Source organism: Carassius auratus, chromosome 44 (assembly GCF_003368295.1).
Source record: "Carassius auratus strain Wakin chromosome 44, ASM336829v1, whole genome shotgun sequence".
Classification (NCBI taxonomy): Eukaryota; Metazoa; Chordata; class Actinopteri; order Cypriniformes; family Cyprinidae; genus Carassius; species Carassius auratus.
In genome coordinates, this window is record NC_039286.1 from 11895158 (window position 1) to 11959685 (window position 64528).

Here is a 64528-nt window from a genome sequence, read left to right on the forward strand (position 1 = left end):
CATCTAACAAACATTTGCAAAGTCTTACAGCGTCTTCAAGAATCAGGCTTAAGAGTAAAGAAATGTAAATGTGAGTGGGGACAAACACGGATTGAGTACCTGGGTCATGTGATCGATGAAAAAGGGGTGTATCCGACAAAAGACAAGGTAAAAGCTATTCAAGATGCGCCAGCACCATCAAATGTGAAGGAACTACGAGCTTTTTTAGGTTTGGTAAATTATTATGGACGCTTTGTACCACAGCAGAGCACAGTGTTGGCACCACTGTATAGACTGTTGAAAGAACAAACTGCTTGGTGCTGGGGGAAAAAGGAACAAGGTGCTTTTAGTAGATGTAAAGAATTGCTCACCAGTGACAAAGTGCTAGTATACTATGATCCACAACTGCCTTTGACTTTAGCATGTGATGCTTCCGCTTATGGAATTGGTGCGGTGCTTCAGCACATCATGCCAAATGGTGACGAGCATCCCATTGCATATGCTTCACGTACTTTGTCCCCTGCTGAAAAGAAATATTCACAGATTGAGAAGGAAGCTTTGAGTGTGATCTATGGATTTAAAAAATTCCATCAGTATCTTTGGGGAAGATCTTTTAATTTGATAACTGATCATAGACCATTAGTGACTCTGTTTGGTGGCTGGCCTCATGAATATATAACATAAATTGGCGACGAGGATGGTGAACATAAGCATTTCCCAATGATGGCTGCCGCTCGCATTCAGCGGTGGGCGATAATTTTGTCGGCATATGATTATCATATCATGTATCGCAAGGCAGAAGATCATGGAAATGCAGATGGCTTGTCACGGATCCCATTACCTGAAATTACCGATGTAGGAACAGAAGCCATTTCAGCAAATATCAACACACTTTTGACAAACCATCTTCAAGAAGCTCCTCTAAATGCAGCACAGATTGCCAGAATGACAAGAACAGATCAAGAACTTTCTAAAGTGTTTCGTTATGTCATGGAAGGTTGGCCAATTGAAGTGTCAGATGATTTGAAAGTATTCTACGCGAAAAGAGATGAACTGTCAGTAGAACAGGGATGTCTGCTATGGGGCACACGAGTGATTGTACCATTCAAATTTCGAAAATCAGTGTTACAGGAAATTCACTCAGGACACCCTGGCATTGTTAAAATGAAAGCTCTGACTCGTAAATACGTGTGGTGGCCTAAAATTGATACAGATATAGAAAGAGTTTGCAAGGAGTGTCAAATCTGTCAACAAGAACAAAGAATGCCAAGTCACGTCCCTCTTCATCCTTGGGAATTCCCGGGTGAGTGTTGGAAAAGGTTGCATGTGGATTTTGCTGGTCCGTTCTTGAACAACATGTTTATGATCATTGTTGATGCTCATTCTAAATGGTTGGAAGTTTTTCGTATGTCACAGATTACTTCTCAAGCTACTATTACCAGATTGAAGAGATTGTTTTCTGCATATGGATTACCTGAACAAATCGTGACTGATAATGCAACTACTTTTACTTCTGATGAATTCCAAAGATTTGTGAAGCAGAATGGTATTATGCATACCAGAAGTGCACCAAAACACCCAGCAACAAATGGATTGGCAGAAAGATATGTCCAGACGTTCAAGAGGGGTATGAAGAAATTGACTAATGAGCAAATGTGCATTGATGATAGACTATCTTTATTTTTATTGCACTATCGCACAACTCCTAATTGTACCACAGGTCAGTCACCATCTGATTTATTTTTAAAGAGACACATTCGCACCAGGCTGGACTTCCTGAAACCAAACATTCATGAGACGGTTCGCAGAAAACAGTATTTGCAGAAAAATCAACATGACTATCGGGCAAGAGAGAGATCCTTTGCTGTGGATGATTCTGTTTTCCTGCGAAGTACAGTGGGAGGAGATCCGAAGTGGTTATCTGGAGTGATTACACAACAGACAGGACCTGTTTCGTACAAGGTACGTGATCCAGCATCGGATACTGTGTATAGACGGCATGGTGATCAATTGAGACCACGCACTTCGTCCTCAGAGATTCCAATGCCACCGAATGAAAAGGAGACTGCTCAATCTGCTGAATCTAATGATCAAGCTCAAAATGCTGAACTCAATGATCAAGATTCTGGATTTGCTGGAATTCCAGGTACATTTGACTCTGAGGTACCTTTTGAACTAACAGAACCCCTGATTCCAAGTCCAGGGGGTCTACGTCGCTCTAAACGAACTATTAAATTACCACAGCGTTTTAGAAATTGAGAATTTGAACACATGTGGTGCTTTTGAACTGATAATGTGGTGTATGATTTTTAATGGGGGAGGAAATGTGGTGTATTTGGGATAATGTGTATATATGCATGATGAGCAGTCATTGGTTCCTATGCCTGGGAAGAGGGTATTTAAATCACGTGATGTGATTTGCACGTGTGAAATGTGATGTAATCAATATGTGATCTGAACACCAGTAAAGTATGTTTTGATAGCATTTGGTGGCTGGCCTCGTGAATATATAACAGGCATCACCAATGACGTAATGATATTTGGATCACGTGTCACTTACAGTGTGGTTATGACGAGCGGCAACCTCCCGCTCTCTCTCGTGAAGCCAATAAGGAAGTGACTAAAACTGCAATTCGTCGACTGGCCGCTTGAGGCTGGCTGCAGAACAGAGTCAGTCCCATAGAATCCCCATGTTAAAATGTCCAACTTTACAGCAGAAAAAAACATGTTTACAGCCTGGTTCAAAAAATGATTTTGGTCTATATTGCTAATTTTGTCCTTCATGACAACTGTGAGGGGGGTGAATTTTTTTATAACTCATCCGTTTAAATTATATTAAGCCTTAAAGTTCTGCATAATTAAGGGCGTAGCCACTTGAGTGACAGGTGGATTGCCGCTGCTGACAATGCCGTCGCGCTAGGTGGGCGTGGCTTCAGCAATCAACTCCCGCCTTTTTGCCCATTTTCGATTATCCGGGAGTGTCGCGCTGTGACGCGCTGCCAAGATGGTGAAGGCTCGCTCTGCACACTTTAGGCTTCAAAAGCGTTACTGAGGAGTCTATGGGTGACGTCACGGACACTACGTCCATATTTTTTTTACAGTCTATGGGTTATGAGCATAGACATATAAATACCTAGACGCCTCATTGGCCGCTTTGAGCCGTTGCCGCGATACATCAACGCGTCTGCCATGTTAGTCAGGGCAAGACTGCCTTAAAACAAATGAAGGTAAACGGGGAAGCTGCGGTTTTTACCTCTTCAATGATTATCTTTGGCACCATTTATTTAAAAGTACTATGTCAAATAAAGTGTTTTCTTCTAAACAATAACAAGTGCTTAAAGTCTGAATGGCAAATCATGTTCTGGTATAAATGTGCACAAACGTATTTTTTAATCGCAGACATGGTCAGTCATAGACAACGGTGTGTCAGCTAATAGTTGCTCCCGGCTAGAGACCTGCACTCCCGAGTTCGCAAACCGCCACCGAGTGCGGCGCTGGACAATATTTGATGGGTGAATGCGGACGCTGGCGGCAAGATATTATTGTGTGCGGGTCGCGGGAAAATAAAATTATTTGTGGTACTCCCGCAAAGTGGAAATATCTAACAAAATAAAATAACTAGAAACAAATAGACCTTTATTTATAATAAAATAAAATAGACTTTGCGGAATGGGAGGATCTGATACAGAGTAAAAATATTTACTGTATTGCGCAAGTTAGTTCATAATTAGATATAATTTTATATGCAATATTACCTTTTCTTTTCATCATCATCTTTAAGAGTTCATGATAATTTATGTTCAACTTTATTTCTCAGTTGATTAATCCATCCACAATTCATAAAACACAACACATGCAACTGAGGTATAAGAAGTATTGACATCCAAAAGTCATTGAAATCAATTAAAAATCACATCGACAGGTTAAAAAAAAGGCTCAGGTCAAATATTCATTTATCACAAATTAACTGTTTGACAAAAACTTCCTGCTCTGAAGTCCCGATCTGAATCAAACGAGTCCCGAATAGGCTCCGAAGACCCGATCTGAATCAACCGAGTCGCGGTTGATAATTCTAATAATAAATCATTATATTATTCCGATTTCTGAAGATCATGTGACACTGAAGACTGGAGGAATGATGCTGAAAATACAGCTGCACATCACATGAATAAATTACACTTTCATGTATATTAAAATAGAACAATGTTAATAATATTTCACAATATTACATGTTTTCCAGTATTTTTGATCAAATAAATGCTGCCTTGAGTAAAATAAAATCCTGTAAAAAAACATTAAAAATCATTCTGATCCCAAACTCTGACCAGTAGTGTGTGTGTGTGTGTGTATATATATATAAGCCCACTAACACACTAGGCAAGGCAAGGCAAGTTTATTTATATAGCACATTTCATACACAATGGTAATTCAAAGTGCTTTACATAAAAGAAAGTAAAATAATCAAATAAAAATTATAACAAAAATAAAACAAGCAATTTTAAAACTTTTAAAATGATTAAAATTTTATACTTAATTAAAATGAATTTAAAAACGGTTACAAAATTATTTTACATAAAAAAACAGTGAAAATATAGTGCAATCGGTTCAGACATTGCACAGTGCTCATTCAATAAATTCACAGCTAAACAGATGAGTTTCAAGTCTAGATTTAAATGTGACTAGTGTTTTAGCACATCTGATCTCTTCTGGAAGCTGATTACAACTGCGAGCTATTAATAGAACTATTAATAGTGGTGCTACCAAATATTATTTGGAATCATGGGACACTTTTTCAGGATTCTTCGATGTATATATATATTTTTAAAGAACAGCGTTTATTCCAAATATAAATCTATTCTAACAATATTAATCTTTGATATCACTTCTTATCAATTGAACACATCCTGAATAAAAGATTCTAAAATCTAATAAAGAATACAATTTATTATATAAAAAAGAAAGGATAAAAATTTACTGAGTGGCGAACATGTGCCGAAGTGCCGATCTGAATCAACCGAGTCGCGAACAGGCTCCGAAGTGCCGATCTGAATCAACCGAGCCGCGAACATGCTCCGAAGTCCTGATCTGAATCAACCGAGTCGCGAACAGGCTCCGAATTGCCGATCTGAATCAACCGAGTCGCGAACATGCTCCGAAGTGCCGATCTGAATCAACCGAGTCGCGAACAGGCTCCGAAGTGCCAATCTGAATCAACTGAGTCGCGAACAGGTTCCGAAGTGCCGATCTGAATCAACCGAGTCGCGAACAGGCTCCAAAGTGCCGATCTGAATCAACCAAGTTGCGAACAGGCTCCGATATCCCGATCTGAAAACTTCGACCAAAGAGTGTAAAAAATAACTCTATTTATCTAATAACTCTACAACTCTATGAAAGACTCAGATCACGTATCTAAAAATAAATCGCTATAGTAAAAGAGAAATAATAAGAGGAGTGAAGTTTCCACCGTTCTGCTGTTTTTGGTCCTCAAGCGCGTCTGACGCTCCGCGGCGCGTCTCTGCCCCCCACACGCGCGTTTACAGCTCTAAATTAATCATATTTGCTAATTATTATACATTTTCTTCATTGTCAACTTCAGGTACTTTATTTATTATTGTTCAATTAACTGTTTGAAACAAAAAAAGGTTGTATTTCAGTAATAATACAAAATTATAAAAATAAAATATATAAAAGAATGGTTTCTATTTTAATATCCTTTAAAATATAATTTATTTCTGTGATGTGCAGCTGTATTTTCAGCATCATTCCTCCAGTCTTCAGTGTCACATGATCTTTTGAAATCATGGAAAAGATGATGATTTATTCTTAGAACTATTAATAGTCTGAATCAACCGAGTCGCGAACAGGCTCCGAAGTGCCGATCTGAATCAACCGAGTCGCGAACAGGATCCGAAGTGCCGATCTGAATCAACCGAGTCGCGAACATGCTCCGAAGTGCCGATCTGAATTAACCGAGCCGTGAACATGCTCCGAAGTCCTGATCTGAAAACTTCAACCAAGGAATGTAAAAAATAACTCTGTTTATCTAATAACTCTACAACTCTATGAAAGACTCAGATCACGTATCTAAAAATAAATCGCTATAAGAGAAATAATAAGAGGAGTGAAGTTTCCACCTTTCTGCTGTTTTTGGTCCTCAAGGGCGTCTGACGCTCCGCGGCGCGTCTTCGCCCCTCACACGCATGTTTACAGCTCTAAATTAATCATCTTTGCTAATTGTTATACATTTTCTTCATTGCCAACTTCAGGTACTTCATTTATTATTGTTCAATTAACTGTTTGAAACAAAAAAAAAGGTTGTATTTCAGTAATAATTCAAAATTATCAAAATAAAATATATAAAATAATGGTTTCTATTTTAATATCCTTTAAAATATAATTTATTTCTGTGATGTGCAGCTGTATTTTCAGCATCATTCCTCCAGTCTTCAGTGTCACATGATCTTTAGAAATCATGAAAATATGATGATTTATTCTTAGAACTATTAATAGTTGTGCTACCAAATATTATTTTTGAATCTGCAATACTTTTTACAGGATTCTTCGATGCATAATATTTTTAAGAACAGCGTTTATTTAAAATTATTTAAAATTTACTGACCCCAACCTATTGAACTATAGTGAATATTGTTTGGAAATATTAATATTTTAAATAAATGCCCTTCTTTTTAACTTTTTATTCATCAAAGAATCCTGAAAAAAGTATCACAGATTCCAAAATAATATTTATCAGCAAAACTGTTGATAATTCTAATAATAAATCATTATATTATTCCGATTTCTGAAGATCATGTGACACAGAAGACTGGTGGAATGATGCTGAAAATATAGCTGCACATCACATGAATAAATTACACTTTCATGTATATTAAAATAGAAAAAAATTAATAATATTTCACAATATTACATGTTTCCCAGTATTTTTGATCAAATAAATGCTGTCTCGATGAGTAAAATAAATTCCTGTAAAAAACATTAAAAATCATTCTGATCCCAAACGCTGACTGGTAGTGTGTGTGTGTGTGTGTGTGTGTATGAGCCCACTAACATACTAGGCAAGGCAAGTTTATTTATATAGCACATTTCATGCACAATGGTAATTCAGAGTGTTTTACATAAAAGAAAGTAAAATAATCATAAAGAAAATAACAAAAATAAAACAAGCAATTTTAAAACTTTTAAAATGATTAAAAAATAAACAGAGTAGCGAACATGCTCCGAAGTGCCGATCTGAATCAACTGATCAACCGAGTCGCGAACATGCTCCGAAGAACCGATCTGAATCAACGGAGTCGCGAACATGCTCCGAAGTGCCGATCTGAATCAACCGATCAACCGAGTCGCGAACATGCTCCGAAGTGCCGATCTGAATCAACCGAACAACCGAGTCGCGAACATGCTCCGAAATGCCGATCTGAATCAAATATTACTTTGGAATCTACGATACTTTTTTCAGGATTCTTCCATGTATAATTTTTTTACAGAACAGCGTTTATTCCAAATATGAATCTCTTCTAATAATATTAATCTTTGATTTCACTTCTTATCAATTTAACACATCCTGAATAAAAGATTCTAAAATCTAATAAAGAATACAATTTCTTATAAAAAAAAAAGGATAAAGATTTACCTAGTCGCGAATATGCTCCGAATTGCCGATCTGAATCAACCGAGGTGGAACAGGCTCCGAAGTCCCGATCTGAAAACTTTACCAAAGAATGTAAAAAATAACTATATTTCTCTATTAAATCTACAACTCTATGAAAGACTCAGACTCACTCGCTATAGTAAAAGAGAAATAATAAGAGGAGTGAAGTTTCCTACCGTTCTGCTGTGTTTGGTCCTCACGCCGTCTCCGCCCCTCACACTGCGCGTTTACAGCGCTAAATTAATCATCTTTGCTAATTATTATACATTTACATCATTGTCAGCTTCAGGTACTTAATTTATTATTGTTCAATGAACTGTTTGAAACAAAAAAGGTTGTATTTCAGTAATAATTCAAAATTATCAAAATAAAATATATAAAATAATGGTTTCTATTTTAATAGCCTTTAAAATATAATTTATTTCTGTGATGTGCAGCTGTATTTTCAGCATCATTCCTCCAGTCTTCAGTGTCACATGATCTTTAGAAATCATGAAAATATGCTGATTTATTCTTAAAACTATTAATAGTTGTACTACCAAATATTATTTTGGAATCTGCTATACTTTTTTTCAGAATTCTTCGGTCTATTTTTTTTTTTTTTTTTAAACAGCGTTTATTCCAAATATAAATCTCTTCTAACAATATTAATCTTTGATTTCACTTCTTGTCAATTTAACACATCCTGAATAAAGATTCTAAAATCTAATAAAGAATACAATTTCTTATAAAAAAGAAAGGATAAAGATTTACCGAGTCGCGAACATGCTCCGAAGTGCCGATCTGAATCAACTGAGTCGCGAACAGGCTCCGAAGTGCCGATCTAAATCAACCGAGTCGCGAACAGGCTCCGAGGTCCCGAGCTGAAAACTTTACCAAAGAATGTAAAAAATAACTATTTCTCTATTAAATCTACAGCTATATGAAAGACTCAGATCACGTATCTAAAAATAAATCGCTATAGTAAAAGAGAAATAATGAAAGGAGTGAAGTTTCATACCGTTCTGCTGTGTTTGGTCCTCGCAGCGCGTCTCCTGCCAGCACACGAGCATTTACAGCGCTAAATTAATCATCTTTGCTAATTATTATACATTTACATCATTGTCAGCTTCAGGTACTTCATTTATTATTGTTCAATGAACTGTTTGAAACAAAAAAAATGTTGTATTTCAGTAATAATTCAAAATTATCAAAATAAAATATATAAAATAATGGTTTCTATTTTAATATCCTTTAAAATATAATTTATTTCTGTGATGTGCAGCTGTATTTTCAGCATCATTCCTCCAGTCTTCAGTGTCACATGATCTTTAGAAATCATGAAAATATGATGATTTATTCTTAGAACTATTAATAGTTGTGCTACCAAATATTATTTTGGAATCTGCGATACTTTTTACAGGATTCTTCGATGCATAATTTTTTTAAGAACAGCGTTTATTTAAAATTATTTAAAATTTACTGACCCCAAACTATTGAACTATAGTGAATATTGTTTGGAAATATTAATATTTTAAATAAATGCCCTTCTTTTTAACTTTTTATTCATCAAAGAATCCTGAAAAAAGTATCACAGATTCCAAAATAATATTTATCAGCAAAACTGTTGATAATTCTAATAATAAATCATTATATCATTCCGATTTCTGAAGATCATGTGACACTGAAAACTGGTGGAATGATGCTGAAAATATAGCTGCACATCACATGAATAAATTACACTTTCATGTATATTAAAATAGAAAAAAAAATAATAATATTTCACAATATTACATGTTTTCCAGTATTTTTGATCAAATAAATGCTGTCTTGATGAGTAAAATAAATTCCTGTAAAAAACATTAAAAATCATTCTGATCCCAAACGCTGACTGGTAGTGTGTGTGTGTGTGTGTGTATGAGCCCAATAACATACTAGGCAAGGCAAGTTTATTTATATAGCACATTTCATGCACAATGGTAATTCAGAGTGTTTTACATAAAAGAAAGTAAAATAATCATAAAGAAAAATAACAAAAATAAAACAAGCAATTTTAAAACTTTTAAAATGATTAAAAAATAAACAGAGTAGCGAACATGCTCCGAAGTGCCGATCTGAATCAACTGATCAACCGAGTCGCGAACATGCTCCGAAGAACCGATCTGAATCAACGGAGTCGCGAACATGCTCCGAAGTGCCGATCTGAATCAACCGATCAACCGAGTCGCGAACAATAGTAATCTTTGATTTCACTTCTTGTCAATTTAACACATCCTGAATAAAAGATTCTAAAATCTAATAAAGAATACAATTTCTTATAAAAAAAGAAAGGATAAAGATTTACCAAGTCGCGAACATGCTCCGAAGTGCCGATCTGAATCAACTGAGTCGCGAACAGGCTCCGAAGTGCCGATCTAAATCAACCGAGTCGCGAACAGCCTCCGAGGTCCCGAGCTGAAAACTTTACCAAAGAATGTAAAAAATAACTATTTCTCTATAAAATCTACAGCTATATGAAAGACTCAGATCACGTATCTAAAAATAAATCGCTATTGTAAAAGAGAAATAATAAGAGGTGTGAAGTTTCCACCGTTCTGCTGTTTTTGGTCCTCAAGCGCGTCTGACGCTCCGCGGCGGGTCTTCGCCCCTCACACGGTTTACAGCTCTAAATTAATCATCTTTGCTAATTATTATACATTTTCTTCATTGTCAACTTCAGGTACTTTATTTATTATTGTTCAATTAACTGTTTGAAACAAAAAAAGGTTGTATTTCAGTAATAATTCAAAATTATGAAAATAAAACATAAAAGAATGGTTTCTATTTTAATATCATTTAAAATATAATTTATTTCTTTGATGTGCAGCTGTATTTTCGGCATCATTCCTCCAGTCTTCAGTGTCACATGATCTTTTGAAATCATGAAAATATGATGATTTATTCTTAGAACTATTAATAGTTGTGCTACCAAATATTATTTTGGAATCTGCGATACTTTTTTCAGGATTCTTCGATGTATAATTTTTTTTTAAAGAACAGTGTTTATTCCAAATATAAATCTCTTCTAACAATATTAATATTTGATATCACTTCTTATCAATTTAACACATCCTGAATAAAATATTCTAAAATCTAATAAAGAATACAATTTCTTATATAAAAAGAGAAAGGATAAAAATGTACTGACCCCAAACTATTGAACTGTAGTGAATATTGTTAGAAAATATTTATATTTTAAATAAATGCTCTTCTTTTTAACTTTTTATTCATCAAAGAATCCTGAAAAAAGTATAACAGATTCCAAAGTAATATTTATCAGCAAAACTGTTGATAATTCTAATAATAAATCATCATATTATTGTGATTTCTGATGATCATGTGACACTGAAGACTGGAGGAATGATGCTGAAAATACAGCTGCACATCACATGAATAAATTACACTTTCATGTATATTAAAATAGAAAAATGTTAATAATATTTCACAATATTACATGTTTTCCAGTATTTTTGATCAAATAAATGCTGTCTTGATGAGTAAAATAAATTCCTGTAAAAAAACATTAAAAATCATTCTGATCCCAAACTCTGACCGGTAGTGTGTGTATGTGTGTGTGTTTGTGTGTGTATATAAGCCCAATAACACACTAGGCAAGGCAAGTTTATTTATATAGCAAATTTCATATACAATGGTAATTCAAAGTGCTTTACATAAAAGAAAGTAAAATAATCAAAGAAAAATTATAACAAAAATAAAACAAGCAATTTTAAAACTTTTAAAATGATTAAAAAATTTACTTAATTAAAAAGAATTTTAAAACGGTTACTAAATTATTTTACATAAAAAACAGTGAAAATATAGTGCAATCAGTTCAGACATTGCACAGTGCTCATTCAATAAATGCAAAGCTAAACAGATGAGTTTTAAGTCTAGATTTAAATGTGACTAGTGTTTTAGCACATCTGATCTCTTCTGGAAGCTGATTCCAACTGCGAGCGGCATAGAAACTAAAAGCAGATTTCCCTTGTTTTGTGTGAACCCTTGGTATTTCTAACTGACTCGATCCTAATGATCTGAGTGCTCTGTTACGTATCTAAAAATAAATCGCTATAGTAAAAGAGAAATAATAAGAGGAGTGAAGTTTCCTACTTTTTTCAGGATTCTTCGATGTATATATATATTTTTAAAGAACAGCGTTTATTCCAAATATAAATCTCTTTTAACGATATTAATCTTTGTTATCATTTCTTATCAGTTTAACACATCCTGAATAAAAGATTCTAAAATCTAATAAAGAATACAATTTCTTATATAAAAAAAAGAAAGGATAAAAATTTACCAAGTCGCGAACATTCTCCGAAGTGCCGATCTGAATCAACCGAGTCGCGAACATGCTCCGAAGTGCCGATCTGAATCAACCGAGTCGCGAACAGGCTCCGAAGTGCCGATCTGAATCAACCGAGTCGCGAACAGGCTCCGAAGTGCCGATCTGAATCAACCGAGTCGCGAACATGCTCCGAAGTGCTGATCTGAATCAACCGAGCCGCGAACATGCTCCGAAGTTCTGATCTGAATCAACCGAGTCGCGAACAGGCTCCGAAGTGCCGATCTGAATCAACCGAGTGGCGAACAGTCTCCGAAGTGCCGATCTGAATCAACGGAGTCGCGAACAGTCTCCGAAGTGCCGATCTGAATCAACCGAGTCGCGAACATGCTCCGAAGTGCTGATCTGAATCAACCGAGCCGCGAACATGCTCCGAAGTTCTGATCTGAATCAACCGAGTCGCGAACAGGCTCCGAAGTGCCGATCTGAATCAACCGAGTCGCGAACAGGCTCCGAAGTGCCGATCTGAATCAACCGAGTGGCGAACAGTCTCCGAAGTGCCGATCTGAATCAACGGAGTCGCGAACAGTCTCCGAAGTGCCGATCTGAATCAACCAAGTCGCGAACATGCTCCAAAGTGCCGATCTGAATCAAACAAGTTGCGAACAGGCTCCGATGTCCCAATCTGAAAACTTCAACCAAGGAATGTAAAAAATAACTGTTTATCTAATAACTCTACAACTCTATGAAAGACTCAGATCACGTATCTAAAAATAAATCGCTATTGTAAAAGAGAAATAATAAGAGGTGTGAAGTTTCCACCGTTCTGCTGTTTTTGGTCCTCAAGCGCGTCTGACGCTCAGCGGCGCGTCTTCGCCCCTCACACGTGTAACAGACGTGAACAAACACACTCACACGTGGGTTTCCTTGTGCTTGCCTTTATCTTTTGGAAATAAAATGGCACAAATCACTTTGGCTGAAGATAAACTACTGCAGACATTCAAGACCACAGCAGCGACACTCAAATCTGCTGGAGTACGGCAAGACTTGTATGATTCATATTAAACATATACTATAACAGTATACATGAAACTGAAACAATATCCCTGTAATTAATAATACAGTGTACTCATACAGGACAATAATTCGATAACAGGAAAACACCAATTGTTAACATTTATAACTAAATCACGGAAGCAACATACCTTTTGGAAATAAAATGGCACAAATCACTTTGGCTGAAGATAAACTACTGCAGACATTCAAGACTAGAAAAATAGAAATTACACATTCACTCAACTCATAATACAAATAATTGTCATAATGTTGAGACATAGACAATAACCACTCTTATTGAACTCGTTCACACTGGTGTGACGCATGTGGAAATTCAGTACATATTATAACAACTTCAACAATCCTGTTAAAGCATTAAATGGATTAAATATACGTTCAAATACATGTATGAAAGATATTGCAATCGAAAAGATCCACTTAAAACATATCATTATTACAATTAATCTGTTAATGAGTTAGAGCGTGAAAAATCATACATACCCACAGCAGCGACACTCAAATCTGCTGGAGTACGGCAAGAGAAGAGCGACAAAATACACTGTCTGCAGTACCATTAATAGCCACAGGAGGGGAGCCTTTGAACACCAATGAATTTAACCAAATGCTTATTTTATGAAATTCACACATCAAAACTCTTAAATTAAGTACTCTTTTTAACCCTGTTACACACGCGTTTACAGCTCTAAATTAATCATCTTTGCTAATTATTATACATTTTCTTCATTGTTAACTTCAGGTACTTCATTTATTATTGTTCAATTAACTATTTGAAACAAAAAAGGTTGTATTTCAGTAATAATTCAAAATTATGAAAATAAAATATATAAAAAAATGGTTTCTATTTTAATGTCCTTTAAAATATAATTTATTTCTTTGATGTGCAGCTGTATTTTCGGCATCATTCCTCCAGTCTTCAGTGTCACATGATCTTTTGAAATCATGAAAATATGATGATTTATTCTTAGAACTATTAATAGTTGTGCTACCAAATATTATTTTGGAATCTGCGATACTTTTTTCAGGATTCTTCGATGTATAATTTTTTTTTAAAGAACAGTGTTTATTCCAAATATAAATCTCTTCTAACAATATTAATATTTGATATCACTTCTTATCAATTTAACACATCCTGAATAAAATATTCTAAAATCTAATAAAGAATAAAATTTCTTATATAAAAAGAGAAAGGATAAAAATGTACTGACCCCAAACTATTAAACTGTAGTGAATATTGTTAGAAAATATTTATATTTTAAATAAATGCTCTTCTTTTTAACTTTTTATTCATCAAAGAAGCCTGAAAAAGTATCACAGATTCCAAAATAATATTTATCAGCAAAAGTGTTGATAATTCTAATAATAAATCATCATATTATTCTGATTTCTGAAGATCATGTGACACTGAAGACTGGAGGAATGATGCTGAAAATACAGCTGCACATCACATGAATAAACTACACTTTCATGTATATTAAAATAGAACAATGTTAATAATATTTCACAATATTACATGTTTTCCAGTATTTTTGATCAAATAAATGCTGTCTTGATGAGTAAAATAAATTCCTGTAAAAAAACATTAAAAATCATTCTGATCCCAAACTCTGACTGGTAGTGTGTGTGTGTGTGTGTGTGTGTGTATATAAGCCCACTAATACACTAGGCAAGGCAAGGCAAGTTTATTTATAGCACATTTCATACACAATGGTAATTCAAAGTGCTTTACATAAAAGATAGTAAAATAATCATAAAGAAAAATGATAACAAAAATAAAACAAGCAATTTTAAAACTTTTAAAATGATTAAAATTTTTTACTTAAAATGAATTTAAAAACGGTTACTAAATTATTTTACATAAAAAAACAGTGACAATATAGTGCAATCAGTTCAGACATTGCACAGTGCTCATTCAATAAATGCAAAGCTAAACAGATGAGTTTTAAGTCTAGATTTAAATGTGACTAGTGTTTTAGTGATCTCTTCTGGAAGCTGATTCCAACTGCGAGCGGCATAGAAACTAAAAGCAGATTTCCCTTGTTTTGTGTGAACCCTTTGATTCAGATCGGGACTCTGAAGAGAGTTTCGCGAATTATTTGAGATCTGGGCTTCGGGGCTAGTTTGTAACCTCCACAAACTCGCTCTACCCAGGGTTTACAGGTTCTCTACTGGACTAAATACTTTCAGTGGGACAAAATCCAAGGAAACACTCAAATACCCAAACCCATTAACTAATGGTCTTATTTTACAATCAGAATATTAAAACCCAGGGTGCAGCAGGTTAATGCAGTCATGATAGTTTCAGTTTAATTAAGAGGCAATGAATGCTTTCAACAATGTTAACTTCAAGAATAATGAAGTAGCAACCAACACAAGGTATCAGTAGTCGGTCAATACATTCATGTGATAACCTCTCATACATAAGTCCATTACACTGCAAAACCTAAGTCATAAATAGCACACCAATAAATGCATACCAAATATTAAGCACCACAAACCATCAATAATACTCGTGCTAAATATCTAGCCGTCCTCAACTGTATAGGAGGCGTATGGAAGCTGCCTACCCCCTTACACACGCACTCACTCTACACACAAATAGCGCCGGGGGACCATTACATCAGGGCCTCCCCGGCAAACACAGCAGGGACCGACATTAACACCCAATACAATAATAAAAGGAAAATGTACTGCTGGCTTTCTTACCCGCTATCGGTGGGTTCCGCAGCGTTCAGTGAACTCAATGGAGGCCGCCAAACATAAACGGGAAAAAACCCCAGCAAAATATCTCTCCCGATCGATTCACACGGGTCGCATAAACAATCTTAAACCCACGGCACGGCAGCTTTGGCAAGGAACTCAGCAGCAACACCCCGAAAACCCTCCTGCAACAACCAATAGGCTACACATTTAGAATGCCTCCCTCTAATTACTAATGCCTTTTCCCCAGCGCGTCATGAGGAAACACGGAGGACGCTCTCGGTATTAACACTCCCAGGCCCGGCTGCAGGATGAAATGACTGAGGGGGCATGTGAAATTGTTAAGGGGGCTTAACTTTATTACACCATCAAAATGCTTTGATGGCTGTCATGTTCATCAGCTGTACTCTCAATCACATTTTCAGTGTTCTTTTTGTGGTCTGAAATACGCTGCATATACTTTCTTATGTCCATTTTTAATGATATTAATGATAATTCACATTTTAGCTGAAACTGAATTGCTGATAATATCACATGTTCAGATATTTGCTCGATGGACACCGAATGGCGCGGGGTTGGATAAAACCACGCCCCTTGCTTTAAATTTAAACAACTGTATTTTCCATGTGATTTAAAGCTGCGGTAGGGAACTTTTGACGCTCTAGCGGTTAATAAACAGAACTGCTTGCGTCTTGCGGAGGAACATCGTAGCCGGAACTACTTCTCTCTGTTTATGTCTATGAAGAATCACAAAGGTGCTGGGTTACTCCGCCGCGGTATCCCCGAAGCAATCTAAAATAGTCCGAATATAAACACTTATTATAGGTGCACCCTAGTGATTCAGGACAATTCAAAAACACGGTTTGGAAAATGGATTCATGGTGTACTCGCTTATTATATACATTTTTCTACATTTTGAACACAAAGTTACGGACCGCAGCTCTGATTGGTTATTTTTTACCGGGAGCGAAGGAGTTTCTGCAAATGGCAATAGGACCACTGGGAGGATCCAGAGGAGCTTGATTTTTTTCAGATTATCTGTCTCATATTCTACTGTCAGGACATAATGACAGGTTTAATAAATATGTAAAAAAATGTTTTACAAAAGTTCCCTACAGCACCTTTAATACCCACATCAGGAAATCACACAGCCAAGCCAGCATCATTTATTATGAATAATTAACCCTTTCACACTAAAGTTTAAAATATTCTAACTGACTCCCGAGAGTAAGATTTTTCAAGGCGACAGTTATTTTAGAACGTTCCCCCTTAATGTTTCCATGGCAACGCGTCATATTTGTCACGTGAAACACAGCAGCCACAATAACTGTATAACAGATGTAGGCTATCCTTCATTTTGTTTTTCCTTTTTTATTCGAAATATTCACAAACTTACTTACCATGTCATCAACTATCCTATATGCCGATTCTCAAATATGTGTAAGTGAGTGTGTTTGGTCGTTTTAAAATATTTATAACAATAGAGTTAACTTTATAGATAGCCTACTTCCACTGTGTTTATCTGATTTTAAAAACACACGCCGGCTAATTACATTTGAATAGATTGTTTTTGCTGCTTTCACAGACTCCAAATGTAGCCTATTGTTTTACCAGTGCTTACGTGTAGCCTATTTAAATGTATGAAATCTAAAATAAACATTATGAGGTTGAAAACTACATAGTTGTGATATGACAGCGCTGAGCTCGTCCGTCTCTGGCTCAGCGCCAACCAACGCGACACTAGCACTTGCTTCCACAGACATCAGTGTGCATTTTACCAACTCCAAATGTAGGCTGTTATTTTACCAGTGCTTATGTGTATTTAAATGTCTGAAATCTAAAATAAACATTAAGAGGTTGAAAACACTAGTTGTGATATATGACAGCGTTGAGCTCGTCCGTATCTGGCTCAGCGCCAACCAACGCGAAAGATATTTGAATCTGGCAGTAATGTCAGGAGTCACAACACTGAACATTCTAAATCCCATGGGGATATGGTTAAATTATTATTTAACTCAAAAGGTTTACCATTTATTTTTAACCATGAATACAAAAATAAAACAGAGGGGGCACAAGTCAGATCTGAGGGGGCATTGCCCCCTTTTGCCCCCTCGTGGCGCCGGGCCTGAACACTCCCCTTATTTAAGGATGAGCAGCTTACAAGTTCGCAAAACATTTGATTCAGATCGGGACTCCGAAGCGCGTTTCGTGAATCATTTGATTCAGATCGGGACTCCGAAGCGCATTTCGCGAATCATTTGAGATCAGGGGCCCGTTCTTCCTACGTTGCTAACTCCGTTAGCTGGATTTGATTGTTGATGATTTGGCGTGATCTTGGATTGTTTGGTTTTCCGAAGCTCATCCTGGAGCTGCTGTCATAGCAACAGGTCCGTTAGCTTAAACCTGCTCAGGAGCATCTTATTTCATGTAAACAGGATTAGATCGCTTCTGTTCAACAAGAACTGATACTCAAAATATGTCTGCTACCACCGCTACTTTATTACAAGAGTATCATACTGATCCAGGGACAATAATTTAAAATAATAATCATTAAAAAATTATTAAAAAATAATATAAAAATGTTGTGTAGTCCATAACAGCCTACTAGACAGCCAGTTTTACTCACTGAAATATTTATTTGTCATAAAATGATTACTTCATAATTGTATTAGAGTCTTACACACATGCTATACAGATAAAAGAGTCGTGCATTATTTTGAGTGATGACTGCTATTATAAGAGTGGCTTGATGGAGATGCACAGGAGATGCAGATAACATGATATTGACTCTTAAGAAACTTTCATTAATGCTGTCACGTAACAAATCTGTCCAAATATAAAATGAAATGAATAGATAATTTCTACATTGAAATAAAAATGTAAAGACTGCACAACTATTATAAACTGCGAATTTAAATAATTGGGAATCATGAAAAAAATTCTAATAAAATAAAAACATGTATCTATTATATGTTTCATGTATCTAATATAACATTTATGTAGTTTTGTTTACTTGGCTGTTTCCTTATAAAAATCCAGAAATTAGTCAGGTTTTTCGTCAGGGTCTTTATAAACTGTTACAGCACTTACTCAGAGTGACACATAGCATAGCTTTTATGGTTTATGGTTGCAGTTTGAGGTTTAGGAATTAGATTTATTAATTTTTTTTTTAGTCTTTATGTTTATGTCAGTTTTAATCATTTTAATATTTCAACTTTTTTGTAAAAAGTTACTCTAATTTTAGTACTGTTTTCATTTAATTTATAGTTGTCACGGCGCGGTAGAGACAGCGCCGTGGAAAGAGCAAATTCTGGGTCCAAATGCAGGGAAGAGACACTTCATTATAAAAAGAACAAAAAGGCCAACAAGGCAAAACAAAACTGGCATAAACACGATCACTGGGAAAACCACACACAACTCCAGGAACACTATATAAATCAACATTAACAAGTACAATTAATCCAGGCAGGCCGAGTGGTGGGAGAGAGGAGAATATATGTAGGTGAACAAATGGGAATCAGCTGTGTGTGTCTAAGTGAGTGAGCGGATGCAAAACAGGTGTACCGAGTGAACCAGGTGTGTAAATGAATGTGTGAGTGGGTGAAGGTGATGAGTCCGGGAGAATGGAAGTGGTGCCCTCTGTTGGTGAGATGGAGGACCACCGAGTCCGGACTCATGACAATAGTGCTTTTTACTTTACAAATCACTGCAAAGCAACTTTACAGAAAATTAAGTTTCTACAATATTTAGTAGTAACTTACACGATTTATCTATATAATTTTACTTTAGCTTTATTTCAATTACAGAAAACAGTTTTTAGTAGTTTCAGTCTTAGTTAACAACAATGACACATAGTTGGTTGCTTTGAGTTAGGAATAAAAGTTTAACTGTGTGTGCTTATTTTACATATATATATTTTTTTAATAAAATGTAAAAATTATATATTTTTTGTACAAGTTTCTGTCTTCTGCTGAATGCTAAAAAGATGATACTTTAAACATCAAACGGTTGATGGTACCCATTCACTTCCATAGTATTTCTTCCTGTAGCATAGAAGTCAATGGGTGCCGTCAACTGTTCGCTCTCAAAAAAACATCTTCTTTAGTGTTCAGCAGAAAAAAAACACTTGTTCAGGCTGAGGAAGAGTAAACGATCGCAGGATTTGATTGTTTGATTTCTCTCACACAGACAATACAGTTATATGAGTGTTAATCTAAACTGTGTTTGAATATGAAGCACTTTGTGTGTGAAGACATTTGTGAATCAACCAATCAGCTGTCACTCGATTTCAGAGCCGCTAACTAGAATAAGATCACAGCTACTTTTATTTTCAGTATAAATATGGAGTTGAACACAAGGCTTGATGAAATAATACTGTGATAAAGATAAAGCATATTTATAATCATCTAGGCTCCTGCAGACGCATGTTTTAGGAAGATTGTCCAGGGTTTATTTTATACTCTTTTCTTTTACCTGCCACCGTTCGACTCGGACACAAACACGAGAGTTTTTAATTTGATGAAGGTCATGGTGTTTTTCTTCACCGCAGAGAATGATGCTCTTCCTCTTGTTTTCCAGCTCAAATATCTGAACATCCTTAAATCGAGAAGCATTTACTGAAATATAAATGAGTTCATGTTTAAAACAAGAACAAATATCTGTCAGCGGCTCAGAAAAACAATAGTTTTCACCTTTGGCAAATTTTGCAAATGTGATAAGAAAAATATATTCTCTTAATTGTTAATTATATTCCTTGCCCCTTTGGCAGATATCTTTGCTTGTGTTAAGAGAATGAATGATATTCTGCAGTATCTGGTTCACTCCACTCTCGGATGGTTCTGTCGTCTTTGCTGATCTCCATCCGAACACAGCGTTGACCTTCTTCACCAGCTCCTGACCGCCGTCTCTGATCCTGCGTGCGATCTCAGAGAACATCAGTCAGACTATCCCAGATACACCGGCTCCACGAAACGCACCTGAAGCACAGATCAGGGTTATTAACAGAAATTCATTAATTAGACGATGTGCAATCAATTTGGACTGAGAATTCACATCACTATTATTGTGATAAATGTGAAAAGCATTGAATAGACATTACAGAATGCATCTTTACAAATACATTTTTATATTAACCTTTGCATAAATAATAAAAATTATAAATAATATTGAAATGATACTTTAAATATGAAACTGCGCCAGTAGGTGGCAGCGAGTGAGTCATTAAAGGTGTAGGATGGGAGACTCGAACCCTGAGGATCAGGTCAAGATACAGCTTCAAACTCAAGTCTGTAATTCTGTGTCTCCAGACTGATCTATTATTGGTCGGTCAAACGGATAGTCCCGCCCACAAACTCACCCCATTGGTTGACTCTGCATATTAATCTGTAACATTGTAACATCCTTATCCTGGTTTGTTGGGAGGACAATATTTGAAAATCTGGAATCTGACTATATATATATATATATATATATATATATATATATATATATATATATATATATATATATATATATATATACACATATACACACACACACACACACACACATATGTATATGTATATATGTTTCTCGAAATTGATTCTGAATAATTCATATTGCTTTCATTTATTTATTTCAAAATGTTTTGTGTTATGTTGTCCATTGTTGATAGTTTTCATGCTTAAGCTGTGTAGTAACTAGCACAATACTGTTAGCATTACAGTTTCTGATGCTAAATATTGGAGAAACTCCACAATCAGTTCACAGTTGTTGAATCCAGTTGAATGTGTGGTGAAACGTCTTGAGCAAAAGAAAAGCTGAGTAAAGTAACTACTAGTATATGATAACATCGATTAAAGAGAATAAACAGAAACACAGCATGTATTTTTCACATGTATTGATTCTTTACATCAGCAGGATATTAAAAACTACATTAGGAAATCATTAGGGTTTTTTAATACAGTAAATCTAGGGAAGGGTGCAACACTTGAACTGGAATAAGACTCTTGAAAGTATCAAAAAGATTTCAACAATTATATGTTTTAAACTCTAAAGAAGAATTCAGAAGTGACATTTCTTCAGTGTTGTGACTTCAGATAAGTCACGAGAAATATTCAGCTTATCTGAGATCAGATTTTACTGTCTGCTTCATCATGAACATGAAGAAACAGGAAACTGAACTTCCTTTATAATTCTTAAATTCATTTTCAAATTATTCAACAAATAATTCACACAATCATGTCGAATCAGAATCATTTTCTGACGGCTCAATGTGTTTTAACAGAACAGTCACTAATGATCATCACACTATTCGTTAGTAGGAGGCTCTAAATATTCCTTGTTCACCAAAGTTACTTTCAGTTTTGTTTTAATCTTGCAAAACCTGCTGGTTTGCAATACAAAAGACTCAGGTAAAATCTTCTCTGCCTATTTTTTTAATTAGTGGTTCAGCGGATCACAAATCTCACGGTTCGGATCACATTATGTTTTCTTTTATCACAGCTGTTTTGTAGTTTGATGATCTTTAATGAGAGCAGCAGTATTTATAGGACGCTGTCTCTTTAAGACCTGATGCTCGGATCTGATAGATGCACAACACATTTCTTTCTCAGCTGTTTTCTTTAACTTGACACATCTGTCTGTGTTTACCTGAATGATTGTCAAGATCGGTATTTTGTCATAGTTTAATGTGTCTGTTCAGAGGATTCAGAAGAGGATTCAGTTTGATGTTCAAAAGACTCATGCAGACGTTTCACCATGTAAGTTTAGATGCTATTTAATATAAAGCTTGTGTGTTTTTGTGTTATTATAACCTATCGATGTGTTTCTGCTTCTGTAAAATTTAACCTGCGGATGAAGAGATGTGTTGACATGTTTATGCTGAATGCCTGAATGAATGTCTGATGAAAAATACTTTTATAAAGTTTTGTGTCCATTGGACATTTGTGTTTGACGGATCAGTCTTCTTGAGGATTACACTGGCATCATTAATAAAACTAAGATTCTGATTTGTTTCTTATTCTTATTCTTATTATCATGTTCTATTCAGAAGCCGAGTAAAGTATTTTATCTTTTGTGGCGTATGTCTCTGTCTAATAACAGCCTTCTATTTTCCTCAGGTCCAAATGCTTGAATCTTCTTCTGCTGCTGCTGATGTTTTGTCTTGTCTATCAAAGCGGTCAGTGTCATTTGTTTTTTAAAGAAATGAAACTTATTTAATTGTTAGATAGAGTTAATTAATCTAGTCAGTTATCACACCACTCATCCAAGTATTCATCCAACATAGAAAAATGAAAAATGGAATAAATCCTAAATGGTTAACTCATAACAATATCCAGCAAGATATTTAACACAATTTTAAGTAATATGGTTATATTTTTTACATTATTATTATTTTTTTTACATTTATTTATTTCTTTTTCCACAACTTCACACATTGCATTTGTACAATCAGGAAAAACAATAGTGTTCTATTGTGAAAAAAAGGACTCCCAAGAAGCAATAGCTTATAAACAGGGGTCCATTCCACCACCAGCACCACCTCACCCCACACCTGACAAGGATTATGTGAGAGTATTATTATTTAGAGTACAGTTACCTTAAACAGACAACATTGACAGTCCTGATTTCTTTGTACCTCAATTTGAAATTATCCTTGTACCAAGAGAAAGGGGTTTAATTCTCAGCCGCAAATCCCTCAGGTTTATATCTCTCCAGTAGTTAACTTAATATGGCGTACTGGCGTTACATTTTAAAATACTATACAAAATAATTAATCAGAATACTTACTCCTGCTCACTCACGCCAAAGAACTCCCCGCTCAAGCTCGCCGTCTCTGCAAGATTAACGATGGCAGTTTGCACGCACAGCTACTAGAAGATTTACATCTGGCAGACAGGTTGCTGACGTCATCAAGCTTCGTTTGTGTCTGCGCATCAGAAGCGGAAGTGCTAAAAAACGCTAAAAATGGGCTTCACTTGTCTCAGTTGAGTTCCAATGGGGTCGCTGTGTCCATTTCTTTTACTGTCTATGATTCCAAGAAATGTTATTGCGTCCACTCTTTGAATAGCTCTACCATCTATGTTTAAATTAATGTCACAATCATTGAATTTATGACTACTTGATCGAAATACAATATAAAAGGTTTTACTAATGTTTAACGATAGTTTATTACATTTAAACCATGAATCTATTTCTGTTAGTCTATCATTTAAGAGTTTTTCAAGATGATTCAAATATTTGTGGGATACAAACACATTTATGTCATCAGCAAAGAGTAATTTATGAACATCACAGGAACAATGTACAAAATCGTAAATATATACAATGAACAAAAGTGGCCCCAAAATATATCCCTGGGGAACACCATATCCTATATTTTCCAATCCAGAATTAATACGATTTAAGGTCACATATTGCCGTCTTCCATAAACATAACCACTGAATCACTGAAGAGCCACACCCCTGATCCCGTAATGCGACAGTTTTCCAAGTAAGTTACTTTTATAGGTTACTTTTAGCATAGCTAAAATCCACACTGAAGATACTGTCATCATTTGCTCATCCTCAAACTTGTATAAGATTCTTTCTTCTTTTGAACACAAAAGTAGATATTGATGTCTCTGTGTGGTTAATATCTACTTTGTGTTTATCAGAAGATATAAACTCATAAAGGTTTTAAATGACTTGAGGGTGAGGCAATGATCCCTTTAAAGTATGCATTTTAAGATAACTATCTGTATGAGCATGTAGAGCCAGTCTGTTAGTCAATATTAGGCAAGGACACTTGATGGTTACCGAAGGTGTTCCTCATGTGTACAGAGCATTCATTTGAATGTTGTACAACTAGTTAATCATTCATAAAGTCTATAACACAACCTAAAATCTGCCCATTTGAGATTATAGTCATGGAGCTGATACTAGGATTGATTTCACAGCATATTACACCATCACACTTCATAAGATGAACCGATCTGAACTCTGCAGAACGTGAGAATTATCAGCTGTAATTCAAACACAATCTCATGCTTTATTTAAATGTATTTTTCATGAGCACTAGATCACCAACTACCCTTAAACTTTAACATTAGCATTACAATTTCTGATGCTAAATATTGGAGAAACTCCACAATCAGTTCACAGCTGTTGAATCCACTCGAATGTGTGGTGAAACGTCTTGAGCAAAAGAAAAGCTGAGTAAAATAACTACTAGTATATGGTAACATCGATTAAAGAGAATAAACAGAAACACTGCATGTTTTTTCACATGTATTGATTCTTTGAATTGAATGACTCTGTTTTTGCAGAAATCCTGCCAGCAGGAAACCCCTTTATATCTGTGTCGGGAAAAAAGAGAGGAAACATCAGACTCAGATGTGAACATGAGGACGATAATATTGTTCAGATTGAGCTGTTCACTCCATCAAGAGTCATAGAAGTGTGTGAGACTGAAGAATGTAGAGGACGAGTGTTTAAAGAAGGAAACTGTGACGTCGTCATCAAGAATCTGATCTTCAGTGATGCTGGGAAATACTTCTTGGATATCTATTATAATAATGATCAGACAGAGCTGAAGCCAAAAAAGGAGTGGACGTACCAACTTCATATTCATGGTGAAGACTAAACTGATCAAACATCAGCATCTGCTTCTTTAAATGATTACATCTGGTCACCAATCATAAATCTGTGTTTATGTTCTTGATTGATTGACAGCATTATAATAATGATTAATATCTTTCTGTTTCTCCTCAGATGAGATTTCTGTGAAAACAGGCGAGGAGCTAAAGATGTCTGTTCTGGTGTCTGATGCTGATAAAGTGAAGACAAACTCTAGTGGAGAGTGGAAGGAGGTTTGGACGAGAGATCACGGGGTTCAGAGCGACCGAATGAATGATGATAATGATGGAAACCTGATCATTAAATCATTTCTGGACAGTGATGCAGGAACATACAGAGTTCTGGACACTGAAGGAGAAATCTTGATTACAGTCACAATCACAGGTGAGCGGGTGTTTAGAAATATTTCTAACATCTTGAGTTTGGGATTTGATTTGTTAAACTGACTAATGTTATCAAATCTTGTTCATATTTCGTCATGTCTATCTGGCTCAGCGGGAGAAAACACAGGTAAGACAGAAGAACAGTAAAGTAAGAAGCTCTAAAAAACATGAACAATCATTTTAAAAATATGAAATATGTGCTTTCTTTCTAGATCCCCACCGTTCTGCTCCAAAGCTTTGGAGCTGGGTAGAAACATTTCTCTTTGGTTTTGTGACTTCTGTATTTTTTGCATATATAGTGATTATAGCAGTTCAGTTTTTGCTTATATTTGCTGGGAGGATCTGATGTAAAGTACACTTGCAGTTTTATTGCATTTATTAATAATAGATTTGCTATAAGTTGGATTGCAACATATAATAATTGCTGTATTCATTGTTTGTTTGATTACGTCTTAAATTGATTTTTCCGTACATTTCTGTCATAATGACATAAACTGACAGGCACCACTGATAAGCTACTACTAAATAATATAGAAACATCAATTTTCTGTAAAGTTGCTTTGCAACGATTTATAAAGTAAAAGTGCTATACAAACAAACTTGACTTCATAAACGACTGAAATGAGATGATTATGTCAGAAGCTGATTCTCCGGCGCTGCTAGATGCTTTGCTGTTTGATACCGCTGACAAACAAAGCTTGTAAACTATTTGCTTTGGTTTATTCTAGTATTTTGTATGAGAAGTAGTCAATAAAACGATATACAATTAAAACCAAGAAGCTTGTCTGTCAAAAGTCTCTGATTTCTAAACTTGAGCCAAACAGATGAAGACTTCTGTGACCTAAGAAAACTCAGATGCTTGTGATATTATGATAAGATTTGAAGAATTCACTTGTAACATTCTCCTTAAAATGTGTAGAGGAAGGACTTTTTCAAAGAAAAATATGAGAGCTTCAGAAGAGAAAGTTTGAACTTTCAGAGGAGAGAGAAACTCAGTGAGGTTTAGAAATATTATCTTTAAACAGCAAATTAACTGTGAGACTAACCTTTCAAATTCTGTACAGAATCAAAGGAACAACTGGACAAAACACATAATGACAAATGTAATGGTACAGTACAACAGAGTAAAACAGGAGGCATTGAGAGCTGTACAAAAACTTTAATCTAGTAAAAACAATTATAAAATTTAATTAAAAATTTAAATTATTAAAAAATGTTTTGTCTTTCCACTTTCCCTCTTCTGGCTGTTTGGATTTGTATTTTGACTTCTGTACTGTCTTTATGTCTGTGTTTTTGGTTCTGGTGGTTCTAGAAATGTTTTAAATTCGAGTCATCAATAAAACATCAACGTCTGCACAGAAATGTGGAACGTGGATCAAAAGAGTCTCAATTCAATAAACTGTAAAAGTGTCCCAGAGCATCAACATCACTGGTTACTGGAAATCTGCTTTCAGAGTTAAAAGATCTGCAGAGGATTCTGGCAACAATATATTTGCAATAAACATTTAATTTACAACATATATGAACATATGGACTGTTTGTTAACTGTCTCTATATTAAAGTGACCTATAGATAAAATATAGATACGTGGTCAGATGTTATCTGATCAAACAGAGAATGTTTTTTATTTGCTCTTTTTATTTTTTCAAGTTTTGTGTGCGATGATAAATGTTCAGATCAAAGGAAACCACATATAATGTAGAAGTACACTTCGATGATTCGTTCTGAGTATAACTGTATTCTTGTTTTTATTATATTTGTTTATAAAGCATATTTGTATTGTTTTAAGCTATTTAACGTACTGTACATCCAGCTGGATATTTAAAACTACATTAGGAAATCATGAGAATGTTATCAAATGTTACTTTCAGTTTTGTTTTGACTCAAATCTTGCTAAATCTGCTGGTTTGCAAAACAAAACACTCAGGTAAAATCTTCTCTATCTATGTTTTAATTAGTGGTTCAAGGATCACAAATCTCAAGGTTCGGATCACAATACGTTTTCTTTTATCACAGCTGTTTTGTAGTTTGATGATCTCTAATGACAGCAGCAGTATTTATAGGGCGCTGTCTTTTTAAGACCTGATGCTCGGATCTGATAGATACACAACACATTTCTTTCTCAGCTGTTTTCTTTAACTTGACACAACTGTCTGTGTTTACCTGAATGACTGTCCAGAAGGGTATTTTGTCATAGTTTAATGTGTCTGTTCAGAGGATTCAGAAGAGGATTCAGTTTGGTGTTCAAAAAACTCATGCAGAAGTTTCACCATGTAAGTTTAGATGCTATTTAATATAAAGTTTGTATGTTTTTGTGTTATTATAACGTACCAATGTGTTCTGCTTCTGTAAACTTAACCTGCGGATGAAGAAATGTGTTGACATGTTTATGCTGAATGTCTGATGAAAAATAATTTTATAAAGTTTTGTGTCCATTGGACATTTGTGTTTGACGGATCAGTCTTCTTGAGGATTACACTGGCATCATTAATAAAACTAAGACTCAGATTTGTTTCTTATTCTTATTATCATGTTCTAATCAGACAAAATTAAAGTAATTTTTACTCACAAGCCGAGTAAAGTATTTTATCTTTTGTGGCGTATGTCTCTGTCTCATAACAGCCTTCTATTTTCATCAGGTCCAAATGCTTGAATCTTCTTCTTCTGCTGCTGCTGATGTTTTGTCTTGTCTATCAAAGCAGTCAGTGTCATTTGTTTTTTTAATGAACTGAAACTTATTTAAGTGTTAGATACAGTTAATAAATCTAGTCAATCGCTTATCACACCACTCATCCAATGATTTCTGTTGATGATTCATCCAACATAGAAGAACTAAAAATTGAATAAACCCTAAATGGTTAACTCGTAACAATATCCAGCAAATATTTTAAGATATTTAACACTATTTTAAGTAATATGGTTATATTGAAGGTTACTTTTAGCATATGTAAATTGTAAGCTACATTGATTAAATAATCTATGAAAAAGATTTATTTTCCTCTTATGAATTTTTCTTGAAACATTCTAAAAATCAATATTCAAACACCATGAAGTGAAATACATAAAAAATAATTGTTCATCCACAATTAATATTCTATCATCGTCTGCTCACCCTCAAACCTGTATGAGATTCTTTCTTCTTTTGAACACAAAATATTGATGTCTCTGTCTGGTTAATGTCTACGTCTGTGTTTATCAGAAGAAAGAAACTCATAAAGGTTTCAAATGACTTGAGGGTGAGTCCATGATGACAGAAACTATCCCTTTAAGATATGCATTTTAGGATAACTATCTATTGCCACGTTTCCACTGACAATACCAAAAACGTTTTTCCCAGGAACTATTTTCCCCTCAGACCTGTTGCTTTCTGTGTTTCCAGCGTGGTGTAAAGTACCGGGAGGATAATGCAAATAGCCTGGTGACGTAGGTCTGCGCATGTTACCCAATACAAAATAATCTATTCAAATTTTGCATTTGCATCCTCGGTAGCTCAGACTTTGTGCAATCGACTCGGGAATGTGATGTCCACGACGACACAAATCCAGTAATTCTGTTTGATGACTTGGCTACTGCTGTTTTCCTCTCTGTATATTTACAATTAAACGAAATAGGATATCAAATACCACTGCCTCCTTTCATTTTCATTTAAACATAATAACAGATGAAGAAATGTAGGCTACTTAGTTCAGGGAAGTGTGTATACATACAGCCATTACAATGAAACGAAATAGACCAAAGATTACCTGTTAGATTTACCCAAAACAAATTATATTTTATGTTTAACCACTAAAGAGACATCAGAGCCAGCGGCACACATCAGAAGGTCTAGCCGAGGTTAGGCTGCTCTCAGCGGATACACATTTTTAAATAAACACTGTCTTTATAAATAAACCACAGATTTGACTTTAAAAGAACTACATTCTTACCTGAAATACTTTTAAAATTACATTTCATTACACAGTTACAGTAATATTTTGAAAATTATCCGAATAAATGGTGGTCGAACTCACAATGCTGCGTGAACTCAACCAATCAGCATGTTTAGCGCCCAAGTCCTGCCCCCAAAAGTGTAACGACTGGGTGAAGGAGTGGCAGGAAGCAAGTGTGAGATTAACACAGTTTAATGGAGACAATGATACAAGTAAATACTGAGACACAAAGATGAAGCTGGGAGGAATACACAGTCCAGGATGGTGCCGATGGTTGAAGTATCTGGAAGGCGTAGGTGAGTTGGCAGCAGAAGTGGGTGACACAGGAACTGCGGGGAAGCGAGCCGAAGGTAAGTGGTGTTGCTTGGTGGTGGGTTGTGTAGAGTGCATGGGGTTCCAAAACCCTGAGATCACGGTTCACCAACTGTGACAAAAAGTTCCGGAACTTTGAAAAAGTACTACCTCACCAGCAGGGACAATTGCCTCATTTTCACTGAAATTACCTGGAACAATTGTATCAGGAAATTTATCCCCCAGGAACTACAACCACATTTCCACCACAGGAAATTTACCCCAGGGGGGCAGGGTATCATATTTTATTGAAGCACCCCTGGGCACCGCCATTGGCTAGCAGACCCCCACCTGCTGTTAGCATTAAATTGACTCCCATTCATTTTGGCTCAGTTTGACAGCGAATAAGTTTACATCTGAGGCGTTTAAAGACTCCATTTGTTCATTCATTATTTATAAAGAAACACGAAATACACGTCATAACCTCTCTGTCGCACAGTAGAGAAATTACCGTGTATTACAGGAGGAGAAGCTCACAGGCAATCTTTTACTATCTATGAGGCTATCGGGGGGACGTGGATTCATGAAGTCAAGGGAGAAGCCCATAGAGAGTCCATAAAAGAAACGGGACAAAATTGTTCAACAGCATCTGCGGGATTTGGTGGGTGATACAGATGTCTCTTGGCACAGCAATTAGAAGACTTACAGGTTGCTCATGTGACATTTACGTCATCAAGTTCAGTTAGAGTCTGCGCAGTACGCTCGATCCCCAGGAAGTGTGTGCTTCTAATTGACTTCACTTGTCTCTGTTGAATCCAATTGGGTCGCTGTGTCCATTTCTTTTACTGTCTATGATTTATTCATGCAAACAGCGACACCTGCAGACTGACTTGACCCATGACTGGAGAAGGGTATAACTGCAGCCTGGAGATCTCTAAATAGGGCTGGGAACTCCAAAAAGCACACAGCACTAAGATCCAATAGAACTAATAGAGAGATACAACCACAATCAGATGATAAAAGCAGGTCATTTGTAACTCTAAGGAGAGCAGCCTCAGTACTATGATACGGTCTAAATCCTGACTGGAAATTCTCACAGATACCATTATTCTCTAAGAAAGAAATATAATTCTGAGGATACCACCTTTTCTAGTATCTTGGACAGGAAAGGAGATTCGAGATTGGTCTATAATTAACTAGTTCCCTTTCAGTCGGTCACGTTCGGTGTAACGAATGGGATCTCGCACGATTCAGCGGTTCGTCTGGGTTTCCTGCGACAGCTCCCGAGTTCCCCTGAGTGCTTCAACACCTCTGAAAGAGCAAATTTCATTCACAAAAGAGATACGGGCCGATTTGTGTCTTTTTAAATATGTCATTTTGCCCATGTGTTTCTGGGTGCGGTCGACACATCGCTCCTCGTGCCGGTCACGATCGCTGTGTCACGTGGCTGGGCTTCCATCTCGGTGTTGAGATCTGGGCTTCCATCTCGGCGTTGAGATCTGGGCTTCCATCTCGGCGTTGAGATCGAGACTCGATTACCTTAAAAGGTATAGACTCCCCTCTGCCACAACCCGTTCTAGCTCTTCTTCTCGTAAGAGGGATACTTCGGCTGGTGGCCAGGGTGATCTGAGGGTTACTGTGTGGGGTTCCCTGATGAGCCAACCTCCTCGGGCCAGCGGAGAGCATCGGCTTGAGTGGAATCCTCCACCCTGTCCCGAGCGGTCGAGGCTGGATGATTGGTTCCTGGGGGCTGCTCATGCAGATCGCCAGCACGCCCCTCTGGTTCCTTTCTTCCCGAAAGTGCACCAGGAAGTAACCAGTTCATGGAAGGCACCTTTAACTGCCCGAAACTGTTCTGGTACTTCCTCCACCTTCACTGCCCTCGCTGGCGGGGCGGCTAAGGGGTATGCTGGGACTCCACTGGTGGAGCGTTCTGTTGCAATGCAACTGTGTCCACAGAGCGCCTCCGCTTGGCGTGCTGGTCCCGAGTTGCCGTCCAAGCCTGTAAGTTCTCATCCATGCTTGTGGCCAAGGCTTACAGAGCTGCGGGCCAGGCCACTTCTGCCCTGCATGCCATGGCCTCACTTCAGGTCTATCAGGCCAAGCTGCTCCGGCAAGTGCACGAGGGCAGTGCTGACCCAGGGGTTTTGGAAGAGGCGCACACTGATACCGACCTCACTCTCCAGGCGACGAAGGTCACTGTGTGCTCCTTGCGTAAGGTGATGTCCACTTTGGTGCCACCTATGAATGAACCTGGGCAGACATGAGGGAGTCTGATTGGGCTCAGCTCCTCAACTCCCCGGTTTCCATGGATGGCCTCTTCGGCAATGCGGTAGAGAGCTTCGCCTTCTCACACCCTCTTTGCTACTTGCCTGCACTCCGCCCCCACTAAGGGATGCTATGCCTCCCATGCTAGGGCTGTCTGCTCCACCACGCTGCCCCACTGTGGGTATGCCTGTAGTCCCCTTGACCCCGCTGGTTCGGTTCCTGGGAGCCTTGCTAGAGCTCCCCAGGCCTTCCTGCTGGTACATCTGGATGCTCAGGCTCAGCTACGTGATTCAGTTCGCCCGGCATTCCCCCAGGTTTCGGGGTGTCCACGCGAAGATGGCTGTCATGCGCGCGGAGGTTGCGACCCTGCTGGCAAAGGGCGCGATAGAGTCGGTCCCTCCAGCTGACATGAAGTCCGGCTTTTACAGCCCTTACTTCATAGTACCCAAGAAGACAGGTGGGTTACGGCCAATCCTGGACTTGCATGCCTTCAACCGAGCTCTGCACACCTCCCATTCAAGATGCTAATGCCCGAGCGCATTTTCAAATGCATTCGTCTGATGGATTGGTTTGCAGCAATCGACCTGAAGGACGCGTACTTTCAGGTCGCCATTCTATCTCGACACAGACCGTTTCTTCGGTTTGCTTTCGAGGGGCAGGCATATCAGTCCAAGGTTCTCCCATTCGGGTTGGCCCTGTCTCCCCGCGTCTTTGTGGAGGGAGCCCTGGCTCCTCTCAGGGAACAAGGTGTCCGTATCCTCAACTACGTCAACAACTGGCTGATCCTCGCTCACTCTCGAGAGTGGTTGTGCGAGCACAGGGATCTTATGCTCAGACACCTCACCCGACTGGGTCTTCAGGTCAACTGGGAAAAGAGCAAGCTCTCCCCTGTGCAGAGGATCTATTTTCTCGGTATGGAAATAGACTCGGTCGCGATGTTCGCGCAGCTTACGAATGAGCGCACGCAGTCCCTGCTGAGTTGCCTGAGACAATTCGAGGGCAAGAGAGCGGTTCCACTGAAACTGTTTCAGAGGCTCCTGGGGCATATGGCATCCACGGCTCCTGGAAAGGACCCCGACTTCAGTGGCATGTCAATTGCCTCGAGTTGCTAGCAGTACATCTTGCTTTGCACCGCTTCAGGGCCCTGCTGAAGGACAAGCACGTTCTGGTCCATACGGACAACACTGCGACCATAGCGTACATCAACCGCCAGGGTGGTCTACGCTCCCACCCCATGTCGCAACTTGCTCGCCATCTCCTCTTGTGGAGTCACAAGCATCTGAGGTAGCCTGAGGAAGGACCTTCTTTCTCAGAGACGGGGCACCCTGTGGCACCCATGGCCCGATCTGTGGAACCTACATGTGTGGGTTCTGGATGGGTCACGGAAGGTTTAGGTACCTTGCCACCACAGGTGGTAGCTACCATCACTTCAGCAAGAGCCATGTCCACCAGACATGCCTATGCTTTGAAGTGGAACCTCTTCATCACTTGGTGTTCTTCACAGCGTGAGGACCCCAGGAAATGTCTGATTGGGTCAGTGCTTTCCTTTCTTCAGGAGGGGTTGGAACGCAGGCTGTCTGCTTCCACCCTCAAGGTCTATGTGGCCGCCATTTTGACCATGACCCTGTTGAAGGTAAGTCTCTTGGGAGGCACGATTTGATCATCAGGTCCCTGAGAGGAGCAAGGAGGCTCAATCCGTCTCGTCCTCAGCAAGTCCCCTCTTGGGACCTTGCAGTGATTCTATCAGCACTGAAGAGAGCTCCCTTCGAACCCTTGCTCTCAGTAGAGTTAAAGTTTTTATCATTGAAAACTGTGCTCCTGATGGCTTTGGCTTTAGTTAAGAGGGTCGGGTACCTGCAGGCATTTTCAGTTGTTGAAGCATGCCTGGAATTCGGGCCGGTTAACTCTCACGTTATGAGGTGGTGAACTTGTAAGTGCTGCCCCTGGAGGAGGCAGACCCAGCCCTGGAGCTGCTCTGTCCAGTACGTGCGCTCCGCACCTACATGGACAGAACTCGGTGCCTTAGGACCTCAGATCAGCTCTTTGTCTGTTACGGAGGCCAGAAGAAGGGAAAGGCTGTCTCCAAGCAGAGGTTATCCCATTGGATAGTGGATCCTATTGTCCTGGCTTATCAGGCTAAAGATCTGCCATGCCCCCTAGGGGTGAGAGCTCAATCAACTAGGAGCGTAGCTTCCTCCTGGGCACTGGCACATGGTGCCTTGCTAGCAGACATCTGTAGAGCTGCGGGCTGGGTGACACCTAACACATTCGTGAGATTTTATAATCTCCGTGTATAGCCCATGTCCTCCCGGGTACTCGCCCCTTCGGGCCAGTAAGGACCTGCTCGTTGTCAATCTGCTTGCTGCGCCATTCCACTCCGCGGACTGGATGCGTGCGCTATTCCCTTCAGGTGAGTTCCTCAGTCAGAACCCTGGGTTTCTCTAGCACTGTTGACGTCCAACACTTGCGTACATGCCCTTTGGTCACCCCTGTGTGGGACTAGGTGCCTCCATGTGTTGTGGTTCCCCTTTTCTGGGTAATCCCACTCAAATCTGTGCCTATTTAAAAATAAGTTCCAACACAGCATTTCTGAGGGGCTTTTTTTTACCTGGAACTTAATTTAGTTCCTGGTTCCTGCGGTGGAAACACACAGAGTACCAGGCCAAAGTCCCTACTTTCTGGGTAAAGTTCCTGCGGCTTATGCGCTTTCCTCATGTGTACGGTAAATTTATTTGAATGTTGCACTACTGGTTAATCATAGGTTAGTCATATAGTCTACAACACAATGCAGAATCTGCTCATTTGAGCTTATAGTCATGAGGCTGATACTGGGATTGATTTAACAGTCTATTACACCACATTGGAGAAATTCCACAATCAGTTCACAGTTGTTGAATCCACTTGAATGTGTGGTGAAACATCTTGAAAATAAAAACTGAGTAAAATAATCACTAGAATATGATAACATTGATTACAGAGAATAAACAGAAACACCACATGTATTTTTCACATGTATTTATTCTTTGAATTTAATTAATCTGTTTTTGCAGAAATCCTGCCAGCAGGAAACCCCTTTATATCTGTGTCGGGAAAAAAGAGAGGCAGCGTCACACTCAGATGTGAACATGAGGACAGTAATATTGTTCACATTGATTTAATCACTCAGTCAGAAATCATATCTGTGTGTGAGACTGAAGAATGTAGAGGACGAGTGTTTAAAGAAGGAAACTGTGACGTCGTCATCAAGAATCTGATCTTCAGTGACGCTGGGAAATACACTTTGAGAATCTATTACAATAATGATCAGAGAGAGCTGGAGCGACAAATCAGGACGTACCAACTTCATATTCATGGTGAAGACAAAACTGATCAAACATCAGCATCTATTTTCTGGATTTTCTCATAATGTCAACAATGTAACATCACACTGCTGTTTTAAGCAGCAAATATAAATGTCACACCTTACATTCAATAAAGGCCTTTGAGTGGCTGACTTTAAAATGATTACATTTGGTGACCTTTGGACTTAATATGTGTTTATGGTCTTGATTGATTGACAGCATTATAATAATGATTCATATCTTTCTGTTTCTCCTCAGATGAGATTTCTGTGAAAACAGGCGAGGAGCTAAAGATGTCTGTTCTGGTGTCTGATGCTGATAAAGTGAAGACAAACTCTAGTGGAGAGTGGAAGGAGATTTGGACGAGAGATCACGGGGTTCAGAGCGACCGAATGAATGATGATAATGATGGAAACCTGATCATTAAATCATTTCTGGACAGTGATGCAGGAACATACAGAGTTCTGGACACTGAAGGAGAAACCTTGATCACTGTCACAGTCAGAGGTGAGAGAAACTCATATTTGTGTAGAAATATTATCTTTAAACAGCAAATTCATACTAAACTGTGAGAATAACCTTTCAATATTCTTTACAGAATCAAAGAAAAAACTGGAGCAAACTGATAAAGAGCAAACTGATGATACTAAATATGATAGTGAGTAAAAAAGGAGGCATTGAGAGCTGTACAAAAACTTTAATCAGTGAGTTAAAAAAGAAATACATTATTAAAAATGTTTTCTCTTCCCACTTTCTCTCTTCCAGCTGTTTGGATTTGTATTTTGACTTCTGTAATGTCTTTATGTCTGTGTTTTTGGTTCTGGTGGTTCTGGACATTTTTTAAATTCGAGTCATCATTAAAACATCAACATCTGCACAGAAATGTGGAACGTGGATCAAAATGGTCCAAATTCAATAAACTGTAAAAGTGTCCCAGAACATCAGCATCAGCTGGTTACTGGAAATCTGCTTTCAGAGTTAAAAGATCTGCAGAAGATTCTGACAACAATATATTTGCAATAAACATTTATTTACAACATAAATGAAAATATGTACTACATTCCTACAGCAGTGTTGTGTTTGTTGACTGTCTCTACATTTAAAGTGACTTACAGATAAACCAGAGTTCTGTGGCTAGAAATGTTCTGATCAGACAGAGAACAGACATCTTATGAACAGCTGACAATAATGGCGAACACACTACACTTTATATTTATATACACACACACTTTATTTATCTAACACACATACTTAGTATACACTTAAATTTTGCACACAATATATATGTACATACATAACTTCACTTTGTAATATACCTGCCTACAATTGTCATTTGTATATTGTCATTCACTGTCTACATATTCAGGGCCGTGCACAGACATTTTGAGGGGCAGTGGCCTAAACCAAAAAAAGGGGCACTGAGGGGGTGATTGCTTGTTAACACAAATTATCCAGTTATTACAAAATGTACAATTAAAAAAGAAGACAGTACACGCTCAAATACATTTCAGACTTTATTGTAGAAGTTTTGATAGAACATCACAATTACACATTACTGATACTTTTTTATATTTACTTGTTCCATTTACAGCAACACTTTTTTATTTGGTACTATGTCCTGAAAGATCTTGATAACTAAATTTTTTATGATTCATAATTACACATTGGTGATAATAAACTATTTACCGTCCGTTTTACATTTTGGTATTTACCTTTTCCTTTTACAGCAAAACCTTTCTATTTGGTACCATGTCCTGAAAGATCTTAATAACCTCATCTTTTATGATTGGGATGTCTTTTTCAATGGCCAGAAGCAGAAGATCAGAGAGTCGTTCTTGTCCACACGCATTACGAAGTTTCGTTTTCACCAGCTTCAACTTCGAGAATGAGCGTTCAACAGTGGCTGTTGAGACAGGTAGTGTTCCAAAGATTTTCAGCAGCTTAAAAAGTGTTGGAAACACAACATGAGCATCAAAATCCTTAAATGTTTCCAAAATTGCACGGGCACTCATTTGTGAGCATGTGAATGAAGAGTGGAAAACTCTAAGCTCAGTTCGCAGCTGTTCCTCCTCCTCTTGAAATCCGTAAAACTCACAGAGAGTATGGGCAGCTTTAAGTGCTTCAGCATCTGCAGTGTCTTTCCACTTTGATGGCTCAATCAAACAATGCAGTGACATCACAATTTTGTCAGTGTTCCCCTTCCCTTGAAATCGCCTGTGGAGTTCCTGAATCAGGGAATCCAAAAAAGTGAAGTACATCCTTCTTCTGTAGTACTCCTCTAAAGTCTGTGGCTGGTGGTCCTCTGTTGCTGATGTGGAGCAGTACTTAAACTTTGTTGGTACTTTCCGCCGCCTTGCTTGTCCTGGAATCTCTTCAGGCACACTGATCCCTCTTGTCTCTGCTTGAATGGTAGCATTGTGAAATATTTCTTTGAATTGCTCTTCAGTCCTCAGTGTGTTCATTCTGCTTATGACACCATTTACAACAGTGTATGCTGCTGCCAAGTCCAAGTCTTGCCGCTGAAGAGCATTTGAAGCAACTGCTGTTTCCATGAATATTGGAGTTGTTATCTCCAAGCAAAGAATAAATTCAAAGTTAATGCTGTGCAACAGCATGTGTGCATCCCCTGCTGCCAGATCAGGTGGCTCAGACTTGGTCAGATCTTCCAGGAATTGCACAACTGCAGGGAGGCATTTTCTGAGAGTCCTGAGGGCTGTTTCCCTGCAGGTCCATCGGGTGTCTGAGAGCTTCTGTAGCTCAAGGGGACGCTGGCCAGGATTCATGGCTTGCTGTGTTTGAACAAAAGCTGCATGTCGTTTTGTGGAGTTGGCAATGAAGGTGTAAAGTTTTTCAACTACTGTAAAAAAACTGACAAAGTGAATGCTTGACTTTGCACTCTCCACTAATACAAGATTCAAACAATGAGCATGGCAATGAACATATAATGCCTTTTCATTTTGCTTTTGTATTCTGGACTGTAGTCCTTTGTAAGGCCCACTCATGTTGGCTGCTCCATCATAACCCTGACCATGGATGTCCTCAACTTTCAGCTGGTTCTCCTTTAGCAAGTTCATTACTAGGTTTTCAAGCTGTTCTCCTGTTGTTGACTGAACATCACAGAGCTGAATGAAGCGCTCCTTTATGGTCATGTCATGTACATAACGCACCACAAAGCACACCTGTTCGATGTGTGATACATCAGTAGTCTCATCAAGTAAAATTGAAAATATTGACGCTTCCCTTACTTCTTTCAGTATTTCCTGTTTCACATAAATAGCCATTGCTCTAATTAGGTCATTTTGTATTCGGTTTGAGAGGAGAGACACCTGAGGTTTTTGACATGATGCTTGTTTTTCTTTGATGTTGTCAAGATGAAGCTTAAGAACACTGTCATATTGGCCAACCAACTCTACAAGCTCTAAGAAATTTCCTTTGTTTGAACTTGAGAGGCTTTCATTGTCACCTCTGAATGGCATGCCTTGTTTCGCTAAGTACAATATAATATCAATCAGTCGGTAGATAATCTCCCTGTTTTTTTGCTTTTCTATTTCTTTGGCTGCTTGCATCTCAAAGTCGGCCTTTTCCAATGCTGTATCCAATGCTTTTCTTTTAAATGCATTCCACCGAATCATGCCTAGCATGTGTGACTCTGTCCTGCTATGCTCCTTAATTTTTCCTTTGGCTTGCTTCCATAAACTTAACCCCACTGACTTCCAACCTGTCCTGCTCTTATATTTTTCATCATTCATGAAAAGCCTACAGCTGAAACAGTACATAGCATCATTCTCAGGAGAATACTCTAACCAGGGGTGTTCTTCATACCACTGTCCCTGAAACGAACGTCCTTGATCATTTTTTGGGAACAGCAAAATTGGACGACAGGGTCCTACTGAATTTGAAAATTTTGTGAAGGCCACATTGTATGTTACATTGTATTTCTTACATGAGCAGGATCTGATGGATTTTGTAACTGAAGCAAAAACTCAAAGTCTTCTGGCTTTTTCTCCCTTGTATACATGGCTGTGGCTGCCTCACTCTCCATTTCTTCCTGATCTGCATCTGTCTCCTCCCTCTCTGTCTCATTGTATTGCCTTTCTTTCTCATTCTGAACTTTTTCTGTCTCTGGCTCAGTTCCAAGACCTTCACTTTTACTCCGTTGAATTGATTCTGAGGCATTTTCATCTTAATATAGAGAATGAATAACAAACCTGTTACAATCATATTTTAAATACAATTGTTAGGCTTTAGTGCTAATTAAATGTATGTTCTTGTAATATAATTACTCTTCCATTCAAATAATTTAATGTCTATCTTTCTTGTTATAAAACTCTAGCATATTCAGAATCCTTTATTGTCAGCCAGTTTAACAACACTTGCCTGTAAGTGTCTGATTTGGCTGATGCTGAATGGGCTCTCCCTCACTCTCTGAGCCTGCCTCTGCCTCATCTTCAATGGAGTAATAAGTAATAGACATTTAATTTCATATTAGCATACAGCCTAAATCTATATATACAGCTCATTTAGAGCCTATGATGTGTTAGTCTCAACTAAGACAAGTGATTATAATGGGAGATATACTTACAATAATTAAACAGACAAACTGTCTGCTAACTGTTCTATATGATGATTTACCTGCTGGCTTGCTGGAGCTTTGAATCCATGTTTGCAACGTTGAACTGCCTTTAGCAGCCTCCCTTCTTTCTTTCTCTCTCTGTCTCTGTCTTCTTTTTGTGAAGGCATTGTTTTTTTGTTTTTTTTTTATGGTTGTCTTGTCTACAAAGTGTGCCAACAACAGAGATTGTAGTTATTTGTATTAGATCTGATCTGATCGAGAGTACAATTATAATTTGATTAGACAAGCAGCTTCTTAGAACGTGGATATGTTGTACGAGTTGTTAGCACTAGTAGAAGACCAAGAGCACAAAACATTACCGACATAAATACAAAAAAAAAATAAAAAATGACTAATTTCGCAGATTCAACCGCTGTCTTGCAGCCTACCTGTTAATGCGACAGCTTTCGTGAACTGTCGTGTTCACAAGCGCCGCAGACAAATACTGTGAGTGATGCTGCGGAGTGCGGAGCGAGCGGGAAAACCTGGAGCGGATTCGCGGAATCAACGGAAGGCTTTGAGCGGAGCGGTGGGGAAAAGGGGCACCTCAGTCGATGAGGGCAGAGGGGCAGTGGCTCTGGCCACCGGGCCACCCCCCTGTGCACGGCCCTGTACATATTTGTATTTTTTATTCTTTTATTATGTGTTTTATGTTCTGTCGCTGTCATTCTGTTGTACTGCGGAGCTTCTGTCATGTATGTGTATGCAGGGGCGGGGCCAGAAGATGTAAACATTCGGGGCTTAGCCCAAACCTAGGGGGCTGCAGGGGTGTACTCCGCAGGGGAGATTTTTTCCCCCCATTTATGTCAGCTAAATGCACTATTTTTCAGGCTGTTTGAGATAACAGAATGCCTAAAAATCTATACACTATCTGGGAAAATGATGGTTACTCAGAAAAAAAAAATATTCACCCAGTAGAGCCTACAAACTATTTTGTATTTAATTGTTCTCCAGCTATATTTCTCAATTAATCTATCTTCTTATCCCACTAATGTGCCGAGAACAGTTGTAAAACATGCCCTGAAATAACTTAGCATTTGATACATTGGGATATATTGCTTTTGAATCTCTCTCTGGCCGGTGAGGTTTGCTGTTACGAGTTCCTTTTAAAAAAAATTGTTATGTCCATAATGCTAATTTCAGGCGGTTAGTCAGTGAGCTCGCTACGACGGCGGTGTAATAAAAAGCCCACCAGCCCCTAATGACAACGACGAAGAAGATGATTTATATTCTTCTTCGTTAGTTTTTATCGGCAGTTGGCAAACAAGCGAAGTGATGCGTGATGCTTTACCGTCCGCCACAACGCACAGTAATAGAGCTTTTGTTTCTTTTCTTTTTTGCCGCTCCAGTCTGAGAGACTGAGAGGAAATGAAACAAAGTTGAAGTTATTTTAAAAAAGCTAAAAGATTCGGGGCTTTTGACAAAACATTCGGGGCTTAAGCCCCATTAGCCACCCCCCCGCTCCGCCCCTGCATGGGGTGTCCCAAAAGGCAGTTGTCCACTTTTATTTTTTTTCTATTTTTATTTAAATAAATAAATAATAACATTGTTAACACTGCTAATATAATTATGTATGCAGATAGTGTATTCTGTAGCGCATTTGGCTGGGCTTTAAAAAAAGGCTGTACTTGAGATGAGACTGTACTTTATCAAAGGTCTGCTGCTTGAAATATGGTTCCCATAAACATTAGAAACAGTAAAATTGCATTTATTTGTTTAAAAGTCTATGTTATATTACACATTTTTTGTATGCTTTATATGTTGCCATTTTAATTAAATTATTTATGTTTTCAGATTAATGGAAACACTTCAGTGATTTGATCTCATGACTGTATTCTTGTTTATATTATATTTATGTGTATAGCATCTTTGTATTGTTTTATGGACCTCAGGAAGATTGGCAGCCCTTCTGTTATCTGCTGCATTCACTTACAATGCATCAAAGTTTCTGAACACAATCTGTGCTGAAATGTGCTGCTCAAACTGAGACTGAAATTATATTTATCTTCTATATTACCTCGCTGTAAATCTGCAGTGATCAGTAAATAAATGCAAATCTATGTTGTTATCCCGGTTTATGATGTCATTGAGGGTTTTTCCAGCTTCAATGCTTTTTTTCTGTATTAGAGCGAACGCTTTACATGTGTCAGCATGAGACTAAGGACATCGTCGAGCAGTGGACATCATCTTTATTATACTTCTGTACATCAGTTCCCCCTCATTTTTTCTCAAACCACTGACTTTTGTCAGAACTCAAAAGAAGATAATTTGAAGAATGCTGGTAATCAAAACATACAGATTTGTCACATGTAGAAGACATAAAAACGGAGTAAATGATTTACATTTTTGGCTAAACTATCCATTTAATTAGAATGAATCACGCTGGTCACAGACACTTAATGTGCTAGAATTAAATGGGTAAATAATCATAATTAAATAATCTTTCAAACAATATGTGCTTTAAAAACTTTATATTCAATTTCATTCAGTTTGGTGCATTCAGTTAGACCTTTAGTAATAGATACTTGTGCATTTATTTCTTTACAGGTGCAGAAATTAAAGCTCCCAAGCAAAGAACTCACTTAGATGCGGAAAGACATGCTGCACAATGAGCAACAACCAAGAACAGTATTCACTGATTAATGATTTAAACAATCATTCATAGTAACAGTTAGGTAAGAATTATTTGAATTATTTTACCAAATGTTTCATTCCAAAAATTTGCCATTTACTGTGTTTTTCAATAAGGTTATTAATTGTGTTACAGTCCAAGTGTACATAAATGCCTCTTTCATTCAAGTAAATAAGCGAGGTCCTAAAGATGGCAGCCAAGACAAAAAAGTCACGTGACTGAAATCCATGATTAGGTACAGGGATTATTTAAACACAGGATCGCAAGGTAACAAGACACACCTGGGAAAGGAATGAAGACAACCAATGAAACAATAGGACTACAAGTCGACTTCAAATGGCACTTGAAACAGGAAGTAACACAAAAGCCTAAACACAAGACAACCACAAGATTATAACAATGCATATGATATACCGAGTTTTTGTCTTCACAATGCATGTTTGTTCACAATGCAGGAATCAAATTTACTTGATGCAAAAACTGAAAAAGGAATGAAGATACTTTTATTACTCTTTTCGTGTAAGATATTGTGGCTTAAATTACACTTTATTGAAAATAGAAAAGTCTTCAACAGGAGAATATTTGTTTGTGATGAGAAGGTCTTTTACACTATAAGCATATAAACCATAGGAATGAAATAAGAACAAAACACAGGAGCTGTGCAATCTTTAGAAACCGAGAAAAACAGAAGTATAAAGATTAATATTAAAACAAAAAAAAGGTTGAGATGGAAGGGTTGAAGTACTTCAGGTTTGTAAGGATACATTATAAATAATTATGAATACATTTATAGTGTGCTTCACACTCCAGTCAAGATTGTGATGTCAGTGATTTGGTTTGATAATCAAACCGACAGGAAGCAGAACAATCAGGAAATTTTTCTGCTTCTGTTTTTTTTGTTTGTTTCTGCTTCTTCACACACGCTACACAGTCAACATGCCATCGTTTACACAAGCTTGTAAAATATGTAAGTCCTTATTCATAAATAGTTCACAGTCAGGTTGTATGTTTTCGGTTGATAGGCCTTTATGCAATGCATTTATTTCTGTTTTACAACAAAATGTCAGATTGCTAATGGTTAAGAGCTAGCCGGTGAGTCAGCATTCCTTGCGTGAATTCTGATTTCTAAAATTCTGATTATGTTGTGCTTCAGGGTTGAAGGAAATGCCTATACATTTAATGGAAATTGTCAATTATTATTATTATTATTAAAGAAATGTGTTAATTATTATGGCAGTGAAAGTATTAGTGTGAGATAGACCAAATTTATAAAACCTATTGAGATTTTCAATTAAACAGGAAAGGTGTATATTAAAAAAAGCATATTAAGTCTATTACTGAAAACCACACAATCAGATATTTTGTATTTTACATCAGGTGGACTGATCCTGACGCTAATCGTAGCACTGAAGATGTTTAGATTTGGAAGTGAGTACTACATTCCTGCAATGTTTTTAATGTCAGGTTGTTGTTGTTGTTGTTTTTAAAGAAAACATATATTAATATTTCTTTTTTAATATCAGGTTTTGCTATTGCACATGAGAGTTGCTGGTGTTCTCTTTCTTGTGATGAAGCTGAAGCTGAGCTAAAGAAACATACGGATGTAGAAGTTCATGTTGAACATCAATCAATAGAAATTTATAATGAAATACATGAAGTCTCCAGTTTATTTAACAAAGAAGGACGCTGTTCTGTGGTCATGGAGAAATGCTTAAAAAACTACGAAGAGGTCGAATTAAGAATGTTTCCTGATAATAAAAACCAACCAATCTATGAAAAAATGGATTTAAAGCCTGGTAAGCAAATATTTGATTTAAGCAAAGTTTAAAAGAATTAGTTCACTCATTGTGACGCAGAAAAGGAGAAGCAGAACGTGCTTAAGCTTTTCAGTTAAAGAGAATAATGTTTTAAAAATGTACAAATCAACAGACAGCGTATCATGAAAGTAATCCACGCAACAGCTGTGTCTTCATCTGTGATATCTTACTCTCTGCCATTGCTTTCACATTCACACACACATTTTTAAAACCATCACTAGAACCAGTCGTGCTACTTTAAATAGCAATTTAATAATTACTATTTATTTTTATTTTGGGGTGAACTATTCTTTTAAAATTATTTTAATGTAATTCTATTATCACAGTGAATAAATAATTGTGAGACTCTTTCCACAGAGTGTGAAACAGAGACAACACCAAAAGAAAGAAGTAAGTGAACTTAAGAAGGCTAAATAAATTAATTAATTAATTTGATGCAGTAGTTCATGCATTTTTTTCTTCTTCTGTGTTTATTTCTCTCTCCAGGTGGTGCCGGCACGGTCTACTCCATCACAATCCTGCTGATTATTGGCTTTTCTGTTGCATTGAAATTTCGGCCAAGGAACTGATCGGCATCAAACACACCACACACTAGTCTGAAATTATTCATTTGGATTCAGAACGAGAGAAGACTGACTACAGAAATTACTACTGGATTTTTCTCAGACATTATAAAATTAGGGTTAGGGTTATCTGTTCGTCTCATTCAGTCTACTGTAAAATCTTGCACACTAGCACTTCTGATGCACAGAGGTTTGTTTGACGTCAGAGTCAAGTTTTGGCAGCTCATTTGTTCATTCAAGTGTCATTCTGTGTTGACGTTTAGAAACAAAACAAAGAAGGTTCGAAACCAGCTAAACTTTGTTTAGGATCAAGCTATCGAACCAAGTGTGAAAGCATCTGTGTGTCTTTATTACAAATACTTTTATATGTATTTTCCTATATTAGGGTGATCATATAAGCCATTTTCCCATTTGGCAGGATTTTTATATAGCCTAAACTATCCAGATTTTGGGTGTTTGTGCTGTGCAGATCGACATCTATAGAAAGCTAGAGAGAGCAGAGCTCCTTATGCATTAAAATCACTCTCTTGGTACTTTGGTGTCATATAATGATCGGTGCACAGCGACGCTTCAAGCTAAATGAACGAACACCTAACATGTACGTGTGTTTGCATTGCTTTGATCGTTCTCTGTAGATCTCACCTTCTCACACACCACAAAAATGGCTCATATGGTCACCCTATCCTAAATGCTCATGTTGCACTCAATGAATCAGGTACATATCTAATAACCTCAGAGGCCTTGATGTTTTATACTCTCTTTTTTTATTGAGCTGTAAATTAATTGTATTCGGTGATGAAAACCCTCTTAATGTGATGAATGTAATATTATCTTTGACTACAACACACACTTAGAGCAAATCCTGTAAGATGTGTATTTTTATTATGTAACTGCACATAAAGCTTTGAAGGATGTGATAAAAAAGCTGTAACAGCACTCTGTGTGAGGTTTCATGATCAGTAAGGAAGTGGAAGTGGTTTTAGGGTCTCTGCATTGTGCTTAAATTTTGAGTTTGATCGACACTGTTATGAACGACAGACAATGAATAAAGTCATTTTCTTCTGCATTTTTTCTTCCTGGATTATGCAAATACTTTCCAGAGGTAAGAATACTTATTAAACCTCCAATAGCTCACCATTTTAACCTCAAACAGCTCTATTTGAAATATAATCGGTTTATATTTTTTCTCCAGATGTTTCAGAACATGAAGTGACTCTCTTGAGAGTCCAGCGGAAGGAAAACATCAGCCTGAACTGCAACATGACTGACAGATATGAAATGGCCTGGTTTCACCAGTATTCTCAACAACTAAATCAACTAATATCTGCAAAGGTGAGCAGTGTGTCAGGAAGACTTCTAGTTATGTACAATCAAAACTGGAGTCATCTAACCGTTGGAGAACACCATGCAGATGTGGGGATCACCACAGTCAAGCTAGTTATTTCTGGAGTAACAGAAACCGACTCAGGCCTTTATTTCTGTGGAACAAAATCAGTGACTTCAAAGACTTCAAAGATGCACTTCGACAAACCCACCAGACTACAGATCGAGGGTTAGTACCACTGACCTCAGTTTCTCTCAATTCTTCATAATGTTTTCAATGCTGCTTTTTTGAGTAAATTATTTTACAAATGTATTTAATTAATCACTAGTAAAGCTAGTGTCTCCATCGATCAAACCATTTTCACTCCAAGTAAAGTAAAGGGCAACGTTTGAATGATTCCTGGAATTAAATGTGTTATTGAGGAAAGGTTTACTGCTATAATAATACTGAAACTGAACATTGTTTTTGTTTATTTTTGTTTTATTGAGCTTTTGTGTTTGATTACATGATCTTACGTGACCCTAGAGCACAAAACCAGTCATAAGTCAATTTCTTGAAATTGAGATTAATAGATCATCTGAATAAATGATCTCTCCATTGATGTGTTGTTTGTTCGGAGGACAATATTTGTCTGAGATACAACTATTAGAAAATCTGAGGGAGCAAAAAAATCTAAAGTTGATTTAAAGTTGTCCAAATTAATTCTTTGCAATGCATATTACTAATCAAAAATGAAGTTTTGATATATTTACGGGAAACTTGCACAATATATTCATGGATCACAATCTTTACTTAATATCCTAATGATTTTTAAGAAAAATAGATCATTTTGACCCATACATCGTATTTTTGGCTATTGCTACAAATATACCCCAGAGACTTCAGACTGCTTTTGTGCTCCAGGGTCACAAATATTTAAAATATTTTCAGACAAGCTGACAGACAGAGAAGACCGAGTCCATTCTGTCACAGAAACACCAGAGATTGTTGATGTCACAGGTAAGAGAAATCATTCTTGTGTCTCATTTTCTCACAACTTGAAATCAGTACAGATTTATCAAGGATGTAAATGTAAAATTTACTGGCTAACTATCTGGGTTTCTTAATTCTGCAAAATTCTGCTTTCTCTTTGTAGAGGAAGTGACTACGAAAGAGAGGGCGTTGATGTTTGGTGGTGTTGGTCTGGCGATTGCAGTGTTTTTTCTGGCTACAGTCATTGCAGGAGGAATAATTCACTATCGCGGCTGGCAGAAAGGATGGAGCGCCGCCAAACGCTCATCTCTGATTCATCACAATTCAGCTAAATAACTTCTGTTTCTGCTTTATTTCAAAGTCTAACTCAGTATACCCATGAGCTTTGCTTTGCTGTAGGTTACCACAAATGTTGTAAATGTCCCCTTTTTTAGCCCCAGTGAAAATACTTGTTAATAGTTGTGGTTATTTCTCAAGGTTTTGTGGTTCACTTGTGATTATCAGTAATATAAAAACGCTGCTGCACTGTAAAAAATCGAATGAGCTGTTTACTTAAAAAAAATGAAGGTAACAATATTACACAAAATATTTTTTGAGTAGTTCTTCAGGCTTGATTTTATAATGGCATCTATCATGTGAAATCTCCTAAATGAATTAATCTATGACTCAATTGATTTAATATGATTAGGGAAATGTGCTCATTTATTTTAAGCTTATTCTCAAAGATCTGTGAATGAGGTCTGTTTGTATTCTATTATTTTATACATTTACAAGACTATATACAGCCAATCAGCTCAAGTAGAAAAATGCTTGAGAAATACAGGAAAGTACTGCACTAGCAAAGCTACTGTTCATTAAACAAGGCATGAAACCACAAGCTCTGTGGAAACTTCGATGTTACAGAAACTTACAAATGTCAAACATAACTGAACATTAAACATTAACAGATGCTTCCCTTCACTCAAAAACATAAAGTAGCATTTCATTTCAAAACTTACTCTCCATATCCAGCCACATGCAAAGCATGCGGGGAACTAACAATCACCTCTAAAATAAAACTGCAAAATTGAGCTAATTCTCTTAAAATAAATAGGCAGCCTTGTTTCATTAATTATTTTAGTTTAACCAGTTCCCCAATTCAAGCACCAAAACTGCCTCCTTAAAAAAAATGGTTTTATTAGTAAAAGGTCCTCATTATTTTCTATACAACACTGAATCACTATTTCTTTAATGAAATCCATACATTATTTTTAATTATCACCTTATTTTTTTTTAATGAAAATTACAAGACCAATGATTCATTTTTTACAGTGTTCTGATGTCTGTCTTTAATGCAGTTTTTATTTACAATGTATAAAGTCAAAGTATGTTTTACGCACCTGTTTATGTAGAGAAAGAGCACAAAAAGTATATCATTTTATATATGTCTAGCTGGATCTTCACATTATAAATTATTATCCAGAGGAGCATTAATGTACATATAAGAGGGGTTCAAGAGGAAATGCTATTAAATAAAATTGTCTTCAATGTTAAACGTGTTATTGAGAGCAAAACTAAGAGATCACATTTGTTTGTGCATTTTTCAGTCTGGTCTCATGTTCATATGTAGGTTTTAATATGTAATATTTACAAGCACAAAGCATACATTTTTAAACTCCCATTAAAAGAAATGAAGCAGTTACACTATGAAATATAAGTCAAACTGCACATTTCACCCAAAATTGTTTTGTGTGATACAATTCCAAATTTAGGAGGCCAGAGCGAGGGCTAAAGCTTGTTGACACGGGACAAATGTGTGTGTACAGAGTAATCAAACAATTCTCACATCAATGTAGAAAACATTTGATTGCACTGAGTTATCGATGTAGAATACTTTAAAACTTACATTAATAAAAAAGTATTATCATAATCAGTGCATAATGATAAACATAGGGTGATATCAGGTAAAATGGGCGATTAAAGGTTTGGGGGTCCTAGTCCCTCTGGAATTTAGAACCAATGACTACAAAATACTTCAAACTATTGTCATAACTGTGCTTGACAAGTAACAGGTGATTCAATTGGTTTATGGTTGCTATGGTGGGTGGGGTAATAATTCTTTTCAAGACTGCACCAGAGAGCTGCATGGTAAGTAGCCTGGCATACCAAATGTAACTAAACCATTATAAGGATGATAAATCTATAAAAAAAATAAAAAAAACATGCACATAAAAAATATGCATAATATCTGTATTGATGGCATCAATCAGAAATAATGTTGTTAGTTTGGTATAGGAACATATTTTTTGAAAAAGTGATGTTTTTCTTGGCGGCCCAATTTACCTTAAGCCACTGAGGTAAAATGGGCCACATGGTTTCAGCTAAAATGGGCCATCATCTGTGTCACTCACAAACACACATACACATGAGTGTTTGAGTGTGTGAGTGTGTGTGTGTGTGTGTGACACGCCCTCACTCACACACACACACACACTCACCATGACACTTCACCATCTGTGGGAAGAGGAGAGGATAAAGGAGGCCTTAGATGAATGCAGGAAGGGAGTGAAGAAAGGAATTACATTGAGTGTGCACCTCTTATCACAAGCATGGGGTGTGCCACGATCCACACTGCAAAGACTCGTCAGTGGAAAGGTGTCTAGCAGTGAACATGCGTCAGGGCGGAAGCCCTACCTTCCAGAGGAGGCGGAAAGGGAGCTTAAACAAAAAAGTAATCCAGCAAGCAACCAGCCAAGCAAGCCAGCAAGTACCCAGGCAGCAAGCAACCAAAATGAAAAAAAAAAAACAGGGCAAGAGAAGCAAATCACCTTGCAAAGCCTGCAACACCCACTATGGTGACACAAATGACCTTAATGCTACTGAGGAATGGGTAAAATGTGATCCATGTTCTGCCTGGTTTCAGATGATTCTTCTGCACAATCTGACTTTGCTGCAGTCTGGAATTGAACTACTGGTTTCGTCTGGTCAGAGGAGAACTGACCCCCCAACTGAGCCTGGTTTCTCCCAAGGTTTTTTCTCCATTCTGTCATTGATGGAGTTTCGGTTCCTTGCCGCTGTCGCCTCTGGCTTGCTTAGTTGGGGTCACTTCATCTACAGCGATATCATTGACTTGATTGCAAATGAATGCACAGACACTATTTAACTGAACAGAGATGACATCACTGAATTCAATGATGAACTGCCTTTAACTATCATTTTGCATTATTGACACACTGTTTTCCTAATGAATGTTGTTCAGTGTATTTTGTTTGAAGCGCTATATAAATAAAGGTGATTGATTGATTGATTGATGAGAGCTGTGGTGAAGAGAATGGTATCTGTGATGACGATGGTTTCATTTGCAAAGACTGTGTTTGAAAAATGTTTTCATCACACACATACAAATCAGTTATCAGTTATCAACTTTGAATGTGAATTTTTGCCATTTTCACATTTCGTTCTAAATGTATTGTTCACACACACACACACACACACACACACACACACACACACACACACACACACACACACACACACACACACACACACACACCTGTTGTTGTTCCAAAATTGACTTTTTTAAATGCACATTTGAATATTTGGGTTTGCACCCAAAATGATTTTTTTTTAATGGCACATATGAATATGTTTGTTTAATGCAGTTTAAATGTTATGTGGCTGTATAAGCAGTTGTGTTTTAAAATTAAAAGAATTATGATAAATTACTATTTCTTTTTGCAGTTTGACCAGCTCATTTTACCTGAAACTGCTCATGCAAAAAAAGTTGGCACAACGGATGTTTCAAGAACTGTAGGGCCTAAATAATTATATTTTATTACACAATTTCAATACAAAATTATTAAAAACAGTCATTATTAATCATAAATACACATGGAATAGGCATATATGGTATTGTATTATTGTCCCAAACGATTTACCAAAAAGTGGCCCAATTTAGCTGATATCACCCTATTGAATTTTTTAGCACCCTTAGCATTATTAGCAGGTTATAAAGCAAACCCTTTTCAACAAATAAATAAACTATTAGTATAATGAGACAAAAACACACAGGCTTTATATTTAAAACTTACATTGTAAAAGTTCTGCATGACTTTTAGATTCTGGCTGTTTAAATTCAGTAAACCACTGCACATTTAGTGAGATATGAGTAATGACAAAACCACAAGTATCACCCCCCCCCCCCACACACACACACACACAGGTCAAAGTCTTTCACAGAGTCTGTGTTTGGCTCCTCCCACTAAAGGAGAGTCTGTGTTTGGCTCCTCCCACTAAAGGAGAGTCTGTGTTTGGCTCCTCCCACTAAAGGAGAATCTGTGTTTGGCTCCTCCCACTAAAGGAGAGTCAGTGTTTGGCTCCTCCCACTAAAGGAGTATGACTGGTCTTTATTGTCCTCTGCTGGTTATTTTGTGAAAGCTGAAGATGTGTGTGAGTCCAGATACAGTCAGATGAAGTTAATTTTCAACAGTTTGAGCAGCAGATTTCAGCTCCGATTGTGATTAATAATTTGTCATGTGTCTCCTAGCAATAAAGCACATGTTTCTGCTTGTGTTTGTTCATTTGGATTGACTGTGTGTGATCTTCAGTTATTTAGTGTATGATGATACTAGTTTTTAGCTTGGCTATGCCTCATCATCCGTGTAGAACTAGATTCTGTAGAAGATATTGAAAGGTCAGTCACACAGTTTAGCATTTAATGTTCAAATCATGAACAAAAAAGACATGCAAAAAAGACAAGTTATTTCTTCCCGGTGTAGATCACTGGGGTTTGTTCGGGCCAGCTGTATATCAGCTTGTGCCTGATATTTCAGCAATATATTTATTTTTTTCATTTCACTGTATTTTCAACCCCATGCCAGGATTCTGTTTGTCAACAGTTAAAAATGCCTAGTTAAAGATCTGCACTGGTAAATGAGAGGTTACCAGCTCTATGTAATGAATTAGAAGGCATGGTTTGTATTGAATCCATCACCTTAACAATCATGACAGTATTCACTATAAAACATTTGGGAATGCATGACAATCTCTGAAAAAATTCTGTATGAATTCAATATTTTGCTAATTATTTTAACACTATATTAACGATGGATTATGAAATGGAAATTGCAATTGTCTTTTCTCCTCCATTGTGATATATATCAAGTAAAATTGTCTTGATTTTGTCAAAAGTGAATTGATTGGATGGTTATGTGACTGTGGTTTGCTAATGGTGGTTTTCAAATCTTTGCACATTTAGTGAGATATGAGTAATGACAAAACCACAAGTATCACCCCCCCCCCCCAACACACACACACACACACAGGTCAAAGTCTTTCACAGAGTCTGTGTTTGGCTCCTCCCACTAAAGGAGAGTCTGTGTTTAGCTCCTCCCACTAAAGGAGAGTCTGTGTTTGGCTCCTCCCACTAAAGGAGAGTCAGTGTTTGGCTCCTCCCACTAAAGGAGTATGACTGGTCTTTAATGTCCTATGCTGGTTATTTTGTGAAAGTTGAAGATGTGTGTGAGTCCAGATACAGTCAGATGGGAATGCATGACAATCTCTGAAAAAATTCTGTATGAATTCAATATTTTGCTAATTATTTTAACCCTATATTACGATGGATTATGAAATGGAAATTGCAATTGTCTTTTCTCCTCTATTGTGATATATATCAATTAAAATAGTCTTGATTTTGTCAAAAGTGAATTGATTGGACGGTTAGGTGACTGTGGTTTGCTATTGGTGGTTTTCAAATCTTATGTGTCTTCTGCTGTTTTGTCTTGTCAATAAATATAAATCTTATATATATATATATATAAATTCTAACCATTTATTTATTTTCAGTTCCAGCTACAGTTACTTGATAGTTTCTATGTTGTGTCACTCAGACAAATTACTTTAGTTGATTGTATATTGCTGGTTGAAATTTCACAATATATAACATCATTGTGACATCACTGATTAATCTTTGCAGTTAATCTGTTAAAAACATTGTTTAGGAATTCACTTGGTTCCCCTTTTAAGGTTCCCCTTAAAATGTCTAGAGGAGGCATTCAGAGCTGTACAGAAACTTTGATCAGTGAGTAAAAAAAATACATTATTAAAAAATGTTTTCTCTTCCCACTTTCCCTCTTCCAGCTGTTTGGATTTGTCTTTTGACTTCTGTACTGTCTTTATGTCTGTGTTTTTGGTTCTGGTGCTTCTGTAAATTTTTTTAATTCGAGTCATCAATAAAACATCAGCGTCTGCACAGAAATGTGGAACGTGGATCAAAAGAGTCTCAATTCAATAAACTGTAAAAGAGCATCAACATCACTGGTTACTGGAAATCTGCTTTCAGAGTTAAAATATCTGCAGAAGATTCTGACAACAATATATTTGCAATAAACATTTATTTACAACATATATGAACATATGGACTGCATTCCTACAGCACTGTTGTGTTTGTTGACTGTCTCTCTACATTTAAAGTGACTTACAGATAAACCAGAGTTCTGTGTTCAGAAATGATCTGATCAAACAGAGAATGTTTTTATTGGATCTTTTTTTTTCAAGTTTTGTATGCGGTGATGCATGTTTAGATTAACAGTGATTTGTTCTGAGTATAACTGTATTCTTGTTTATATTATATTTATTTGTATAGCATCTTTGTATTGTTATAAGCTATTTAACGTACTGTACATGCAGCAGGATATTGAAAACTACATTAGAAAACCATTAGGGTTTTAAATACAGTAAATCCTGGGAGGAGTGCAATGCTTGAACTGGAATAAAGCTCTTGAAAGTATCTAATCTAATCAGATTTCAACAATTACATGTTTTAATCTCTAAAGAAGAATTCAGAAGTGATGTTTCTTCAGTGTTGTGACTTCGGATAAGTCACGAGAAATATTCAGCTTATCTGAGATCAGATTTTACTGTCTGCTTCATCATGAACATGAAGAAACAGGAAACTGACCTTCCTTTATAATTCTTACATTCATATGCAAATTATTCAACAAATAAATCACAAAATCATGTCGAATCAGAATCATTTTCTGACGGCTCAATGTGTTTTAACAGAACAGCCACTAATGATCATCACACTATTCGTTAGTAGGAGGCTCTAAATATCCCATGTTCACCAAAGTTACTTTCAGTTTTGTTTTAATCCTGCAAAACCTGCTGGTTTGCAAAACAAAAGACTCAGGTAAAATCTTCTCTGCCTATTTTTTAATTAGTGGTTCAAGGATCACAAATCTCACGGTTCGGATCACATTACGTTTTCTTTTATCGCAGCTGTTTTGTAGTTTGATGATCTTTAATGACAGCAGCAGTATTTATAGAGCGCTGTCTCTTTAAGACCTGATGCTCGGATCTGATAGATACACAACACATTTCTTTCTCAGCTGTTTTCATTCACTTGACACAACTGTCTGTGTTTACCTGAATGATTGTCCAGAGGGGTATTTTGTCATAGTTTAATGTGTGTTTTCAGAGGATTCAGAAGAGGATTCAGTTTGGTGTTCAAAAGACTCATGCAGAAGTTTCACCATGTAAGTTTAGATGCTTTTTATAAATTTATAAAGTTTTGTGTCCATTGGACATTTGTGTTTGACGGATCAGTCTTCTTGAGGATTACACTGGCATCATTAATAAAACTAAGATTCAGATTTGTTTCTTATTCTTATTCTTATTATAATGTTCTAATCAGAAGCCGAGTAAAGTATTTTATCTTTTGTGGCGTATGTCTCTGTCTCATAACAGCCTTCTATTTTCATCAGGTCCAAATGCTTGAATCTTCTTCTTCTGCTGATGTTTTGTTTCTTCTATCAAAGCGGTCAGTGTCATTTGTTTTTTAATGGACTGAAACTTTTTTCAGTGTTAGATAGTTATTAAATCTAGTCAATTGTTTATCACATCACTCATCCAATGATTTCTGTTGATGATTCTTCCAACTCAGGAAGTAAACTAAAAACTAAACTAAAAATTGACTAAACCCTAAATGGTTAACTAGTAACAATATCCAGCAAATATTTTAATCTATTTAACACTATTGAATGTTACTTTTAGCATAGCTAAATTAATTCATTGTAACTGTTATACATTTTTCTGTGTTTATCAGAAGAAAGAAACTCACAAAGGTTTTAAATGATTTGAGGATGAGGCAATGATCCCTTTAAAGGATGTATTTTAGGATAACTATCTGTATGAGCATGTAGAGCATCTGCAAGGACACTAGATGGCTACAAAGGTGATTCTCATGTGTACAGTTCATTCATATGAATGTTGCACTACTGGTTAATCGTAGGTTAGTCATATAGTCTATAACACAACCCAGAATCTGCTCATTTGAGTTTATAGCTGATACTAGGATTGATTTCACAGCATATTACAATATTCACACTTCATAAGATGAATCGTTTCTGAACTCTGCAGAATGTGAGAATAATCAGCTGCCATTCAAACACAATCTCATGTTTTCATGAGCAAAAGATCACCAACAACCTTAAAGTTTAATATTATCATTACAATTTCTGATGCTAAATATTGGAGAAATGCCACAATCAGTTCACAGTTGTTGAATCCACTCGAATGTGTGGTGAAACGTCTTGAAAATAAAAGCTGAGTAAAATAAAACTGAATAAAATAACCACTAGAATATGATAACATTAATTATAGAGAATCAACAGAAACACTGCATGCATTTTTCACATGTATTGATTCTTTGAATTGAATGAATCTGTTTTTGCAGAAATCCTGCCAGCAGGAAACCCCTTTATATCTGTGTCGGGAAAAAAGAGAGGCAGCGTCACACTCAGATGTGAACATGAGGACAGTAATATTGTTCACATTGATTTAATCACTCGGTCCGAAATCATATCTGTGTGTGAGACTGAAGAATGTAGTGGACGAGTGTTTAAAGAAGGAAACTGTGACGTCGTCATCAAGAATCTGATCTTCAGTGACGCTGGGAAATACACTTTGAGAATCTATTACAATAATGATCAGACAGAGCTGAAGTACCAACTTCATATTCATGGTGAAGACTAAACTGATCAAACACCAGCATCTGCTTCTTTAAATGATTACATCTGGTCACCAATCATAAATCTGTGTTTATGGTCTTGATTGATTGACAGCATTATAATAATGATTAATGTCTTTCTGTTTCTCCTCAGATGAGATTTCTGTGAAAACAGGCGAGGAGCTAAAGATGTCTGTTCTGGTGTCTGATGCTGATAAAGTGAAGACAAACTCTAGTGGAGAGTGGAAGGAGGTTTGGACGAGAGATCACGGGGTTCAGAGCGACCGAATGAATGATGATAATGATGGAAACCTGACCATTAAATCATTTCTGGACAGTGATGCAGGAACATACAGAGTTCTGGACACTGAAGGAGAAATCTTGATCACAGTCACAATCACAGGTGAGCGGGTGTTTAGAAATATTTCTAACATCTTGAGTTTGGGATTTGATTTGTTAAACTAACTAATGTTTTCAAATCTTGTTCATATTTCGTCATATCTATCTGGCTCAGCGGGAGAAAACACAGGTAAGACAGAAGAACAGTAAAGTAAGAAGCTCTAAAAAACATGAACAATCATTTTAAAAATGTAAAATTTGTGCTTTCTTTCTAGATCCCCACCGTTCTGCTCCAGAGCATTGGAGCTGGGTAGAAAATGTTCATTTTGGTTTTGTGATTATTGTATTTTTCACGTATATAGTGATTATAGCAGTTCAGTTTTTGCTTATGTTTGCTGGAATTATCTGATGTAATTACACTTGCTGTTTTATTAAGAATATATTTGCTATAAGTTGGATTGCAACATTGCTGTTCATAGTATTTATCGTCTTTAATTGATTTTTCCATACATTTCTGTCATCATGACATTTAACTGTAATGACTTTAAATATTATAGAAACATGAATTTTCTGTAAAGTTGCTTTGCAATGATTTATAAAGTAAAAAGCGCTATACAAACAAACTTGACTTCATAAACGACTGAAATGAGATGATTATGTCAGAAGCTGATTCTCTGGCGCTGCTAGATGCTTTGCTGTTTGATACCGCTGACAAACTAAGCTTGTAAACTATTTGCTTTGGTTTATTCTAGTATTTTGTATGAGAAGTAGTCAGTAAAATGATATGCAATTAAAACCAAGAAGCTTGTCTGCCAAAAGTCTCTGATTTCTAAACTTGAGCCAAACAGATGAAGACTTCTGTGACCTAAGAAAACTCAGATGCTTGTGATATAAGAAAGATCTGACTTTAGCTAACCTGAGAATAATTAAAATATGATAAGAGGTGATTAATAAATACGCACCATTAAATATATAACTGAGCCACTAAAGGGACATGATTAGCCAATGATATAACTCTGAGAGAAAGCAATGAAATATATGTTCGGTCCCATATTTATTCCCTTTACACTCTTAAAAATCAAGGAGCTAGAATTACTGTCATCATCACTGCTTTAGATGAATGTGAAGAAACCTAACCTGCAGTATTGTATGTGTCCATTAGTCTATTCTTGATAAACTGAGGAGGATTTCTGTCGATAAAAAGTGAGTTAGCAGCAGCTTCAACATTTCAATTCCGTTTTGAGCACAGAAATCACAGAGGTGACTTCAATCTTGTCCAAAATTAATTAACATTAGCTGCATTCGTCTAGTCAAGTATATAGGCATGCCCTTCAGCAAACGTGCAGTTGTGCTCCTGGACATCTGTGCATCCTTTTTCCTTTCAAAGCAACCAGAATCACCAAAAACACTAAGAGTTCAACTGGGACGATCCAGTACGCTTCAGGTAGAAGAGAGGGAGCTGGGAAGAAAGCATATGAATTAATTCATCAATAAACTCTGAGATTTTGTGAAGCTGTCAAAGGCTCTTGTTTTACTCACTACGCTGCTGTTTGTCATCATTCATGAGGTTCCTCTTGTCCTCTGATTCTGCAGGTGATGTTGAAAGATAATCATTCAGTTTAGCATCAATCTGATGTTCAAATCATGATCATGAAATGCTTTCTAATGATATCTCTTCTCTCACCTGTGACTGTCACCATGATCAGGATTTCTCCTTCAGTGTCCAGAACCTCATATGTTCCTGTGTCTCTGGCTGTAAAGTTACTAATGATCAGGTTTCTATCTCTGATGCTCATTCGATCACTTCTGAGCCCATGGCTTCTGCTCCAGTCCTCCTTCGGTCCTGTGCTTCTTCTGGTCCAGTGCACTACTTTATTAGCATTGGGCAACAGAACATCTAACTTCAGCTCCTCTCCTTTCTTCACTGAAACCTCATCTGAGGAGAAGCAGACACATGCTGGGTCCTGGCCTTCATCCAATATCAGCACAATACTAAAGGACATCAGTTTTGACATTACCGTGAAAATGAAGTCGGTATGTCCTGATTTGACGCTTCACTTCTGCCTGAGTATTAGTGTAATAGACTGTTAAAATGTATTTCCCAGCATCACTCAGTCTCAGATTCTTGATAATCACGGCACATGATCCTGTTTTAAACACTCGTCCATTCTGACTTTCACTTTCACTCTCACATTCTTCATTCTGACAAGAAAGGATGCTTGTTAACCTGCTCAAATCAAGATAATGAGTGTCTTTAAATTCACATGACAGGGTGGCGTCGCCTCCTTTTATTCCTTTCACAGATCGAGTGATGGATCCTGCAAATACATACATTATAATATCCATTCAGCATACTGAAAATACATGCATTTCTTTCTGTGTATCATAAATAGTTATTTTAGTCGACTGCATAGTAATAATAATACACATATTTATCAATCAAAGCATTAAGGAGCCAACAATACTATCTAAGCCTCATTTTTATGTTTTAAGTGTTGATGACAATAGTATCAGATGAATTTCAGCACAGAAACAATCAACTACAGTAACTCTACACAGTGAAAATCAAAGTATAGAAAGTAAAACGAGTGAATACTGACCGCTGTGATTGAAAAGGCTGAGCAGAAGCAGCAGATTCAAGTGTTTGAACCTGACGAGAAAACAGAAGAGATGTCACAAACACAGTCATACAGGGATATAAGATGCACTCCTGAGATTACACAACAAACAAAATAACTTTCACTTTCATTTTGTCTGAATATTTAACATGTGAATCTTACATACCAAAAATACCTGATCAGAAACATCAGACTAATTCTCAGAACAAAAGGTACAAAAGCTGTCACTGGGGTGGCACACTTTTAAACAGTGATAAGGGGGATATTATAAGGGGACAGCTTTTGTACCTTTTTTCCTGAGATTGTGAATGATTCTTGTGTAATAGTCAAATGATTACTCAAACCAAAAGTCATTAATACACACACACAAAATTCAGTAACAGTCTAATAATTATATGAATCACCTCGTTAATTAAAACCGTCATCATAATAATTGTAATATCATCTAATCACAGTTATGGATACGTTATGCATTAAGATGTTGTTTCATTTCCTTGGTTTCACTGGCAGAAACACTTCAATTGTTACACACTCTCAGAAAAAAAAGGTACCTTTTCAAAGGGTACGCTTTTGTACCTTTAGGTCCTAAGATGTACAATTTAGGTACCAATGTGTACCCTTAACACACCAACATGAAAAGCCTTTTGAAAAGATACTACTCATATATATATTTTAAATTCAATAAAAACTTACATGTTAAGAATCCTGCGGGAGATGTCTGGACGTCTTCATTCATCACAGCATGTTTAGTGAGATGTGACATTTCAGGAAAAACAAAACTAAAAGAATGGCCCAGACGCAGGTGAGTTTCCAGACAATGGTAATCTGGTGCCTCCCACTAAAGGTGAGTGACTGGTTATTCTTTCAAAGCAGATTAATATAATATCATAATGGTATCTGTTATCTGGACCGGTCACGAGATTGATGTGAAATCACAACACAGCAGAAAGCTCACTTCTCCTCTTCTGTGTTTATAATTGATCATTAGATCACGCTCCACAAACTCTTTCCACTTCCTCTCAGAGCAATGTAAACTGTGCCATGTTTATGTCTTGTTCTAAACTTAGTTTTCTTTTTGTTATGTTCCTGTTTACTGTGTCACCTTTATACAAAATGATTATATATATATTACGGACCGCCATCAAACACATAACATTTGGTCACTTTATTTTAAGGTTTAAGGTTCTCTCTATTAACAAATCATTAAATATGCCATTTTCCTCAACAAACTCCTAATTAGCTGATTATCAATAGTTAGGAAGCTAGTTAAGTTCAGGTATTGGGTATGTTTACGGATGTAGAATATTGTCATGTAGAATAAATGCTTAATAAGTAAACAGCCAATATTTAATAATCAACTAGTCAGTAATGAGAATTGTTCCCTAAGCGTTACCAAACATTTTTCTCTAAAGCTTACGGTTTAAATGAATACTTCCTACTTTATAAAAAACTGTATCTATACACCTTTTAAGCATATAAAAAAAAGTCATAGGTTAATATTTTTAAACTGAAAATGTATTTTATGATCAGTAACTTTTTGAACTAATCAGTAAGAGAGTTTAACAAATTTGAAAACCATGTTTTTATTACTAACTATTGGTATAACTTCATTTACCCTTTATTATTATTATTTTTATTTTTTGTATCTCTTGTGCTTACACAGAGAGTTAAATAGCATTCTGTCAGTGCTATAAGCAATGTTAGCTTGCTTATTGTGCTCTAAAGCATAATTTATTTAAGTCCATACGTCTAACTAACAAGTTTATTAGTTTGAACTAAGGTCTCAGGAAACATCTAATCGTTGAACTATGTTGGTAATGATGGAACTGAATAATAATAATAATAATAATAATAATAATAATAATAATAATAATAATAATAATAATAATAATAAATTGCGACTTTATATCTCACAAATTTGACTTTCAATTGCGATTTTATATTTTTTAATTCTGAGTAAAAAAAAGTAGAAATTCTGCGAAACTTTTTTATTCAGTGGCGGAAACGATATTTTTCAACCATTAACTAAAGCCATTCATGCAAATATGGCTCAAGCTGCATCCAGCCTGGCAATTTATGTTTATTAACACACAAACTAGTGTTTAATGCTAGCCTACATTGCATAAGGCCTAAATAACCAAAACATGAGTTCATTATAGGAGAGAAGCTGAAATATCATGACAAAACCATTGTGGTTGATTATTGCCCTTAAAATTGTACACATTATTATTAAGTCGACAATGTTTTTAGTGATTTTCGCTTTTGCCACATATAGTGTATTGATGGGTATTGGCATCACCAATGACGTAATGATATTTGGATCACGTGTCACTTACAGTGTGGTTATGACGAGCGGCAACCTCCCGCTCTCTCTCGTGAAGCCAATAAGGAAGTGACTAAAACTGCAATTCATCGACTGGCCGCTTGAGGCTGGCTGCAGAACAGAGTCAGTCCCATAGAATCCCCATGTTAAAATGTCCAACTTTACAGCAGAAAAAAACATGTTTACAGCCTGGTTCAAAAAATGATTTTGGTCTATATTGCTAATTTTGTCCTTCATGACAACTGTGAGGGGGGTGAATTTTTTTATAACTCATCCGTTTAAATTATATTAAGCCTTAAAGTTCTGCATAATTAAGGGCGTAGCCACTTGAGTGACAGGTGGATTGCCGCTGCTGACAATGCCGTCGCGCTAGGTGGGCGTGGCTTCAGCAATCAGCTCCCGCCTTTTTGCCCATTTTCGATTATCCGGGAGTGTCGCGCTGTGACGCGCTGCCAAGATGGTGAAGGCTGGCTCTGTACACTTTAGGCTTCAAAAGCGCTATTGAGGAGTCTATGGGTGACGTCACGGACACTACGTCCATATTTTTTTTACAGTCTATGGGTTATGAGCATAGACATATAAATACCTAGACGCCTCATTGGCCGCTTTGAGCCGTTGCCGCGATACATCAACGCGTCTGCCATGTTAGTCAGGGCAAGACTGCCTTAAAACAAATGAAGGTAAACGGGGAAGCTGCGGTTTTTTACCTCTTCAATGATTATCTTTGGCACCATTTATTTAAAAGTACTATGTCAAATAAAGTGTTTTCTTCTAAACAATAACAAGTGCTTAAAGTCTGAATGGCAAATCATGTTCTGGTATAAATGTGCACAAACGTATTTTTTAATCGCAGACATGGTCAGTCATAGACAACGGTGTGTCAGCTAATAGTTGCTCCCGGCTAGAGACCTGCACTCCCGAGTTCGCAAACCGCCACCGAGTGCGGCGCTGGACAATATTTGATGGGTGAATGCGGACGCTGGCGGCAAGATATTATTGTGTGCGGGTCGCGGGAAAATAAAATTATTTGTGGGACTCCCGCAAAGTGGAAATATCTAACAAAATAAAATAACTAGAAACAAATAGACCTTTATTTATAATAAAATAAAATAGACTTTGCGGAATGGGAGGATCTGGATGATACAGAGTAAAAATATTTACTGTATTGCGCAAGTTAGTTCATAATTAGATATAATTTTATATGCAATATTACCTTTTCTTTTCATCATCATCTTTAAGAGTTCATGATAATTTATGTTCAACTTTATTTCTCAGTTGATTAATCCATCCACAATTCATAAAACACAAAACATGCAACTGAGGTATAAGAAGTATTGACATCCAAAAGTCATTGAAACCAATTAAAAATCACATCGACAGGTAAAAAAAAAAGCCTCAGGTCAAATATTCATTTATCACAAATTATCTGTTTGACAAAAACTTCCTGCTCTGAAGTCCCGATCTGAATCGAACGAGTCCCGAATAGGCTCCGAAGTCCCGATCTGAATCAACCGAGTCGCGGTTGATAATTCTAATAATAAATCATTATATTATTCCGATTTCTGATGATCATGTGTTACACTGAAGACTGGAGGAATGATGCTGAAAATACAGCTGCACATCACATGAATAAATTACACTTTCATGTATATTAAAATAGAACAATGTTAATAATATTTCACAATATTACATGTTTTCCAGTATTTTTGATCAAATAAATGCTGCCTTGAGTAAAATAAAATCCTGTAAAAAAAACATTAAAAATCATTCTGATCCCAAACTCTGACCAGTAGTGTGTGTGTGTGTGTGTGTGTGTGTGTGTGTGTGTGTATATATAAGCCCACTAACACACTAGGCAAGGCAAGGCAAGTTTATTTATATAGCACATTTCATACACAATGGTAATTCAAAGTGCTTTACATAAAAGAAAGTAAAATAATCAAATAAAAATTATAACAAAAATAAAACAAGCAATTTTAAAACTTTTAAAATGATTAAAATTTTATACTTAATTAAAATGAATTTAAAAACGGTTACAAAATTATTTTACATAAAAAAAACAGTGAAAATATAGTGCAATCGGTTCAGACATTGCACAGTGCTCATTCAATAAATTCACAGCTAAACAGATGAGTTTTAAGTCTAGATTTAAATGTGACTAGTGTTTTAGCACATCTGATCTCTTCTGGAAGCTGATTACAACTGCGAGCTATTAATAGAACTATTAATAGTGGTTCTACCAAATATTATTTTGGAATCATGGGACACTTTTTTCAGGATTCTTCGATGTATATATATATTTTTAAAGAACAGCGTTTATTCCAAATATAAATCTCTTCTAATAATATTAATCTTTTATTTCACTTGTTATCAATTGAACACATCCTGAATAAAAGATTCTAAAATCTAATAAAGAATACAATTTCTTATAAAAAAAGAAAGGATAAAGATTTACCTAGTCGCGAATATGCTCCGAATTGCCGATCTGAATCAATGGAACAGGCTTCGAAGTGCCGATCTGAATAAACCCATCAACCTACTCGCAAACATGCTCCGAATTGCCGATCTGAATCAACTGAGTGGCGAACAGGCTCCGACGTCCCGATCTGAAAACTTTACCAAAGAATGTAAAAAATAACTATATTTCTCTATTAAATCTACAACTCTATGAAAGACTCAGACTCACTCGCTATAGTAAAAGAGAAATAATAAGAGGAGTGAAGTTTCCTACCGTTCTGCTGTGTTTGGTCCTCACGCCGTCTCCGCCCCTCACACTGCGCGATTACAGCGCTAAATTAATCATCTTTGCTA

The 64528-nt window shown here is 36.8% G+C and overlaps 4 protein-coding genes and 2 long non-coding RNA genes across 6 annotated transcripts; 4 read left to right on the forward strand and 2 right to left on the reverse strand.

The window, feature by feature from the left end:
- Nucleotides 1-12634: 12634 nt before the first annotated feature.
- On the reverse strand, nucleotides 12635-13696 carry LOC113062538 (uncharacterized). Its single transcript, XR_003278553.1, has 3 exons — nucleotides 13506-13696; nucleotides 13154-13216; nucleotides 12635-12891 (listed from the first exon to the last, which is right to left on the reverse strand). It is a non-coding gene; the product is annotated as an uncharacterized LOC113062538 (long non-coding RNA).
- A 5649-nt stretch (nucleotides 13697-19345) lies between these two features.
- Nucleotides 19346-25765, forward strand: LOC113061954 (uncharacterized). Its single transcript, XM_026231462.1, has 3 exons — nucleotides 19346-19367; nucleotides 25010-25315; nucleotides 25455-25765. Exons 1-3 carry the CDS (start codon nucleotides 19346-19348, stop codon nucleotides 25763-25765), a joined length of 639 nt encoding a protein of 212 aa, XP_026087247.1.
- A 4098-nt stretch (nucleotides 25766-29863) lies between these two features.
- Nucleotides 29864-36103, forward strand: LOC113061955 (uncharacterized). Its single transcript, XM_026231463.1, has 3 exons — nucleotides 29864-29927; nucleotides 35241-35543; nucleotides 35790-36103. Exons 1-3 carry the CDS (start codon nucleotides 29864-29866, stop codon nucleotides 36101-36103), a joined length of 681 nt encoding a protein of 226 aa, XP_026087248.1.
- Nucleotides 36104-43656: 7553 nt separating this feature from the next.
- On the forward strand, nucleotides 43657-48628 carry LOC113062534 (uncharacterized). The gene is made up of 8 exons (XR_003278548.1): nucleotides 43657-43742; nucleotides 44153-44203; nucleotides 44299-44571; nucleotides 44950-44982; nucleotides 45079-46257; nucleotides 46348-46707; nucleotides 47410-47478; nucleotides 47615-48628. It is a non-coding gene; the product is annotated as an uncharacterized LOC113062534 (long non-coding RNA).
- Nucleotides 48629-54599: 5971 nt separating this feature from the next.
- LOC113062526 (uncharacterized) lies at nucleotides 54600-57576 on the forward strand. Its single transcript, XM_026232435.1, has 7 exons — nucleotides 54600-54619; nucleotides 54908-54965; nucleotides 55194-55249; nucleotides 56165-56452; nucleotides 56592-56840; nucleotides 56952-56966; nucleotides 57052-57576. Coding segments are annotated over exons 2-7 (744 nt in total). The 5' UTR covers nucleotides 54600-54619; nucleotides 54908-54963; the 3' UTR covers nucleotides 57186-57576.
- Nucleotides 57577-57694: 118 nt separating this feature from the next.
- Nucleotides 57695-60451, reverse strand: LOC113062516 (uncharacterized). Its single transcript, XM_026232425.1, has 6 exons — nucleotides 60088-60451; nucleotides 59377-59426; nucleotides 58795-59094; nucleotides 58461-58712; nucleotides 58316-58363; nucleotides 57695-58235 (listed from the first exon to the last, which is right to left on the reverse strand). Coding segments are annotated over exons 1-6 (780 nt in total). The 5' UTR covers nucleotides 60090-60451; the 3' UTR covers nucleotides 57695-58107.
- Nucleotides 60452-64528: the final 4077 nt, after the last annotated feature.

Coding starts and splice junctions, on each gene's coding strand:
- LOC113062516 (XM_026232425.1), bottom strand. Junction 58,364..58,460: donor GATCATGGTGACAGTCACAG/GTGAGAGAAGAG, acceptor CATCACCTGCAG/AATCAGAGGACAAGAGGAAC. Junction 58,236..58,315: donor TGATGACAAACAGCAGCGTA/GTGAGTAAAACA, acceptor CTTTCTTCCCAG/CTCCCTCTCTTCTACCTGAA.
- LOC113061955 (XM_026231463.1), top strand. CDS start 29,864: ATGAAGCTGGGAGGAATACACAGTCCAGGATGGTGCCGATGGTTGAAG. Junction 29,928..35,240: donor GAAGTATCTGGAAGGCGTAG/GTGAGTTGGCAG, acceptor CTGTTTTTGCAG/AAATCCTGCCAGCAGGAAAC. Junction 35,544..35,789: donor GTACCAACTTCATATTCATG/GTGAAGACAAAA, acceptor GTTTCTCCTCAG/ATGAGATTTCTGTGAAAACA.
- LOC113062526 (XM_026232435.1), top strand. Junction 55,250..56,164: donor TTGTTTCTTCTATCAAAGCG/GTCAGTGTCATT, acceptor CTGTTTTTGCAG/AAATCCTGCCAGCAGGAAAC. Junction 56,453..56,591: donor GTACCAACTTCATATTCATG/GTGAAGACTAAA, acceptor GTTTCTCCTCAG/ATGAGATTTCTGTGAAAACA.
- LOC113061954 (XM_026231462.1), top strand. CDS start 19,346: ATGGAAGTGGTGCCCTCTGTTG. Junction 19,368..25,009: donor GGAAGTGGTGCCCTCTGTTG/GTGAGATGGAGG, acceptor CTGTTTTTGCAG/AAATCCTGCCAGCAGGAAAC. Junction 25,316..25,454: donor GTACCAACTTCATATTCATG/GTGAAGACTAAA, acceptor GTTTCTCCTCAG/ATGAGATTTCTGTGAAAACA.